The sequence below is a fragment of the Callorhinchus milii genome, unplaced genomic scaffold (genome assembly GCF_018977255.1).
Source record: "Callorhinchus milii isolate IMCB2004 unplaced genomic scaffold, IMCB_Cmil_1.0 Scaffold3, whole genome shotgun sequence".
NCBI lineage: Eukaryota > Metazoa > Chordata > Chondrichthyes > Chimaeriformes > Callorhinchidae > Callorhinchus > Callorhinchus milii.
The window spans coordinates 49621340-49693428 of NW_024704744.1; positions in this window are offsets into that span (position 1 = coordinate 49621340).

Consider the following 72089-nt stretch of genomic DNA (forward strand, 5'->3'; position numbering starts at 1 on the left):
CAAATAGATGGTCTGCTTCATCTTGAGGAAGCAATCAAAATGGACCTTTTAAAGTTGTTTTAAAATTATCTTTTCCTTTTCATAATCATTTATCTAAATCTGCAAAGAAAATCTCCTTGAGAATATAGTTGCATGATTAAAGCACGCAAGCTCCACAAACTAGGAATGACAAGACATCTCATCTGGAATTCACAGTGAAAAACATTGTAGGAGTTTGGAATTCTCCAGGTTTTAGGTATAAATCTGCCTTTCAATCAGTTGTAATTGACTTTGTGCTACTGCACTGCCCTCATGCACAGACAAGATGAAAAGCATTGCAAATGTGGAAGAAATTGAAATGAAAATCCTATTCAGCCTGGCATGATTGTGCATTGTCCTTGACTGAATAGTGATTCCTGGGATAATATCTAATTCCAGTAGGAAAATTTCTTCCTATAACCACCTGCTGTCAGCGGCTTTGTCTGAGGATCACAGGTTGTTCTGGATGACTGGACTCAGGACACGTCTGAGAAGAATGCAGTCAGTCTCCAGCTGGGATTTAGATCTCTTCATTTTCCCACTGCTTATGTATGCTGAGCACGGCACGAACCAAGGCAGGGAAAAGCGAAGCCTGCAGTTTACGAGCGCACCACATTTTCTGACTGATGTGAAAGGCAAGGCCTGACATGCAGGACCTACTTCAGGCGAGACATCTCACAGCGGGATTTCAGAGATCTTGGTTCACAGCTCCTACCCAGGAGACAGAGAACAGATTTTCCTTTTTGGTCAGGAAATTTTTTTGAAAATGCACTTCTTTATTTATTGAAAGCGTGTTGAAAAAATATGAAGAAACATCAGAAGGGAAATAAGGATTGTTTAAACAAATTAGATTTTTTAGCAAAAATTAAAACATTAAAATATCCTTCACTGTTACATGCAGCACAATTTAATGGGCATTTCATTTTTATTTATGCACTGGTTGTTGAATATTTTACCAGCAATAAAATTCTTCCTGTCTCTTCCACATCTGTACTTAATATTGCTTCACCAGATACAGGGATTATTCACCTGTATTTATTTCTCCCAAGGTTTGGAATTTTCACTTGGATAACTCCCTTGCTTTGTGCAGATGCTAACAATAATAATATTAAAGTAACAATAAACTTTGCATTTGCTATGGCACCTTATTAAGTCATTGAGATATCTCAAAGCACTGCACTGGATATACTGTAAAGTGGGTTCACTGTGCATTTTGTTGGGAAAATGCGGCAGCCAGTTTGTGCACAGCAATGTCCCACAAGTAGACTTGAATTGAGTAGCCAATTTTATTTGGGGGATTGTTGGACAGGACATCAGGAGAAATGCCCTACATTTTTCGAACAGTGCCATGGGATCTTTAACATCTACTTGAACAGGCAGTCAGGACTTCAGTTTAACATCTCACTTGAAGGACAGCACCTCTGACAATGCAAAACATCCCTAGCTCTGTATTGGAGTGTCATCTTAGACTATGTGATTCCAAGTGCTGAATTGGGGCTTGAGCCTACAATCTTCTGATTGAACGGTGAGAGTGTTGCCACGGTGCCAGGCTGATGCACAAATTTCACTTCCACTCTTTCTCTGATTCAGCTTTTGAAGTTTGCTATCTGCTGTGTTCAAAATCAAGTGGGAAATAGAATATCGATTTTTCTTACTCAGCGTTCTTTGTTTGCGGAAAACAATTACATCGGAAAAACAATAGCAGCAGAAATTCCATCGCTTAAGCGTGGCTTCCATAAAAGGGGCTGGAGGTTAGACACAGGGAAATTGCAAGTTTTGAGGGTTTGTTTCTGGAAGGTTCTAAAACTACGATCAGCATTGTAGCCAGTTAGAAGTCAAGGCTCTAGGGTCCAATTGACAAGCACAACAAAGTGCTAAGCACCCGCTGAATACAGACATGTCACTGCACAAATGAATTATTTGGAGGGAGCAAGTGGGATATAAGAGAGAGGATGAGGAGGCTGAGCCCGAGAGTATTGGTGCAATGGGATATAACAGGAAATGTGATGACAATCTATTGAATGCTTGTGCCACCTTTTACTAGTGTTGTCTAAAGGCCAAGCCTGGTACCAGGTGACATAGTGGTGTTAGTCTTTGCAACTTGTGAGTCATTCAGGTGAAATGGCTCTTTGAACGCATGAAACAAAGCACAAAGCTGACATCAGTACAACACAATGCTGCAGTCAGCACCCCTGTGAAGTGGATCCACGTCACTGCATTTGTTCCAACAAATTGGGGGCCCTCACATCACTGAAACCTATGAATGTGCACATTTTACTCTTAGAGATGATTGCTTGAAAGGAATCCGCACACAGTGGTTGCATAATGATACATTTTCAGAAGAGGAGTCTCAAGGCACAACAGCGACATGATCAGCTGACTGGAGATGTGAGGGGGGGCCTTTACACTGTGGACACACACCCCAGGGCTCCTAGTCTTTGTTACTCTCACACAGGTTTCAGATATACTGAGTCAGGCTAGTGAGCACACAAAAGATCATTGGCTAGGCACTAGGAAGAGGGAAGACAAAACAAAGCTCACTGATGGCAGGCATATTGATAGGGATGCATATATGTATATACTGTAATTACGTCTACTTTTAAAGATGTATATATTTTTTGGAGGACATAATTGTTATCCTGAGTATATGTTTACATTCTCTCTTTTGATGTTTCTGGAACAGATCAGAATTTTCCCAACTTATGTGGAGTTCCCCACCAATACTACCATACTTTACAGGAGCAATAAATAGACACTGTTTATGTCCCTCCCAAAAATAAGATATGTTCAGTATGTTCAGTAACAGAAACAGTACCTTTGCACGGGTTGTGTGTAGTTAGTGTACCCTTGAAACAAAATGTGTTAACTCCTCACAGGAAATTGGGATGTTATTTGATCATATTACACTAGTCTTTGCCAGGCTCCACTGGCCCCCAATTACCAAATGTATTGATTTCAAGATCCTCTCACTCGTTTTCAAATCTCTTCATGCCCTCGCACCTTCCTACCTGTCCGATTTTCTTACCCACCATTCTAACACCCGCTGCCTCCACTCGGCTGGCTCTGTCTCCTGTTTGTCACTCGTGCCCTCCGTTACACCATTGGTAGCTGTGTCTTCAGCCACTAGGCCTCGAAACTTTGGAACTCTCTCCCTCATCCCTCCACCTTGACTCCTCCCTCCCACTTTCAAATCCCGCTTGAAAACCTTCCTTTATGATCATGCTTACTGTCACCTCACCCCTCCCTGTCCCTCTGGCTCGGTGTCAGACTGTCAAGTGCTCCGGGACACTACATCGTGTGAAGGGCGCTATATAAATACAAGTTGTTGTTGTTGATGATCATTCTATTTTACTCTTTGAATTAAATTGTGCATGTTCATTGAAGCAAGTATCATATGGTACTGGAATTTCTACCCCTATGTGCATTGCTCACCCTGGTAATTGATTTGCCCAAACAAAACCCTAATTTTATAGGAAGATCACATTTTTGAAAAGAAGGAGGATAATGGGAGTACCTATTTCTTTCAATATTAACCAACAGTCAAAGTGTTGCTACTATACTTTGACATCTTTTGCAGCTACCTGTATGTGATAAATGTAAAGCAATATATCTTTCAGGTTAAGGAGTTCACTCTGCAACAAAATTTATTTTTTATCGATTGTTCTACTGTATCTGGATAGATTCCTGTAGTAGGGTGACTATATTTTGTAAACCAAATCCAAATATAAAAAATTGAGATCACAACGATTTCTGATGCTGGCAAAACTGGAGAAGCTTGTTAGATTCATGGCTGTATTTCTCTGATGAGTGTATCTGTTTCAGAATTTTATTGTTTTTGCTCAGTTTGTTGCTGATCTCACGATGGGACAAATTTGGCCAGAGACACAATATCTCATCTGGGGATGAATGGTCACCCTCCCTATGGCAAACTTGTTGTGTGTGTGGGGGGGTGGGTGCGATAACAAATCCATTACAGATGCCGAGAATCAGCTACTATCAGCAGTGTTTAAACTAGAGTTTGTTAAGTAGGAGCATTCACGCTAGGCCCATGCAATTTTAGACTTTGCCAACACTCTTCACCCACTCATCCCTCATGGACTTCAAAACGGCTAACTCACGAGCGACCTTTTATTTGGCTGACATTTGCAGATTTTCATCTGATTTAGTCAATATTTTGTAAGTGTTTGGTCATATCTATGGAAATACACAGTTAAAGAGCAATTTTCATAAAATATACAATTGCAGATTTTTAAAAGAAAATTGTCCAGATTTTAAAAATTGTTCTATTAACACACTCAATAGAACAATATCCATGTTGTAGCATGTTCCCTTTGCTTTTCCAACTACCAATTTATGGACACCCAGGGTTGAACATATTAATAATTTGAACATTGATCATTTGAACATTTTAGATTCAATTGGATGGTTATTTGGGGAGGACGGGTGTGCAGGACGATGGTGAGAAAGTGGGATAGTGGGATTGATTTTGATAGCTCTTTTCAAAGAGCCAGCATGGAACGATGGCCGAATGGCCTTCTTCTGTACTGTATAATTATACGATTCTTTGAATTTTGGCACTTTGAACAACTTACAAAAGATGTCATAATGAATTAAACCAAAGAATCTTCATTAAACTTGATGCCTTCTCTCCTCTCTCTTTATCTTGTTTTGTCTCTCTGATACCTAATATGTATGAATAAGACTTAGGTATATATGATGTACCTATGCTATGCTAGGTTTATATGATGTACCACCTATTCTAGCCTGATTAATTAATAAGGGCGTAGGCACCAAACATATCCAGGTTCTCAGTTTAAGTGAGATCTGTAAGAACTCAAGACTGAAAATTTTGTGAGCATCTTTATATTCCTGCACGTATATCATGTCTATAACTTAGGCATAGAATGCAGCTGTCATATATCATCTTATGGATGACATTTTAGATCTAACAGAATAAATAAGCTTTAACGTTTTACAGAAGCGTACACCACTGGGAACAGTCCAAATAAAGCAACAATCACAAAGACTTAGAAAGACATGCAGCATACAGTGTCATGGCATGATAAGTTTTATGGCCACAGCCAGTTCAAAGATAAAGTTATTACAACATTGTCAGCTTAAAAACACAACATTATTTATTGTATTGGTAGCTGTGCAAACCTTGCCGCAGACTTCCAGTGGACCAGTTTGCTGTTATCTAAATCAGATCTTCAAGTCAATATAACCATGCAGTATTTACATGGGCAAATACCAGTGTGGAACTAACAAGTATAGATAGCAATCGCAAGGTACCTGGGCAAAGGCGAAAAGAAAAGCTCCATTCACAAGCTAAAAAGACTAGAAGTGGTATATTTTTGTCAGCTTTGATGCCCAGTTGCTGCCCATGGAAGGACCTCACCACTTAAAGAACATTTCTGTTTCCCTTTTAGTTTAATTTCCATAGTTTTAGGCAGCAAACATTGATACAATAAAATCTCTCCTCTTCTCTGTTAAGCAGTCACTCACTCTGTGTTTTATGCTTTATAAAGTGGCAGAAACATTTTTTTGTCTTGCCTGCATTCCAGACCAGACTTCAACCAGACACTTTAATCCCTGCTGCTAGGATCTGTACAAACTGTTTCTCAGTCAGCTCCTTTTGGCGTCAACATGGTGCCTCTCCTTGTAATGTTAAGGGCTGAAAGTGGCAGATCATAGATGTTAGTGAAAAGACTTCACGCAATAGTGTAACAGACGTTTGTTACAGGATGGCAGGATGACTCTGCCATCCTCACAGGTACAGTAGAGCTTTGATATATCACAGTACTTGGGGTCCATAAAATCCCAACCAGCTCTATGATGGGGCACGATCATCACTCAAAACTTCTGCATAAATACGCCACTGATTACACGACTGGTCATGTCACTGTGCCTGGACACAGAAAGATAGTTTCCTGCACTAACAAATGGCTGACTTCTGGGTCATCGGGTTGTCATTTCCTGTTCACTGAGCACATTTGCATTAACTGCTAACTTCACGATTAGGCAAGAAAGGTGCGTCCCTCTGGGGACAGAATATGCACTCAACTCCAGACATAGGAATTTCCATGTGTGGATGAAACACATGGAATCTCAATCTGGTTGGATACTGTTAAATATGGTGATGTGTTTTTGCATGTGTAAGACGTGCGGCTGACTGCATAAAAAGACTACTATTCTTCACTTCAGCTGATGGAGGGGTGGGGGCAGACTGTGACTCCTAGGTTAATGTACATCATTAAAGTTGTTTTACATGAAGACTTTCATACCACTTCGGTTCAACTTTTTTCCTGTATAATTGACATTGGTTTCACCGATGCTGATGTTTTACATGAGGCAGAATCTGAGGATTACACATAGATTCCCATAGTTACTTTCCCAAACTAAATTCTGCAGCCACACTGTGAAATGTATTAAGTGCTGCATTTGTCCAAAAAATATTTGTAAGGAGCAGATTTTGTGTGGAGTAAAAATTGAGGGAAGGTGACAAACAGCCCTGGAAACATTTAAAAAATGTGATCAAGAAGTAAATAGATTTTTAAATATGTTAAAGTGTCTGTTTTCCCATTCTTTGTGATCTCTAAAACAAGAAACCGGTTAAGGAATAACCAGCAAATATTACCATTTTTTAAAGTCTCATTGCAATCTCACAGGATGAGATTAGGTTCTCAAAAGAGCTGGTCTGTTCTCAAAACCCGTGATTGCCGATTCCATCCTCAATCCCATGAGTTCTGAATGAAACCAACATGACCAAGAGAACACCAGCTGTAATCCATCTCCTTCACTTCTGCAGACAAGACCACTTGAGATGATTGTCTGGTGAAGCAGGGCATTAGCAGCAGTTGTAATTACTGGCGATAGCTGAGCTGTCCTTCAGGGTGTAACTGCTAGGTTTCCAGCCAGAACAAAGGAAAGGGGTTTGTGTGTATTTCATTGTGACACGATAGTCTGGTAAATAAATGACAGTGGTCTCCTGATGCCGGCAGGAAAGATCCGTTTATTTTTGGCATCAACTGACAATACGCCAAAGGTTTTTAACTCTGAAACAGAGGGTTCAGGATTACACTGAAGTAAAGATATCCTTGGTGTATTGTCAGATGATGTTCACCTGTCCATGCTGATGCTCAAAGCTGAGATAATGAAATCAAGGGATAAGGAATCCTGAGGGAATGCTCCTCAAGGGAAATGCAAGTATGTTACAATAATAATAAATATTCCTTGCATTTGGTAAAGCGCGTTTCACATCTTCTAGACGTCTCAAAGTGCTTCACAGAATATACTGTAAAGTGAATTGACTGCATATTATGTGGGCAAAATGCGGCAACCAATTGCGCACAGCAGTGTCCCACAAACAGTCATGGATTGAAGTGACCAATTTATTATTTTTTTTGAGGAATTATTATTAGGCGTATTACTTGCCCAAGGTTTCATCCTGCCAGGAATCAAACCCAGGTCTCTTGCTTGCAAAGCAAGTGCTCTAATCACTGAGCTACAGGACTCCACAATCCCACAATCAGAAAACCAATGTTATAAAGTCACATTCTATGTTGATTTACACCAGCAAATTGTTAACTGATGTGAGCAGAAGCTGAGAAAGATCAAAGGTTGGGAGGAGTACATTGATTTTTTGGGGGGTTCAGCCGGGTGTCAGACACATGCGGAAACCCATCATCATGCTTAAGAGTATCCAAACCAAGCTGAGATTTCCATGCATCCTTTATAAACATGGAAATCCCAGAGATAGAATGGAATGTGTACTCTCTCCCTGGAGGGACGCATCCTACTTACCTAATTCTGGAAGGTATTAGGAACAGGTTGGCAAGAGCCAAGGCTTGGGGACCCCAGAATGTGAGCTGGGGTATTGCTGGATTGATATTGCTGTCCAGCAAGTTTTCCCACTGCTTGTCCAGCTAGGACCACCTTACCTGTTAGGGCTTTGGTTTGCAGGTTTAGCAGGAGCTGAGTGGGATGACTCCCTGCCCCCAGTGACTTGTCTGCCCTTTCAGGTCCTGCTGATGAGCCAGGCTGGCTGTGCTGTCATCAGGAATGATTCAGGAACCGGACTACTGGACTGCCACAGAGGGCTGGCTCAATTCCAACACTCCAATGCCAGGCAGGTCACCTTGGAGCTAGTTGAGCCCTAATGAGACCCCACTTACCTCCCTCCCACACTCCCCTCCCCCACTGGAGAATACAGATAAGTCATTCATTAAAGAATAGTGACACTAATTAATGGGAACGCATTTGTGGGCAATTTTTAATCATTCCTAAAGCTAATTAACACAGGGCATGGGTCAAGAAACTAGCACAAGTGTTTGCTTCCTAGGTTTAGTTTTTCTTTTACACAATTAAATATTTTAACATTGGGATCTGATGGCATAAGCCAGTGTTATTTGGGCTCAGTTGGTAGCACACTTGCCTCTGCTTCAGAAGGTTGTAGATTCAAAGATCCAAGTTGGGACTTGAGCTGATAGTCCAGCCTGAGACTCCATACTCCAGTCTGGAGGCAGTACAATCCATCCTTTGAATGAGACTTTTGTGGAGTACTGTAACTCAGAGGTTAGAGCACTCGCCTCGCAAGCGAGAGACCTGAGTTCAATACCTGGCTGGGCGAAATGTTGGGCAAGTTTCCTTCCTCCACACGCCTCTGTTTACCTGTAATAAGTAGAAACCCAGTTGTTAGTCGATTGGCGGATCGCTTTTCTGGTGGTAATAATTCCTTCAACAAAAAATAATAGTAAATCGGTGACTTCAATCCAAGAGTGTTTGTGGGACACTGCTGTGCGCAACTGGCTGCCATGTTTCACCCACTAAATATAGTCAATTCACTTCACAGAACTGTATATTCTGTGAAGTGTTTTGAGACATCTCGAAGATGTGATAAGGTGCTATATCAAATGCAAGGATTATTATTATTATAAACCAGGATTTGAGGAATATACGGAACTATCAATCATAAAATCACAATATCCTCACAATAAATCAAAACCAAATTTTGCTGCAGAGAGGCTGCTCGGAGATTTCTTTTTCCAATACTTGACTGGATCTGAATAGTTCATTCATTGTTAAGGTAATTAGAAAATTAATTTTTCAAAATAAATGCCATTCACGGTCCCATTTATTTTATATTGGTTGAAATTCACATGTTCTTCACTTGTAGAAAAGCTTTCACCTAGACAGTGGGGGAGAGATAGAGATAAGATTATCCAGGTGAAAGAAACACCTTAAACGGGCATCATAATTCTAAAATATTATTTGTTAAATGTATTTTTGGTACTTTTACGATGATACCAATCAAAACACATAATCACATCACTTCCACATAGCATCACTAGATGATCTTCTTGCTCCCAAACAGTCAAGACCAAGACTTTTAAACCACATTTTCATGAAGACTTAAAACCAACTGATAGATATAAATTCTAACACACTGGCCATAATTCAAAAGATCAACATTGAGCAACTGCTTGTACATATCATGTCTATTATGGAGGTTTTCTTCCATGATAAAATTGTATTGATGGAAAGATATTTGTCTAAAGTCAACGTTTTAACTAGGTAACTCTGCTTCTCATTTCTAAACGCAGCATTCCATTTAAAATCAGTACCACAATTGATATACGAACCGTCAGGCAAAATAACTAGCAATTTATTTAAGGAGCATTAAATATTCAAACACTGGGAAACAAAATTCAAAAACTATACATCTTTCCACAGGAATTGTCACTAAATGTATATATTTTCAATTGTTTCATATCAAGCACAATTCATCCTCACCAAGAAATGCTGAACTGCAAGCTTGATAACTTTCATTACAATCTGTCAAGTACCAAAGAAAATTCAAGGGTTGGAAACCACACCAGATCTTGTAAGATCTGCCATTGTTGGGATTGCTCAATATGGTGCACTGCATGTACATTGTTTAGAGCCACATTTATATTGTCAATTACCTACTGGCTTCAAATATGTCTGGGGACAATTATAATGTCAAATCCTTTTTATTCCAGGACAAGATGTACGTTTAGGATTTTTGCCCATAAAAACACAGACACTTCACTTCGCAGTAAATCCTGTGAAGCATTTTGAGATATTCTCCCAACGTGAAAGGAGTGATAACAAATGCGAGGATTATTTTAATTTATTATTGGTGTAGTCACCACAGTTCCATGGAGAGGTAGAACATGATCCGTGCTCATTATTCTCCACACAGCAAATTCCTGAAGTAAGGAGGAGCATGGTGTCAAGGCACTATCCCAAGTGTAGTGAACAAAACTCTGAGAGGTAAAAATGTGGCCTATCATAACAGATTCAATGTGCTAAATACTGCTAATAATTATATGAAATCCATTATGAAATGCCTCATTTTTTTATCCCAGAATATAACTAATTTCAAGTTACAATTGCGTACCTCTAAGCACTCTGGGACACTACTATAGCGTGAAGGGTGCTATATAAATGCAAAGTGTTGTTGTTGTTGCAGTTGATGCTATGCACAATGTTGCAATAGCAGAGACCAAAGAACAGGTCACTTCCCAAACCTCTTAGAAACATAAGAAAACATGGAATGATACAAAGCATTTCAAAGGTAATCAAAAGCATTCCTATAGACCAAGGAAAATATATCTATTCACAGACTGCAACCCACCACTTTGTCTTTTCAATCAATATACTACATTGAAATTCCTTGTTCCTCAAAAGCATTGAAGCAAAACTTCCACAACATTCATCCATTTCACATCTGTTGGTGAGGATGGGACCTGGTGATGCCCTCCCTCCAGGATGAAACAGCCAGTGAAAATCCCTCTACAACCTCGCCCCATCATACCTCTGCAACCTCTTGCGATCCTTCTGCCCCAGCCACTCTCTACACTCAACAACAACAACAATAAGATTCCATTTATAAAGCGCCTTTCACGTCAGGAGGACGTCCCAAGGCGCTGCACAGTTGGGTCATGACCCGAGCAGGGGGGAAATGGTCAGGGTGAGGGGAGGGAAGGGAGGGAGCGAGGAGGGGGGAAATGGTCAGGGTGAGGGAAGGGAGGGAGCAAGGAGGGGGAAATGGTCAGGGTGAGGGGAGGGAAGGGAGGGAGCGAGGAGGAGGAAGAGAGTCGAGAGGGGAGCTGAAGGCCGGTCAAAGAGAAAGGTTTTGAGACCGGCCTTGAAGGAGGAAAGGGAGGAAGCAAGGCGAAGGCACTGGGGGATGGAGTTCCAGAGCCTGGGGGCTGAGAGGCTGAAGGCCCGACCACCGATGGTAGGGCGGTTGGGGCGGGGGACGTGGAGCAGACCAGAGCCAGAGGAACGGAGGGTACGGGCAGGTAGGTAGGGGGATAGTAGGTTGGAGAGGTAGGAGGGAGCAAGGCCGTGAATGGCCTTGTAGGTGAGGATGAGGATCTTGAAATCAATCCTCTGGGGGATGGGGAGCCAGTGGAGGCGAGCGAGGGTGGGAGTGATGTGGTTCCGAAGCCTGGTGCGGGACAGTACACGAGCTGCAGAGTTCTGAATGACCTGCAGCTTGTGGAGGGAGGTGGCGGGAAGGCCGGCGAGGAGAGAGTTCCCATAGTCCAGCCTTGAGGTGACAAAGGCGTGGACCAGGGTTTCAGCAGCGTGAGGGGTGAGGTAGTGCCGTAGTCTGGCGATGTTCCGGAGGTGATGGAAGGCGGTGCCAGTTGTGGTGCGGATGTGAGGGAGAAAGGACAGCTCAGGGTCGAACAAAACGCCGAGGTTCCTGACTGGCTTTGAGAGGTGGAGAGTGCAGCCTTGGATGCTGATGGTGTCAGCGCCTGAGGTGCGGAGGCGCTGACGTGAGCCAATCAGGAGGGCCTCGGTTTTTCGCACGTTGAGCTGAAGAAAGTTGTCTCTCGTCCAGGACTCGATGTCGGACAGGCAGGCTGTCAGGACATCGGTGGTCGTGGAGTTGAGAGTAGAGGAGGAAAGGTAGAGTTGGGTGTCATCCGCATACATGTGGAAGTTAACTCCATGTCTGCGGATGATGTCACCGAGGGGGAGCATATAGAGGGTGAAGAGGAGGGGACCGAGGACAGAGCCCTGAGGGACACCACATGAGACAGTACGGGGGGTGGAGGAGAAGCCATTCGTTGAGACAAAGTGAAGACGGTGAGAAAGGTACGACCTAAACCATTCAAGGACAGTGCCTTGAAGGTTGAGGTGGGAGGACAAGCGGTGGAGTAGGATAGCGTGGTCGACCGTATCGAATGCTGCCGATAGGTCGAGGAGGACGAGGAGACAGAGGGAGCCCTGGTCACAGATGGTCAGGATATCATTGGTGACCTTGACCAGGGCAGTTTCTGTGCTATGGGCAGCACGGAAACCTGACTGAAGGGGTTCAAAAAGAGAATGGGTGGAAAGGAAAGAGCGCAGTTGGGAGGCGACAACTCTTTCCAAGACCTTGGAGAGAAAGGGGAGGTTGGAGATGGGCCGGTAGCTTGATAGCTGCGACGCATCAAGGGAGGGTTTTTTCAGGTTGGGCGTGATGATGGCAGTTTTTAATGGAATGGGGACAGAGCCAGAGGAGAGGGACAGGTTGATGATGTGAACAAACACTAGCTACTGCACGTCCCCTGCTCGACCCACCCCAACATTGGTGGGTAAGTGTTCAGCCAATCTCACTCCCATTCTTTCAATATTCATTATCCTCCCCCTCTCCACCCCCCCCCCCCCACACATATACAACAACAACAACAACAAAATTGCATTTATAGAGTGCCTTTCACGTCGGGAGGACGTCGCAAGGTGCTGAACAGTCAGATGTCGGGGCCCAAGCATGGGGGAGGGGTGGTGTAGGGGTGAGGGAAGGCAGAGAGGTGGGAGGGAGACCAAAGGCACGGTCAAAGAGAAGGGTCTTGAGACCGACCTTGAAGGAGGCAAGGGAGGAACGAGGCGAAGGGAACGTGGGATGGAGTTCCAGAGTGTGGATGATCTGCAGCTTGTGAAGGGAAGAGTTGGGAAGGTCGATGAGGAGGGAGTTCCCGTAATCGAGCCTTGATGTGACGAATGCATGGGTGAGGGTTTCGGCAGCCTGAGGGGTGAGGCAGTGTCGGAGTCTGGCAATGTTGCGGAGGTGGTGGTAGGCAGTGCTGGTCATGGTGTGGATGTGGGGGAGAAAGGACAGTTCAGGGTCAAATAAGATACCCAGGTTCCTGACTGGCTTAGTGAGGTTGAGTGTGCAAGGCGTGTCGGGAATGGCGGAGGAGCCAGTTAGTGGTGGAGAACAGGAGCCTGGGATTGCCTTTTGCCTCCACGATTAACCTGGAATAGAAGGATGATTTGGCTGAGGTGAGAGCAGAGTGGTAGTTCTTGATGAGGTCCAGCCAGATGTAGCGTGGACCGTTAGGTCGGATTTGAGCTAAGTGCATTCGGCAGACCACACCTGGCCCTTAAACAAGCGGAGGTGGCTGGTGAACCAAGGTGAGGATCGGGAATAGGAGGCAATTTGGGAGGTGAGGGGGGCAAGGACGTCGAGTGTGGTGGAGAGGTTGCTGTGGAGAAGAGTGAGTGCAGCAAGTGGGTTGTTGCGAGAGGTGGGCCAGAGGGGTAGGAGATCAGAAGACTTCAGGGCAGCGGAGAGTGATTGCAGGGAGATCTTCTTCCACGGGCACATACACACACATATAAACATACACACATATATACACACATACACACACACACACCTGGCAGCTGACAATTTCTCAGCATGGAATCCTGTGAGAAGACCTAAAAGATGAGAATCATTAACATCAAAAAATTGGATATAAATAGAAAAGTTTAACATTAAACACAATAGGGCAAATTCTGTGTTGTTTCCAACTATGTGTTAGTTATCACAACACCAATAATAATAACTTGCATTTATAGAGCGCCCTTTAATTGAGTTAGCACTTAACAATGGCGGAGCTTGATAACTAGTTGTGGAGAGAGGAGGTGTCCTTAGGCATTATTAAAGAGCAAGATCTTCAGAAGCAATATGAAGATAATAATAATAATCCTTGCATTTGATATAGCATCTTATCATGTCTTCGAGACATCTCAAAGCGCTTCACAGAATATACTGTAAAGCCTGTATACTTTGTAGGTGAAATGCGGCAGACAATTGCACACAATGGTTTCCTACAAATAGTTGTGGATTGAAGAGACCTTTTTTTTGGAAGGAATTATTACCTCCCGGAAAAGTTATCCGTCAATTGACTAACAACCAGGTTCCTACTTATTGTTAGGTAAACAGAGGCAGGTGAAGTAAGGAAACTTTCCCAACATTTCACCCTGCCGGGAATCAAACCCAGGTCTCTAACCACTCAGCTACAGGATTCCAAGATAGGCAAAGAGGGGACAAGGCGGATGGATTGAGACAGAGAGTTCAGAGTTTCAGGGTGTAATGGCTGCAATCACAGCCGTCGATGGTGGAGCAGAAGAGATGATGCACATGGAGAAGGCTGGAGCCAACTGAGCGAAGCAATGGATCAAAGAGCGGGATGTGATTATGTTGGGGTATCTGCTTATACCCCACAAGGAACAGGTCAATTAAACATTAAAATGTTACCCTAATGCCTTTCAAGTTGTCCCAGCCAAAGGATATGTTGGACAGGTGAAAAAATTCAAAGTACATTATAATAAACATTAAGCAACCAGTTATGGTGGGTCCACTCATAGAGTAACTCATACACTGATAATCTACACTCCACCATAAACCTTCAATAACCCTGCTGTGACACTCCGTAAATCTACAGTAATCTGACTATAAATCCACAGGGTCTCTGTGTAAATTCACAGAGATCCAGCTGTAAACCCACAGGGGTCTATTATAGATTCACCATGACTTGCTTTAAATCCACAGGAACTCCTTGGAAATACTTAGAGGTGTCTCACTAAGTTTCCATAAACTTCATGTAAATCCGTACTACTCTGGTGTAAAATATTATTCAAATAATAAATTGGCTCTTTTGTTAAACTAAATTATAAGTGACAAATTTACAAACATATAAGGTGAAAAATTGTAATGTGATAACTAAAATTGAAACAAAATTCAAACCAGCAAATTAGTTTTTTTTTTGGGTTGACTGGTCAAACAAATGTGGTTTTGGTAAGTTATTTGAAGGTAGCAAGGCAGAATGGTTTGGAAAGAGAGTTCCAGAAGACAGAGGTAGATGGCTGAAAACTGATCCATCAGTGGTGGAGCAAAGAGAGTGGGAGCAAGAAATGAACCCAAGTTGGAAGTAAGGAGGAAAAGACTAGAATGTAGGCCTAAATAATCCTACACTACCCTAAAAAATGCAGAGTACTTAATGTAGTGATAACAACAACAAAATTACATTTAAATAGCACCTTTCACATCAGAGGAACATCCCTATTCCCTGGACAGTTAAGGGTTTGCACCAGAGCTGGGAGTTAGAATTAAGAGCAGTCCAGGTTTAGCCAAAGGCACGGTTACAGAGGAAGGTATTCAGACAATCCATGAAGGAGTCAAGGGAGGAGGTGAAGAGGGGTTCCGGCATGGAGTTACAGAGGGTGGGAGCAGAAAACATGACCACTGAGCCAATGGCCTCACTCATTCCAATCAGCTTCCTGGGGGGAGAATTGATTTATTAGCAAACTGAATGGACATGTTGATGTCATGTGTCAGAAAGATGGTAATTACTTGCCGATACTTGCCCAAGGTAAGACATTCCTATGTTGCAAGATACAAAAAAGATAGAGAATCTTGCCCTCACTTCTTGGCCCAATGTGTGGCCTTATACCAGCAGCATTGGAGGCAGTTAGAATTGGGTGTAAGATTTGGGGCAAGAAATTCTTGACACACCAATGAATATGTTTGTTAATACAAGAATGGGAGGGGGAAGGGTTCTGAACAACCCAAGGGGCTTGCTGAAGAGAATTACTTACAGCTGAGGTATTAGGTAGGAGGTTAGGAGACTTAATGAAGAGATGGCGTATGACTAAAGCATTTTTATCTTACAATTTACATACTAATGTCTTTTTATCTTATAAATTAATAACTCTTTTGATTTAGTGCCTTATCCCATTGTCAATACATCTCAAAATGCTTCACAGGATTTACTGGCTTTGTGTCTTGTGATGTTTTTATTTATGGACTCAAAATAATGTGTTCTAATGGAGATCTTCTGTATTAAGAATAGTCATATCATATTAAGTTCACATGCTACTTGTGGAGTCCTGTAGCTCAGTGATTAGAGCAATCACTTTGCAAGCGAGAGACCTGGGTTCAATTCCCAGCAGGGTGAAATGTTGGGCAAGTTTCCTTACTCCGCACGGCTGATAATAATCCCTCAAAAATAAACAATAATACATTGGTCACTTCAATCCATGACTGTTTGTGGGACACTGCTGTGCGCAATTGTCTGCCGCGTTTTGCTCACATAATATGCAGTCAATTCACTTTACAGTGTATTCTGTAAAGCGCTTTGAAACGTCTAGAAGATGTCCAAAGCGCTATAACAAATGCAAGGATTATTATTATTATTATTACTTCATATATTAATATTTTGCACTACAATAGATCTATTTATCTGGGTACTCTACACATGGTGATTTGGAGTTCCAAGTCCCGACATGGGGTTACAACCCACAATCTTCTGACTCAAAAGCAACAATAACAAAACAAAATTACATTTGTATAGCGCCTTATACATTGGAAGGACATCACAAGGCGCTGGACAGAGTTACGGACTCAAGCTGGGGGTCGGGGATGGGTAGGGTGGAGGGCAGGAGGGGAAGCAGGGAGATCGAAGGCATGGTCAAAGAGGAGAGTTTTGAGGCAGGTCTTGAAGATGGAGAGGGAGGGGGCGAGATGGAGGGACTGCAGGATGGAGTTTCAGAGGGTGGGTATAGAGTGGCGGAAGGCCCGCCTGCCAATAGTGGGTGAGCAAGGCAGGGGATGTGAACCAGGCTGGAGCCCCCTGAGCGGAGGGATTGAACAGACTGGTAGGGGGTTAGATGGTCGGAGAAGTAGTGGGGAGCATGACCATGGAGGGCTTTGAAGGTGAGGACCAGGATCTTGAACTCTATCCTCTGTGTGATGGAAAGCCAGTGTAGTTGGGCAAGGATGGAGGTGATAGGGTTGTGGAGCCTAGTGCAGGAGAGGACATGGGCTGCCGAGTTCTGGATGATCTGCAGCCTGTGGAGGGAGCAGTTGGGGAGGCTGACAAGCAGTGAGTTTGTATAGTCAAGCCTTGATGTAATGAAGGCATGAATGAGGGCTTCAGTGGCCTGTGGTGTGAGACAGTGTCGGAGCCGAGCGACTTTGCGGAGGTGGGGGAAGGCAGAGTGGGTCATGGCGCAGATGTGAGGTAGAAAGATAAGTTGAAGGTCAAACAAGACCCCAAGGTTTGGCTTAGCAAGGTGGAGTGTACAACCATGGATGGTGATGCTGTCAGTGCCTGAGGTGAGGCGCTGATGGGAGCCAATCTTAAGAGCCTCAGTCTTGTTGACGTTCAACTGAAGAAATTTAGCTCTCATCCAGGACTTGATGTCTGACATTCTGTCAGCACAGCAGTGGTCCTGGGGTCAAGGGCGGAGGCAGGAAGGTAGAGTTGAGTGTCATCCGCATACATGTGGAAGTTGACCCCATGTCTGCGGATGTTCTCACTAAGAGGGAGCATATAGATATTGAAGAGGAGAAGACCAAAGACCTGAGGAACGCCGCACGAGATGGTCCGGGGACTAGAGTAGATGAAGTGCAGGCGGTGTGAGAGGTACGATCTGAACCAATCAAGGTACAGCGCTGTGGAAGTTGAGGTGAATGAGGATAGAGACGGTGGATGAGGATAGAGTGATCGACAGTGTGGAAAGCAGCAGAGAGGTCAAGAAGGTCGAGGAGGCAGAGGGAGCCCTGGTCGCAAATGAACAGAATGTCATTTGTCACTTTGACCATGATAAAGAAGCAAGAATTATACCAACTGAGCCAGACTGACACTTTGGGATTTGAAATTTTGTGAGCCTCAGGGGAGGAATGAGTATGAGCATAAACCCAATGGGATGAATGACCTCCTCCTGTGTTGTAATTTGTATGATTCTTTATGTGTCCTACTTATCAAAAACTTCAAAGCAATTCTTCAGTGGGATGTTCTTGATATGAAAACATCTATATCAGGATAATTGTGGGAAAATTCTATGATTATTAATATCCTGTGCTGGAAAATATATTTAATTCATGCTATTTTATGTAACAAATGAAACAAGAGTAAGCTTTTTCATGCTATATCATATTGCCAGATTCAATTTTGTAATTGAATTTTGGCCCTTCAAAATTATATTTTGCTTCTGCTTTGATAAATATTTAACAAGAATATTTTATGAATTTAGAAGTATACTTATCAGAATTTCATTGACTATCTTATATCCAAAGTGGCACATATGATCTTGCGCAAAGCAGGTGAAAAATCGCCACAAGTTTAAGTCAAATCGTTAAGAATATCCCCTCAATCCGTCAATTGAATATATTTCCACACACATATAAAATTTTAAATAGATTGTCAAAGATGACTTAGAAATGATTCTGGAAGAATTTCAAGCATGAGCAAAATAGAGTGAAATTAATATCAACTTCAGATAACGCCTCAGGCACAAATGGATTTGTTGAATTCAGGACCTTGCACAAGGAAACAATAACAACAAGATTTCATTTATAGAGCGCCTTTCACGTCGGGAGGACGTCCCAAGGCGCTGGACAGTTGGGTCGGGACCCGAGCAGGGGGGAAATGGTGAGGGGAGGGAAGGGAGGGAGCGAGGAGGGCGTAGAGAGTCGAGAGGGGAGCTGAAGGCACAGTCGAAGAGAAAGGTCTTGAGACCGGCCTTGAAGGAGGAAAGGGAGGAAGCAAGGCGAAGGCATTGGGGGATGGAGTTCCAGAGCCTAGGGGCTGAGAGGCTGAAGGCCCGGCCACCGATGATAGGATGGTTGGGGCGGGGGATGCGGAGCAGACCGGAGCCAGAGGAACGGAGGATACCGGAAGGTAAGTAGGGGGATAGTAGGTCGGAGAGGTAGGAGGGAGCAAGGCCGTGAGTGGCCTTGTAGGTGAGGATGAGGATCTTGAATTCGATCCTCTGGGGGATGGGGAGCCAGTGGAGGCGAGCGAGGGTGGGAGTGATGTGGTCAACAGGTGAACAGTGTATAAACCACTGTTATATGGAATCTAAGCGCCTGTACTTCCCCACACAGTAAGTGCCTAATTTCAGCCATGTCATAGAGAGTGTTGCTGAACAGAATCTCAATCCGTGGATGGCAACTCAACAATATCATTGGCAGAAGCTTTGAGGTCTGAAATTTCACTTAATCTTAAACCTGGAAGACCATTTTGTTTTAAAATTGGGACTTTAAATCAGTAACCCTGCTATTCCTATCCTCCACCCCTCCTGATCCCAACTTCCTGCTCGGATCCAAATCCTTGATTTTCCAGTGCTTTGGGACGTCCTCCCAACGTGAAAGGTGCTATACAAATGTAATTTGTTGTTGTTTGTTTTAGTGGCACAGAACTGTGTGTAATTCTTAAATTCAGGTGTAATTTGAAAGTCAGGCTTTTTAACAATTGTGGAAATCAAGAATTCTTCCAAAATTAAACAATTTTTCATAATTGTTTGCAAGTTTAAATTTAAGACAAAATGATCTTACAGATTAAGACTCAGTGGAGTTTGGGGTCTTAGAGAAAAATGTCATTTCTGCTATACCAGATAATAAAAGGGCAAAGCGAAAGCTTGGGAGAAGAACTCCCAGGTTACTGACATAGCACACCTTATAATCAAGTGTATAAACATCAATTCTTTCCATACCCCAGTTCACCCAGAAGGGTAAGTCTATACATCTATTCCTTTCTAATTCTGGGAAGTTACACTACCCTGATCAAAGATAGAGGACACAAACAAGAGGTAATGGTCATAGAAGAGGACCATTACCACATCATCTTGGTCCCAGACACATCTTTTCTCTCTCTGGTCTGCCTGTTTTGTTGCAATTCACCCCCTTTGTTTTGCATCATTAACACCTCTTTAACCTATCAACCCCTGTCGAAGTGAGTCAACATTTCGGGTCCAGACCCTGCGTCAGAACTGGGGCATGTTGGGAGGGATAGGCTTTTAAGGGCTAACAGAGAGGGGAGAGGCAGGGCAAGGAAGACAAAGGAGAAAATGGGGTAGAGGATAGGAAATAGAAATGGATATGAAACGTTGACTAACTTTCCTTTCTCCATAGATGCTGCCTGACCTGCTGAGTGTTCCCAGCGACTTCTGTTTTTGTTTTGATAATAAGTAATAATCGTTGCATTTGAAATAGTATTTTATCACACTGTTGAGATGATTCAAAGTACTTAACAGGATTTATTGTAAATTGTAGTGAATGTGCATCTTATGTACAAAACCAGCAGTGAATTTGCACACAGGAATGGCCCATGAACAGCCAGTGAATGATTAATTTTATTTTTATTGTTGGTAAGGACATTTGGACAAACTTCCTTCCCTTTTCAAATAGTGCCATGGGATCTTTAACATCTACCTGATCAGGCAGATGTTTGAGATGTTATTGCACTACTTACATTGTGCAATACTTACATTTTGAAGGTTTCAATCGTAACATAATTTCAAATTTGTAGTCTAGCCTGACTGATCAGTGTAGTACTGGTGAAGTGCTGCATTGTCGGAGACGCAATGTTTCAGGTAAGATGTCAAACTGAGGACCCGTCTGCCTGTTGTTCAAGTTGACATTAAAGATCCCATGATACTAGTTTCAACTTCCTACTTTGCACAATTGCATTACACAATTTCTTTGATCATCTGGGTGTCTGAAACATGCAGAAACCCTTCACCATGCTTAAGGTATCCAAACTAACTGAGAATTCCATGCATCCCACCTCACATGGAAATTCCAAAGATAGATTGTTAGAATGGAATATGATCTCCTTCCATGGAGGGATGCTTCCTGCTTACCTAATTATGGAAAATATTAAGTACAGGAACCAAGGCTTGGGGACCTCAGAGTGTGTGTTGGGATACTGCTGAAGTCTAAACAGCTAAAACCCAATAGCTTGCCATCTGTAGCAATGTCTGGCAAGCTTTCCTGCTGCTTGTCCAGCTAAGACTCTAGGACTTTGGGTTGCTGGGTTAACAGGAGCTGGTCGGGAGGATTCCCTGCTCCCAGTGACTGGTCTGCCTTTCCAATTCTTGTCAATGATCCAGGCTAGCTGTGCTGTGCCAGTTCAGCTCTAAGGAGACCCTATCTCCCCCTTTGCATTACATAATGCTCTTTCAATTGAAGTTGCAGTATACTGGCATCATTTTCAATGGCAGAGGTAAAGAAGCTAGGTCCCACATGCCAACCATAGTCTTTGGGGAATTTATAGTGAACAGAAAGTTCAAATCTTGGTTTTTCCGACTTCTATTGAGACTGTATTGGCAGGGGTTCACCTTCGGCTATGAATAATAACTTAATAGAGTTCAAATTTAAGCCCAATGATGAAATTGTTCCATGGGAATGATATTTCTCTGATGATCTGTAAATTAACTATCTCTGAAACATATACTCTGATATTGGTAACCTTACTGACTGTGAACTTATAGTACTGGCTCCTATTATGTATCTAGTTCCCATATGAAAGACAATGTATTTGTTGGGATCCTATTTCACATATGCACTACTTTGTGGGGGGAAAATATCTACTGGCTTGTTTTGCTTTGAAGGCTTTTCATTTAAACTGATATCATCTTTATTTTGTGGTAAAATAAAAGGTGATTGGAAAGAATGCAAACACAATTTTTTTCAGAATAAGTAAATTTCTATCAAGTATAGTGACTGTGTATTTAAAAACAGCCATGAAGCAAATCATATATGCAGTATTGTTGGCCATGACTCTGGGAGAAACTCTTTTCTTTGTTTAAATTCTTTGTTTAAATCACTTTCTGGAATTAGGTAAACAGGAAGCGTCCCTCCAGGGAGAGAGTGCGCATTCCATTCCAACAATCTACTTCTGGGATTTCCATGTGTAGGTGAAATGCATGGAAATCTCAACTCTTTTTGGATACTCTTAAGCATGGTGATGGGCTTCTGCAATTGTCAGACACCCGGCTAACCCCTCCCACCAAAAAAGATATTTAAAAAGTACTGTCATACACATCTTTAAGAGGCACGTGCGCCTTCAATTTAACGTCTCACTTGAAAGATTGCAGCTCTGATGTCACGATGTTACCACCACCACTGGAATATGTTGATTTGAACGCTTTAATTTAAATCAGCTTAGTATGGCCTCAAGTCTTTCATGGCATTAGAATTCACAATCCTCTGACCCGGAGACTAAAATGCTATCAACTGAGCAAAGCATTATTTGTTTGACAGAGATATAACAGAGCATCTGTTACAGTGTGTGAGTCTGGTGTCAGCCAATGGATATTCATTAGCCTCAAGGTGTTAATTTGACACCATTAATCTATTATCCGAAGTCAAGTTTAATAGTTCAAATTACAGATGTAGTAGTTGGCTTTCTGACAGTGTCTTCTCAGATGACAAGATTGCTTGCTTACGGTAATAGTTTTATTGTGAAGAAAGCAATATGATCCGACAAGCTTTTGAGTAATATTGAATAGTGAAAATAGGAATATACACACTACAAATCCATCCCCCTTGGAAAAAAACAATACGTTCCAAGGAACATCAAAACGCTCTTGAGCAAACAAAGCAGATTTCTGCTGTGCACAACCTTGACTCCAAATGTAATCAAACAATTTGATACACACAAGTGTATCAAAAGTAGCATACAGAAAAAGAATAGCCAAATACAAAAGGAGAAGATAAAACTATGATGATTATGAAAATGATATATGTTTAACTAAAGTGTGTTTCAATTTTCAGGAATATGGATAAATTATGGCCCAAACCAAACTCATTCTCTCTCAAAGTTGTTCCACTGAATACTGTGCGTTCTGATTTCATGATGTTTCTCTGAGATAATATCAAACATGACATTCTTCTGTGCAAAGACTTTGAAATAAAGTCTTTTATTTAAATTGGCTGCTGAGTTCACTACAAAATACAATTACTCCACTTCACAGAATATCCTGTGAAGTGCTTTGAGTTGTCTTTCCGACTTAAAAGGTGCCGCATCCAAATATAAGGGTGATTATTATTATTATAATTTAAAACTGTTTTACTCGGATGAAAATGAATTTGCTGGAGGAATAGTCGTCTCATTTGCAAAACTTGAATTTTAGCAGAAGAATAAAAAGTGAATAGACATTTCACAGATTAGTTGCAAATTTGTCCGCGTATGTGAACAAGGATCCACTTTATTTTTCTTGAAGTTCATTTCTGTACTAAATCACTGCAAAAAGGCAAAGGGAATCCGAGAGTTTGTTACTTGACTAATTACTTATTTATTTTTCCTGAAATAAATGCTGTATTTATGATGTTTGGTTTAAGTGCTCTGAGACATCACCCCACATGAAGGGCACAATATAAATGCAAGTCATTGTTGGTGGTGGTAGTTGAAAATTAATTTTAATAATTTGTTCTGAAATCATACTAGACAATAATCACTGTGCCCAGTTATCCCTTACTGTTAGAAACCACTATTTGTAGTCAGATCTTCAGTGCGGTTATAGGCTTTTCCGATTTATTCCTGTCTCACCAGTTCAGACCCAATGCACTGAGATTGCTTTAACAAATGAATACGGGAAAATCTACTTTACACTCAGAAGGTTCAGTATTCTAAACTGACCATTTTATAACTTTACTCCAGTGCAATTAATATTTCGCTATTCAAACCTGACAAGGTTTGTTATACATTATACAATAAACCAAATAGATTTTTTTAAATATCCATAAATTAGCATAAAATTAACTATATCTGTAGTTGTTAAGATAAAATTATTTGAAAACTAATTAATGATATATACATGAATTATTAATCTACCTTAGTCTACAGCTAATTTCTTTTAAGAAATATTTGTAGATTTTACAGTCTTTCCAGCCTATACTGCTTTATGTCATGTTTTATATAAAATGTTGCTATGAAAAAGTGTTATGATAATAATAAGAATCTTTACATTTGGTATAGCACCTTTCATATGGGAAGGATGTCCCAAAGTGCTGTGATGGGAGTAGGAGTGAACTCTGCTACTAACATCAGTAGGCAGAGATAAAGGAGTTTCTGTTACAGTCCACTATTTTAAAAAACAGCCAGTATTTAGTGATCTGAATAGGAAGGATTAGACATCCATTACAAAGATGCAAAAGAATGGAAGTGATATCAAGGACAGAGAAATAAAATCAAGGGTATCTCCCCAGTGACAATAAGTAAAAACAGATTTTCACATGTGAAAGATCCCTCATAAGCACTGTAGGCACAATTGAGATTTAATGGTCTTTAGCATTCAGGAACCTGATGTTCACTTACCTGTCACTGGCAAGTAGTTCTATTTATACTATGGGTATGTTACTCACAGGGTCTTGATTCACCCTAAAGCAATGCTCGTCGTCAGTCTTTTTTAAAAATCAAAATGTGCAAATGACTTTGATTTGCTTTTACAGATTATAAGTGTTAGCCTGGCTCAGTTGGTAGCATTCTCACCTCTGAGTTTAAGCCCCACCTCGGGAGAGACATTTCAATAACATTATAACAACAACAACAAGATTACATTTGTATAGCGCCTTTCACGTCGGGAGGATGTCCCAAGGCGCTGGACAGTGTACAGCATTTCAGACCCAAGCTGGGGTCAGGGGGGGAGAAGGGAGGGGAGGGGAAGGGGGGTGGCTGATGGCATGGTCAAAGAGGAGGTGCTATATCAAATGTAAGGTTTATTATTATATTTGTTGGCCTGTTCCTTTTAATGTTATCTATATAAGAGAGAGAGCTATTGACATAATCAGCATTTGCTGAGCCCAGCAGGATAAGACCATTAATGTATGTAGATGAAACGTCAAGATAACTGAGGTTCCCCGGGTTGATGACTAGATCAAGTCATGTTAATTCATCATCTTCTACAACTGAGTTTGGGAACTCCTTCATGCCAGTTCCTCGGTGACCTTGTCCTCCCTCTCCACTTAAACAGAAACTATTCTATTGATTGAAGGAACTGCACTGCCAACGAAGCAAAAAGGACAGAATAATAATTGGTTGAGACCTTTATTTTGAAAATAATTTCCTGAAGAATGGGAACATGGTTCATTTCCAAGCACTCTTTGAGGAGCACGTCATTAATCAAAATGTAGGGTAAGAAAGCAGGTTTGAATGAATTAAACCCCCAAGACCCTGTAATGAGAGAAAACGGTTAGATAAATGAAATAAACGAATCCTATCTATGGATAATTCTTTCAGAGACAAACACTTATTAAGGCCTCTCTAACGTTATATTATTTAAAACACAAAATAAACCCATCTACATAGCTTATTTGTACAGCAGTATATGGGGGAGTAGGTCTTGATGGTGATTGCTGACAGGTTATTTAACCACAGGTGACACAGAAACCAATCCCAGTCCTGCTGTTACTCATTGTCCACACTTTTAACAGATTGCTAACATTGGATAGCAATCAAGATGCAAACATAGAATTACTTTTTCCCCTTTAGTTCAAGGGATCAAAAGCCATTCATTGTTCCTATTTCTGCCATGTTTGAGATAGATAACTCACCCACATGAAAATCAAACCTGCAACCTTTTGGTCTGTATGGCTTAGTGCTACACATGTACAGTGCTTTATCCATATTACTATCATGGAGTCTGATGAGGAAGTTATTTAGAATAAGGTCCCAAAACACGAAAGGTAACATGTTGGGCGAATTTAAAGCTGACATCTCTCAGCATTTGTACAGAAAGGCACATCAACTCTTGTTTCTACTTGAAATCTCATATTTTGCCACAGTCACTGATGTTACATTTAATGGGGAGAAACTTCTACCCTTAATAATAATCCTTGCACTTGATATAGCGATTAATCATGTCGGTGGAAAGTCAAAAGGTGCTTCACTGAATATACTGTAAAATGTAGCAATTGTATATTTGTTGGCGAACAAGCCAGTCAATTACCTTACAGCAATGTCCCACAAGCATGCATGTTAATCCATGCACCAACAATCCCCAAAGAAGAAAAAAAGGTCTTTCACCTGCTAGCTGTTTGTGGGACATTGCTGAGCGCAAATTGACTGGAACGTTAGCCTACAATAAGCAGTTACTATGTGTTACAGTAAATCCTGTGAAGTACTTTGTGACATTTTGCAAACGCAATGAGAACTATATCAAAAGCAAGAATTATTATTACTATAATTATACTTACCATTCCATAAGAACTCCTGGTTTTAGTGTTACTTTAAAGTCTTTCAATTAAAAAACTAAAGCTTGATTCCCAGCGCCGTTCCTATACTATAGCAATAAAAATTAACTTCAGGATGTGGATAGCAGGGATTTCTTCACAATCTCACCCCTCTAATCCAATATATACGGCATGGCTTTGGACCCAACAATTGTGACAGAGCTCAAAGTAGAGGTCACATCATTAGCCAGTCCTGTTATCAGCTGGCCTGCTATATCGCATTTATAAACAATGTAATAATTATCACAACAATAAATAACACATTGCATGTTGCAATCCTAGTGCTTGATTCTTCATTGTGAAATATTCTACTCAATTAATTAGGTGTAATCTGCACACAGAATTCACACAAACGTCAGTGAATAAACTGAACGTAAGTATGGTGCAAATGAAATGATAGGTGAAATTAGCAAGAATTTGCTCTGATGTATGACAAAGTTATAGTATAGGTGGTTTCGCGGGGAATTGTGGTTTGTTGTTGTTGGCTTGTGCAAGGGGCCTCGTCTGCTCAATGCTCGTAAATATATAAACTCAAAGCAATGAATTATTGTACTCCACACCAAAACATGTTTTGTTTTAGATTAGGGATTAATGCACAGCTCCCCCAGTAGTTAGTAAGTACATTGCCCAGTCTTCAGATGAGCCAGATGCTAGAAAGGTTCCAGGTTGAATTCCCGGTCCATGCTTCTAGCTTATTTTAGCTGCAAATTGGTCTCAGAGTCCTTGGGCTAGGAAAAGGGAAATATTATCCAATTCCTTATGTCTATCAAGCAACCGCTGTTGGAAAGTGCCTGTGTGTAGAAGATGGTTGAGAATTAAATTGTAATTGAGTGTGATGGACCCACCCCACCTCCCATTCAATAATCTGCAAGCACTCATGGTTTGGGTATATGGAGAATGACCACTTGGGCAAAATAATATGGTTTACTAATACCATAAGGAACAGGAAGGGTCCCAATACAGACACTCATCTTAATACCTCCTTCCACCCCACCCCCACCCCCCCACTCCCATTTCAAATCCACGTTCATGTCTTACCTTTGATACTCGAGGTCGTCAGTTTGTGAAGGAATCACTCACGTAATACCTTGTCAAATGCCTTTTAGGAGTCAGGGTACACTGCATCATATTGTTTCTCACAGCCTATTTGAGATCTCAACTCTAAAAAAACCTATGAAATTATAAATGTAAGTTGGTATTGTTGTTGTCTCGACGACATTATAAGGCGCTATGACAAATGCAAGGATTATTATTATTATAAAGGTAATATTCCATATTCTTTCTAATGCTTGACTGTAACATTTTTCTAATTATTGGGGCGAAGCTGATGGGTCAAGTGGCTAAGTATAGTTTTGTCACTTTTCTTAAATAGGAACCACATTTGCTTACTTATAGCCTGCTGGAGCCTCACCAGTGGTAATTGATTCCTTCGTAATGTGCAAAATATTTCTATACAAAGCATGTCAAAGTGGTTGAGTTGGACGAGTACCAATGCACGAAGAGGAAGGACAAGTTCTTCAATTAACCATGCAGCATTTTTTCACTCCCAATCATATTACTGAGGAGTAATTGTTGGGTAAGGCCAGAGGTACTTCTCCCAGGGGAAAACCCCAATCTACTCCAACAAACCTACTCATGGCTTGCAGTAGATTAGCATCAGCAGAGATTTGGGCTCCGGCTGTTTTGTTGTCTGAAGATCATGTATGATCACTAGGAGTCAACGAAAGAGCCTGAATAATATGCAAATATAAACACACAGATCCCCGTACAAGCAATTTCCTAAATGCTCATCAAGTAACTGCTAAGATCAAGATAATTTATCTTGCTTGAGAAAATGTATTTGGCTTAAGAAAGAATACAATTTTTTTTCAAAAGTCAGTAATATATGATAAACTTTCTTGTACCAATGAAGCATTACAGATTTAACAGGGTTTTACTGTTTGTACATTGGAGACAGTCGTAATTCAGCAGCAGTATAGCTTCTGTCATCAAACAGGCGGCAGTTTGTAACCTAAAGAATAAAAGCTCTATGTCCTTCCAACCAAATTATCCTGATTCCAGGGGCAATGACTGCATATTAATATCAGTCAGACAATAAGCTGTTGTGTCTCCTGTTGGTCTCTCAAAAGTTACTTTGCAGCAAATCAAACTGGTTTTGTAAGTACCTGCAGTGATCCCTGTTGAAAAATTAAAAGAGCATTGGAAGATGAAAAGTTGACCTTTTGAACCACATTCTTCTGTAAAGTCTGTGACTGTGTTTGTGTGGGTGTGTGGGAGGCGGGGGGTGGTGGTGGGTGGGGGGGAGGAGAAATACTTGCAATATATTACCTCAAAGTGCACCCAGTCTCTATCAGCACCGTCGATTCAATAAACAGAAGCAATCCATATCCAGATTATAGTAATCTTTACATTTGATATAGTGCCTTTCACATTGGGAGGATGTTCCAGAGTGTTTTACATAATCTATTGTAAAGTGCAGTGACTGTATGTTTGTGGCAGCTAGCAAGGTAGAATTTTGATGATGACATTGCCAGTAGACTTGATATATAAGGTATTCTTACAGTCTTGGTATGGATCATTCCAACCCACCATTCAGGTTTCTGTGCGTTACCACATTTTTCCATTTACAACTTAATTAAGTCTGGTATCTTCCCTCTTGTTCAATACATATGAAATGTAAAACATTCTGGCCCACGTTGTGGAGATTAAAGTCCTTTAGAAAGTGCCCTGGAGGTAATAAGCTGCAGGTAACCATTGAAGCATACAGACAGCAATTTGCTCAAATCAGTGTCTTAAATTAGCACTAGTGATAAATTAAAACAACCAAATAGAATCGATTTCCCATCATTCATATGTCCCATCCCCCAAATTCCCTTTATATATTATCCTGTACAATGATGATATAACTCAATATGCAGGAATTATCCCATAATTTCCAAACTGTGTAAGGTGGACATAGAATGCATCACTCCACATCTGTACTTTCAGAGTGAAGAGGCACCAATTCTTTATTAATAGTCTTTATGCCAGGCTTTATTGTTCTCAGTTTGTGCATCATATTCCTTTATGGGGAGTAAATCCTTCAATATGTATGTAATTGTGCCATCTCATCCTTTTTGGTGGTGCATATTTGGATCTGCATCTAGTCCTGATGGGAAAATGATTCCCCTCAAGTCATTTTGAAGCTGTACAGTGTTCTGGTCAAGCTAGGAACATTTGATTGGAAGGACATGGAGCTTTTAATCCTTTAAATCACAAAGCTTTCATTCCAATACCAGTGCTACTACTAATAACCATTTGGATACGGTATAGTGCCTTTCATGACGGGAGGACATCCCAAAGTACTTTACATGATTCTCTATAAAGTGGAGTGACTGTGTAACAGAATAATGGTTAGATTGACCAAAGCAACACATGTTTTGTGTTGTGAAGGGCAAGTTTGGGACAAACAGGAAGCCTATCTTCCCATAGAGAGTGATCAACATCTGGAATGAGTTACATGGATGCATGATGCAGGACAAGATCCTGGGCTATTTTAAGAAAACTTGCTGCTGAAATAGGGAACCGGGTAGGAGAACAACTTGTTGGGAATACGATCACTTTTAATCTCATCTTTTCCATATACAAACCATACAATTACATTGTGAAGCTGTTTATTAAACAGGTGCAGTATTCTAACCTCAATCTTCCCTACCTGTTAAACTGTTCCAGCTATTGATTATCCTATGAGGAAGGAAATGCTTCCTGATGTTGGTCATAAAATTCCCCTTCACAATCTTAACTTCTCAATTTGGAGTAAAATGACAGATTTCAGGTCATCAGTCGATGATTCACAACCAGGACTCATGCTGCTCCTTTCGAGGTGATTTCTGAGAGCTTCAAAAACAACAACAACAACAGCTTGCACTTAAATAGTGCCCTCCACACAGGGTAGCATCTCAGAGCGCTTAACAGTAGCAGAGCCTGACTCTGAGTCCAGGAGAGGGAGGTGACAGCAAGCAAGGTCGAAAAGGAAGGTTTTCAGGCGGGACTTCAAAAAGAGAAGAGAAGGGGCAAGGCGGAGGGATTGAGGGAGAGTGCTCCAGAGTTTCAGGGCATGGATGCTGAAAGCGCGACCTCCAATGGTAGAGCAGAGGGTGCGAGGGACAAGAGGAGGCCAGTGCCAGTCGAGCAGAGGAGCGGAGGGTGGTGGATTGGGAGTGAGGAGGTAAGAGAGGTAAGGAGGTGCCAAGGTGATTTAATGGATTAATGGATTTGAACACGAGTCTGAGGATCTTGAAGTCGATCCATTTAGTGATGGGGAGCCAGTGGAGCCTGGCCAGAACTGGTGAGATGTGGGTACAGAGTTTGGTCCGGGTCAGTATGCGGGTGGCAGAGTTCTGAATGAATTGGATCTTTTGAGTAGTGGAGCTGAGGAGATCAGCCAGAAGTGCGTTTGGAGTAATCCAGGCGGGAGGTGACAAATGCATGCACAAGGGGTAAGGTATGGACAGAGGCGGGCAATGCAGCAGAGGTGGAGGAAGGCGGTCCTGGTCAGGGACCAGATGTGGGGGAGAAAGGAAAGCTGAAGGTCGAATCAGCCACCTGGATTGCACTCTGTTTCAGTGAGTCTGAGGGAGAGCCCAGGAAGGTTGAGGAGTTTAGATTCACAGGAGTGAAGACGTTGATGGGAGTCAAAGAGTATGGTTTCAATCTTGTCCATATTCAGCTGCAGGAAGTTTGCACTCATCCAGGATTTGATGCTGCAGCTCTATCCACCGCACCATCAGGGCTGTCCCAAGTCATAAATTCTGAACTAAAGCTTACAAGCAAAGACCAGTCACTTCACGATAGCATTTGTTTTTTGAGATTTGTCACATGCTAATTTTGTGACATTCAGAAATGCAATTAAGACAACAAATATATTTGCAAGTGTTGGAAATCAAATCCCAGTGTAAGAAAGGTTAAGGATCTCAAAAAGATAACCTAGACCCCCTGTAGCTAGACACACTCAAGAACTTGTGTGGAGTATATACACTGGCACACTAGATAAAACAAATAGCTTGATTTCATGCTGTACAATCTATGTAAATCTATGTCTATGTAAATTTATTTCCGCATCCAGTCTCATTATGACAGCTGATTGTAGGTGGAGAGGAATGTCTGTGATCCTGACACCAATACATTTTCAGCAGGTAACCTGAATTCTCCTATTTCTTTTTTCAACCTTGAAAGGAGCTTATCTGACTTGAAACAAGTAAAGCTTGGGTTTGGACAGACCTGATACAACCCACCAAATTGGGATTAGCTCAGATTTCTGCTTGTGTTATCTGTCCATCTGACCACAAAAGGAACCATATCTCTTGGTGATACCCAAGCTTGACTCAATGTCTGGGGAATCAATATAAAGTCTTTAAGGATTGAATTTCAACACATTTGGCATGACAAACTTATTTTATCATTTGCTGGAATAGCTCGCAATAGAGTTGTAGTGCTCAGTACACGATGGAGGGAGGAGGAATAGCCCAATAGGAAGCAGTGAGATATTGATTCTAATACACAAGTGAAGAAATCTCATAACTCAGTGAGTGAAAAAGTTGCCAATGAGTCTTCAAAAGGATTTCCTCACAACCATTCTATCCTATTGCGTCTTTTTTTTTTTTCTACGTGGAAGCATCAGTTAGATGCGTAGGACGGTATTCTGCTTTGTTCATTCAATGTAAAGGATTAGTTGATGTGGGCTTTGGGCTATTCTGTTCTGTTTGGTAACTTTAACAAATTTTTCACTGTGTAGTTATGAACGCAATAATGTCATTTTATATGTATAATTTATAGAGGTAATTCATTTACAATTTAATTTTACTTTTTGTTTGTTGCTGCTTCCTTTAGTTATCTGGCAAGCAAATATATAGCAACAAAATCCAGCAATGCCTTTAGCAATGTTGGCCACAAATGGGATTTCCTATTAAGGATGCACATCATCAAAGTCTCTGTACTAATTCTGAACTAAATTGTTAGGTCTCAGCTGTTACCAATTCTAGTTGCAGATTTGATAAAGGTGATTATTCTGCTTTAAGAGTTGAATTGGGAAAACAACAGTGAGCAATGTCTATATTTTTACACCTTCTTGTAGTTTTGATCAGTATTCTGTTTGTGGCATGTTTTGCTTTGGTGAAGGAAATCAGTCTATAAATTGTGAGATTGCAGGCTAAAGGTCAGAATAATAAGAGGAAGATGCGCTGTATTCGTCACTCTTATATCAAAGAGCAGAGGTAGAAATGAATGAATTTTAAAATAACGTAACCTGGCATTTATGTTGGAGTTTTTGGTTATCATTCCCACTGCTTACCCGACACTGAAGGTTAACTTTAATATTCTTCACTGGAGAAGAACAGGAATCAAGCTAAATCATTTTGTATTAATGTAATAGATGAATTGTAGTGTCAGGCTCCAGAATTCATTTACCTCTGTGACATCTGTGGGAAACACCTGCTATCACATCAGTGTATTACCGCTTACAACCTGCCCATGTGACAGAAGTTTGCAATTTCTCTCCTAGTGCAATAAGATCCATGTGACTCGATATCGAGTTATTTGAAAGGCAACTCAGAGGTGATAGGGTTTCCAAGGTCTAGATGGTGGAAGTCACAGGGCTGGAAGGTGTTGTTAAAGCAAGGTTGGTGGCTTGCTCCAGTCTATTCTGCAGATATTCTGCAGATTCACTGTAGCCGCAGTATGTTGGTAAAAGACAAAAGTAATTTGACTGGCTGGGGTCCTCATTGAGCAAACTGCCCATAGATTAAAGAGGGTTTAGGTCAACCATTACAGAATAGCTAATAGTTTGGGAGCAAATGAAGCTGGTGATGGAATGAATATATTTTGTTTCAAAGGGTCTAAGATGCGAGCGATGTGAAAGACATTATATAAATACAATTTGTTGTTGTTGTTGATAATATTTGCAAACTGGTTAATTGTGTTAATCACAAATTCCAATATGTGAATCTATCAGATTGGCAAAGTTGAAGTGGTGAAACATGAATTCCAAACTGGAAAAGTGTCAAAAAAAAAGGTCCGCTGGTAAAATATCAATAGGAAACCGACTAAGAGTCACTCACTGGCTTTTTACAGATTTTTCCAACCTGGAATTCACAATCTGCTAGCCTTAGATTTCATAAAAATAATAATAATAAACATCCTTACATTTAGTGCAGAACTTTTCATGTCAGGATGATGTCTCAAAGTAGAGTGACTATGTATATTTTAAAATTGCATAAGAACTTAAGAAATGCTAGTTTGCCTTCCACCTTCCTGGTGGTCACATGCACATATGTCCCAAACTAGCTATGTACTGTATCCCATAAGGTTATTTCCTAAAATAAAACTCTCTAATCTGTGTTTGAAGGAATCAACATTTCCTGCTTCAACCATCTCCCTCGGGAGCCTGTTCCACAGGTTCACTATTCGCTCACTGAAATAGCGTTTTGTTGGCAAACAATAAACAACTTGGTGTAACTGAAGGCAAACTTGGTGCTTTTTTATTTTGCCAAACTTTCCAACTGGTAACTCAGGGGAGTGTGAACAGGGAGCACAGGGAGCAAAGCTTATTCAAATCAATGGAGTGAAGAACGTTCTTTGCCAAAGCTGATGGGCTGGAAGGACATCCCAACCAATTGGAACTACAGGATTCACTGCAGCTTTTTACAAACATCCCAAGTAATCAAATAAACACTTTGAACACTCAGTCTGTTATGGCTGGATTGTCTGTTTGTTCGGCATGTTTGACATTTTGTACTACTTTTTAAATGGCACTTTGTCTCTCAAGCTTATTGATTCTGTCTAAAAAGAAAGCTGTTCTGTGGCTTGCAAAGAGTACTATGGGGGTCTGCTTTTTGCTCCAAGTATCATTTCTTTCAGCCAAAGCAGCAAGTGGTCTCTCATCACTCAGCCTGTGCACTGCAATCACATTTGTTTTGTCGTTCAACTCCCTTTTGGCTTAGCAGTGACAGGCTGCATCGCTGACCTGCTGCCTTCACACTGTTTATCAGCCAGTGGGATGGCCGGTGTCAGGCAATATGTACCAAACACAAAGAACACATGGCTTACACTAACAAGAGTCAGATTGTGCAGCCACCAGCAGCTGAACTATCTCTTGCGGTGTCACAGCATCAGGGAGTCATGTTTGCTTACTGATGCATTACTAGACATGTGAAATCTGTACCCAGAATATGTAGTACTGAGAGGAGTTTTGACAAGTTTATTGTTTTGCTTGTTAAGAAATACTGTAGTTGGTTTTATGACTGTATTTTTCATTTGAAACCAAAATTCATCTGAGAAATCTGTAGATTAGGGAAGACCATAGGGCCAAGTGGCTCAGAGGTCCAAGTGGCTCAGAGGCTCCATAGTTTTGAAGATGAATTAGATGAACAGAATTTTATCTGGGGATTGTTGTCCAGGACAGCAGGAGAAACTCCCTTATCTTTTGGAATAATAATGCCAGAGGAAAAATAATAAATTAATAACATTCAATAGAATTTAAAATTCACGGGATCTTTATATTTATCATCTACCTGAAAAATCAGACAAGCCTTGATTTAAAGTCTCATGTCAAAGGGCAGTACATTTAATAATGCAGCACTCCCCTATCTCTACACTGGGCTGTCAGCTTAGACTGTGAGTACAAAGTCCGGACATGGGGCTTGAACTCACAAACTTTTGACTCAGAAGCAAGAGTGCTATCAACTGAGCCAGGCCGGAGGTAAAGAAAATATATTACCTTTCAAACTGATACTCTGGAGTAGGGAGCTTGATCTTTGTTTGCCTTGCAGTGCTGACGGGACTAATCCCTCTGTCTTCTCCCTAATGATCCTTCTTTGCCAAGGTCATACATCACCCATGTTAAAGGTCAGACTGCCACTCTGCTCTCGGACCTGCACCACAGCTACTTTGAACCGACTGCCAGGAGGTAAAGGCCACACGTGTCTTCGCAAATGCAAATTAACTATCTGATCTGCATTTACGTTGTTTAATCCCACTGTAACCATAGGAATGAAAAGTTGGCGAAGGTTAGCGAACAGTGCTAAACTTCTCTCTCAGCATGTCATTTGGAATGGGTTGTTAAATCCCCACACTCTGAGGCCTGTGTTCCACCCACTTTATAAAGCTGCAGCCTCTGCTTCCACAATACATTCAGTGCTGAAAAACAGCCAAAAAAGCGCTTTTTATGGACATGAGATATTCGAGGGAATCTAGGGCAACACATCAGATTTTAAGATTTTTTGTGAAAACTCCTATGATCATCTCATGCTTTGTGTCAATCGAGGTTGTTGGAATATTTGTTTTTCCTATCTCTTTGCACAGAGACACCCAGGGAATAATCTCTACTCTTGTTAGCTAGACAAAGAATGATTGATTCATGGAGGTTGCCTGAATGAACACCAAGAATATTGTGGAAAAAAAAGAGGGAAAAAGATTCCAGGAGACGAAAAGAATAGGAAAGATGAATCTCAATATAAAATTGCAAAGAAAAGGCAGGGTCTCAATTTCTCCATAAAAGGAGTTAATCAGAGTAGAATGCTGGAATGCTGTACTTGGATCAGATTTCTGAGTGACTGTAGTAACTGCAGGGTCTATGTGTGAGTGATTTTGAGCTGAGTATGTCTGTGACTGTGACAGACTGAATGGTGCAACAAGTAGGAAAAATGCATTTCAGATGGTTAAAAAATAATCTTGTAAATCAGGGAGAAACACATACTGCATGAAACAGAAAGAGTCTTTGGTGTGCCTCACCCAGTGTAATGAACTTTCAAAATGAAATCATTTTTCAAAACTCATATATCTGCTGCTACATTTTGACCAGAGTTGGCAGGAGAGCGTTAAAACCAGCAGTGTCAAGCTGTGCACAATTCAGTGACTCAGTCATTGGCCTTTCCCCTGCCTGCCAGATAAATAACAGCTCCATATGGTTAGCACAGCAAATGGTATGTCTAGCATGCCTGGGGTGAACATTTTTCTGTTTCACTAAAATAACACTCATCTGTAGGACTTTTGCAAGGCGTTACATTTGTGATCATTTCTTGACAAACAATTGTTTCAGAAACTACGAATTGTTTTAAAAACAATATCAAACAGTGATATTTGAATAACAGCATGATCAGAGAAACACTGGAAGATGTACTGGTAGGAAATCACCTTCTGAGGGGTTGTGTCAAGTTATGTACATGTCTTTGCAAGTGCCTCTTTGACAATGGGTTGAAAAGTCACTTGTAGAGCAAACTGTAGTGTAAATGGTGCCTCAGAATTGGAGCTAGCGCCTCAGGGCGTAAAGTGTGTCTCCTGCAGGGAACCGGCCAACAATCGCTCAAATGAAATTGGGCATTCATGGCTGCTTGTGAAAAATTGCTGTGTGCAAATGGGTTGCCATGTTTGCTTACAAAATACAGATAAAATGTTTTACAGTAAAATCCTGTGAAGCACTTTGACACAGCCTCTTGACATGAAGGGCATTACATTAAAAGCTAAGATTTGTTTTAATAACTTTATGCGCATTACTCACAAGTTCTCAGCTATGTCCTGAAGTTGCCTCAGATTTGTGCAAGTCAGCAAGATATAAATGGGGTTCTCTGGGGGAGCCGTAACAATTTGTATTGAGGAGTCACTAATAATAGCACTTCCCTATGCATAGTATTGCAACCCCATTATTCCCAAACAGTAGTGAACTTGGAGCACTGAGAATTGGGATAAATTGCTGTTGGCTATTCCAATGGATGGTGACAAAACCACAAACATGGAGTAACAACAAGCATTTTTTATAATTCCATGAAGAACACGCTCAGCCCTTGTCATTACATTTCCATTACATATTTATCCTGCCAACCTCTGACGCTTTCTGGATAAATGAAGAAGAACCTCATAAAATTGATAAAATATTGTTAATATCAAGAATGCCTTTGTCAATATTCCATAACTGTTTGCTTGTGCTGTTAAGTAAGAATTAATACTGAGAAATAATTTAGACATATCCTGAAGGCAGGTATTATATTCAATTCGAATTTGAATTTAAGATCCTCATCCTCACCTACAAGGCCATTCACGGCCTTGCTCCCTCCTACCTCTCCGACCTACTATCCCCCTACTTACCTGCCCATACCCTCCGTTCCTCTGGCTCCGGTCTGCTCCACATCCCCCGCCCCAACCGCCCTACCATCGGTGGCCGGGTTTCAGTCTCTCAGCCCCTAGGCTCTGGAACTCTATCCCCCAGTGCCTTCGCCGCCTCCTCCCTTTCCTCCTTCAAGGCCGGTCTCAAGACCTTTCTCTTTGACCGTGCCTTCAGCTCCCCTCTCGACTCTCTACGCCCTCCTCACTCACTCCCTCCCTTCCCTCCCCTCACCCTGACCATTTCCCCCCTGCTCGGGTCCTGACCCAACTGTCCAGCGCCTTGGGACGTCCTCCCGACGTGAAAGGCGCTCTATAAATGGAACCTTGTTGTTGTTGTTGTTATATGAAACTTGTAACTGATTGGAAGGATCTGTGCAAATCAATTAGACTAGAAATTATTGGAGTGCGATGCAGTGAGTGACTCTTAGCGCAGAGTATAGAAACATGGAATCATAGAAATTACAGAACAGGAGGAGGTCATTTGGCCCTTCGAGCCTAAACAGCTACTTAGGATCTCAGCGCCTTGGGACGTCCTCCCAATGTGAAAGGCGTTATATGAATATAATTTGTGGTTGTTATTGCTACCTGTTACAACTTTTCTTCCCATTCCTGCACAATCACCTGTGATGTATTTCAATGCTCTCCTTGATCCTCTTCTCTTTATTATTTATGTGCTCCCCTCAGTGACACCTTCTGAAACTATTGGCAAGCCAATTGCAGGTAAGACCCTAAAACTGGCAAAGACTTTTATCTCTGTGGTCTGACCTAAACTTGAACCCAAGAACTGCAAGTATTGCACACTGTGCCTTCAATCCACTGCCAAAGTTTTTTTTGAATAAATATTTTATACACACCTGGCAAAACTAAGTGTCCATTGCATCCTCCAAAATCATTTCAGTGTACAACAATGCTGCAGAATTCAAGCAGCGAAAATTGTAGATACGGGAATTTCAAGCATGCACAAAAGAATTGTTATCCCATACCCCCCCCAAAGATCTATCTACCAGCTAATGGGATGTTGTGGCTGGAGAGGGGTGCTGCTGAAGTAAAGTCAGTTGAGTGGGTGGGAGTTGGATCCAGTGCCGGGATACACAACACTTTGCAGTCTTCAGTTAAGCATGGTTTGGATGTACAATAACAACAACTTGCATTTATATAATGCTCTGGCATCACAGAGCGTTTAAGGAGAACATGGCTCAGCTCCCCCAAAGAATATTTATACCCAGCGCCTAAGATTAATACATATACAGTTAGTTCAAAAAGATTTGAAAAATCCATTGTTCCTTTCATGCCTCTATTTGTAAAAACTGAAGTTGTCTTTGATCTCAAGTTGTTCCATTTTTCTTACCAATATCACTTATCTCATGTTGCTTGTATTTTGTAAGTACATACACTTTATAATCAATCTGCTTTGCCCTTGGGCTTTACATTGTAGAAGAGCTAACATATCAGTGGGCTGTCTGAGGAAAAGATTTATCATTTAAATAATTAATCATGTTGAATGTTAAAGATTGGATTGTTATTCAGTTCATGACAGCCCAAATCGAACAATGCCTCCTAACTGGATGCTTGTAAGATGTCTTCATAACTTGAATGGAGTAACTTGTCATCTTGCCTCAGTTAATAGCGTTGTCGTCTTCAGGTCAGAAAACAATGGGTTCAAAGCCCCATATTGCAACTTTTGAGCTCACAGGTTAGGCTAACAGTCCAGTGCAGTACTGAAAGATCTGCACTGCCTTCGGTTGAGATATTGAACCAAAGTTCTGTCTGCCACATTCTGGGACCACAAGCTCTGGCTCTTGCCAATCTGTGCCTAATACTCTACATAATTAATTAATAGGGGGCATTCCTCTGAAAATTTTCAGGTGACACACAGAACTCTCAGTACGGTTTGGATAATTTTTTTGTTGCCTATTTTGTTGCAATTCCCCCCACTTTGTTTTGCATTATTAACACCTCTTTTTCCCCTGTTTTGTTGCAATCCTCACTTTGTTTTGCATCAGTAACACTTCTTTAACTCATCATCCCCTGTCCTCTACCCCATTTTCAACCTTTGTTTTCCTTGCCCTGCCTCCCCCTCTCTGTTAGTCTTTAAAAGCCTCTCCCTGCCAACATGCCCCAGCTCTGACGAAGGGTTGTGGACCCGAAACGTTGACTCATTTTTCTTTCTCCTTAGATGCTGCCCGACCTACTGACTAGCGACTTCTGTTTTTGTTTCAGATTTCCAGCATCTGTAGTATTTTGCGTATGGTTTGGATACTCTTATTCATAGTTAAAGGCTTCCACACCTGGCTGTCTAAACAAAATCCTGGAAATGAAACACAGGATCTAGAGAAATAATGTCAAGTTTAATTTTGGATAAATAAAGTTACAGTACCCCAAGCAATAATAATGATAATAATCCTTGCATTTGATATAGCACCCTATGAAGTCGTTGCAATACCTCAAAATGCTTCACAGAATATACTGTAAAGTGGATTCCCTGTGTATTTTGTGGACGAAACGCGGCAGCCAATTTCGCACAGCAATGGTCCACAACCAGTCGTGGATTTAGAGACCAATATTTTTCGGAATGGATTATTACCCTCGGAAAGCAATTAACCAATCTACTACCAACCAGGTTTCTAATTATGGTAGGCAAACAGAGATGTGTCGAGGAAGAAAACTTGCCTGAGCTTTTGCCCCACCGGGGAATTGAGCCCCGGTTCTCTCGGTTGCGAGGAGAGCGGGCTAACTACTACGCTATCGGATTCCACAGGAAATATGAAAGATGAAAGCAGGAGGTGGAACTGATGCATGAAAGTTTTCAGAAGAGAATGATTTTAAGGATCACCACCCAATTATTTTTTTTAAAAACCTCAATCATTCTCTTCCATTTCATCTCGGGCTTTTCATTTTTCATATTTGGGTACTGTAACATTATTTACTCAAAATTAAACTGCAGAAAAAAATAAGAATAAGAAGAACACTTGCATTTGATGTTGTGCCCTTCACCTCAGGAGCAAAGCGTTTCTCAGGATTCACTTAAAGTGTAGTGTTTGTGTATTTTTTAAAGGTGGACACAGTGGCGAATTTGCACACAGAAATCCGACAACCAAAGATTATAGAAGTGATTCTAGTTCACTGCTCATACAGGGGGGAAGCACCCAAAAGAGGCTGGGACACAACTCCAAAGGCTGGGAGCATTTCAAGCTCAGTCGTCTAATTATTCTAATTAAATTTGGTTACAATTTACGATTATACCACATTTAGTGAAGGGCCTTCAGTATTTTTATATTTCTTGTCAGGAGTGATGAACATGAAGACCTTTGCAAAGCTCTCACATCTATATATTAATAATGACTCAAAAGATTTAGAAAATGTCATTGGTAAATGAAGAGTTTCAAAGCCGCAGACACCAGGGATTCATTCTTGCTTAGGTCGGCAAAAAACAGAGTCACTCTCACTGATCTGTAGCTTTGGTGCATTAAACTCATTTCATTTTATTGATCAGTGCTTCAGACAGTTTTGATTTTATTCTGATTTCCGGCAGGATTCAATTTAAACCAACGACTTGCCTCAGTGCAGGAAGCATGTCCACAGTTAAAAGGCCTGTCTCATCAGGAATTTCTGGCTTCCAAAACAAATGCAAGTATCTCAGATTGTTTAGACCAATACTTTGTATGTTAATTGTTGTTGTTTAGCTCAAAATTAATAGATATTTTTAAAGAATGCATTATCTTATTATCGTGGATTCAGAGATGTTCTCTCCACATGATAAGTGTTATATAAATACAAAAGAAGACAAGAGGAATTTAGTTTAAACCAGCATCTTTCCTCAGGAGCAGCAGACATGTCAACAATCCCAACTGTTGATTCTTATCCATACTTGGGCATTGTGGTGCCCACCAACTGTTGCTTGGACACTGAGCTGAAGCACCACGCAGAGAAGGGGCAAAAGGCACTCTGGCCATGCCTGTCTTTTTCAAGGACAGAAAGGTCCCAATACAGGTCAAGCTTGTGGCATATAAAACCTTTGTGCAACCAAGCCTCCTTTGAGGAGCTCCTGGGATGCAGTGAAGGGGCTTCCTTTGGCACATTTGCGTAATCCAGGATCAAGTAGGAGGTAGATTTGTGGCAAACAGTGAAAGTGGCTGCAGGGAGGTTGCACTCCTGGAAGTGGAGGCGACTTCACAGTCTATTTACCAAAGCCCATGGTCCTCCCACCACACTGAAGGCAAGTGTTCAACAGATAGCTGATGAGGAAACTCTGAGGTTTGGGTGACAGCTGCTGGAAGGATTCCCAAGTTTGTGAACATGTGATTGTTCATGTAGAGTCCTGTAGCTCAGTGGTTAGAGCACTCGCTTTGCAAGCGAGAGACCTGAGTTCAATTCCAGGCAGGGCAAAACCTTGGGCAAGTTTCCTTACTCCACACGCCTAATAATAATCCCTCCAAAAACCAAAAATAATAATAAATTGGTAATTTTCAATCTACGACTGTTCATGGGACATTGCTGTGTGCAATTGGCTGCTGCGTTCGCCCACAAATATAGTCAATTCACCTTACAGTGTGTTCTGTGAAGCCCTTTGGGACATCCTCCCGATGTGAAAAGCACTATATCAAATGCAAGGATTATTATTATTATTATTATTATTATTATTGTACTTCCAACGTGTGGAATCCACCTTGATTGGTTTGCAGAGATGTAAGCAGCTGGTGCTCATGCTCAGCATCTCCAACTGGATAAAACATCGCTCAATGGGAAGGGACATGTGTTCGAGCTGTGAACAGGAAGATGGTGGCAATGCTCTCATGCATTTCATGCTGTATTGCTCACTATTAAGCTCGCTGGGAACTCCTAGTACCTACCAACCAGCTAATGAGAGCTCAAACCAGTGCTTGTCAGATGTCAAATGACCAACTAGTGACTAACCTCCTGGGGAGGGGTGGAAGATAAGCGAGGCGGCATTGGATTTAAACCTTGAGAACATTAAAATGGCTGGCAAGCTGTCCTGTAAAGGTCCTCCCACCACACTGAGCATCTTCAAGGTATGTTTGACAACGGAATGTCAGAATGGAGTCCACCCTCTGTGGCAGTCCCGTTAGTTCAGCCCTGAGTCAGTCGCACTTGTAGTGTTCCAGGGCATTGCTGATAATAGCAGAGCCAGCCCTAGCTCATCGGCAGGACTTGGAAACACAGACCAGTCACTAGGGGCAGGGCATCTTGCCCCTAAGCTCCTATTAACCCTGCAAGAAAAAGCCATGTAATAATATAATAATAATTCTTGCATTTGTTATAGACCTTATCACATTGTCGCGATGTCTCAAAGGGCTTCATAGGATATACTGTAAAGTGGATTCATTGTGTATTTTAGCAGCAAATACAGCAGCCAATTTGCACATAGCAATGTCCCACAAACATAGCCACAAACAGCCATGGAGTGAGTGACCAATTTTATTTTGGGGATTTGTTAGCCAGGAAACTGGGAGAAATCCTCTTCTCTTTTCGAATTTTGCCGTGGGATCTTTGTCCATCTGAACAGGCAGACGGGACCTCGGTTTAATGTCTCAACCAAAGGACTGCAACTCCAACAGTGCAACACCCTCCCAGGACTGCATTGGAGTGTCAGCTTAGATTGTGATTCCAAGTCCCAATTTGGAGCTTAAACCAATAATCTCCTGACTCACTGCGCCAGGCTAACATGTTAATAGTCAGGGTATCCCAGCTGTACAAACAGCGGTAAAGCTTGCCAGACAGTGCTTTCAATGACAGGTTATGTAGTTTTAGCTGGTTTGACTCCACAATACATACTCCAGGGTCCCTAAACCTTGGCTCTTGCCAATCTGTTCTTAATATTTTCTGGATTTAGGTAAGCATGATCCGTCCCTCTGGGGAAAGATTGCACATTCCATTTCAATAAACATCTCTGGAGTATCCGTGTATATTCCAGAGATGGTGGGACTCACAGAACTCTTAGTTTGGTTTGCATACTCTTCAGCATGATGATGGGTTTTCGCATGTTCTGGCTGACAAAAAATAAATAAATGCAAGTTGTGTTGAGTCTCTTATCTGTGTGGAATGCTGTTGTCTAATTTTCCAGTGAATAGGGTTGGCACCAAGCAAGTTTCTCATTGGCACAGGTATTTTTATTCTTGAACCAGTCTTTTGTTTTAAATTCTTGTTTCCCTCTCCCCTTTCCCAGTCACTGGCTCCCAGTCACTGACTGAGGGCTGACTCCGCCACTGTTCTACATTTGCCTGATTTTCCTCAGCTGATCACAGCTTGATTGAGATCTAGAAATCACACAATAATACAACAGCTGGTGGGACACAAATTAAAATGTGCTATGCACAGCCTCATTGCTCTGAATGATTAAAGGGATGAATCTGGATTCTGACCACTTTTAGTTCTCTGGTGTATTGCAGTGTATTGCACAGCAGTCTTTGTATTTGCTTTACATCTGTAATTTGCAAAATAATATGTGGTGTGAGAGAAAGAAAATGACAAATGAAGATTGTTAATTAAATTCTGAGTAACTTTCAGCCAACAACAACAGCAAGATTACATTTGTATAGCGCCTTTCAGGTCGGGAGGATGTCCCAAGGCGCTGGACAGAGTACAGCATTTCAGACCCAAGCTGGGGTCAGGTGGGGAGAAGGAAGGGGAGCGGAAGGGGCGTGGCCGATGGCATAGTCGAAGAGGAGGGTCTTGAGGCGGGACTAGGAGGAGGCTAAGGAGGGGGCGAGGTGGAGTGATTGGGGGATGGAATTCCAGAGGTTGGGGGCAGAGTGCCTGAAGGCTCTCCCGCCAATGGTGGGGTGGGTGGGTCAGGGGACATGGAGCAGGCCAGAGCCGTCTGAGCGGAGGGAGCAGCCGGGTTGGTAGAGGGTTAGGAGGTTGCAGAGGTAGGGTGGGGTGAGGCCATGGAGGGCTTTCTAGATGAGGAACAGGATCTTGACCTGGGTCCTCTGAAGGATAGGGAGCCAATGAAGTCGGGTGAGAATGGGGAAGATGGAGTCACGGAGTTTGGTGCAGGAGAGATCACGGGCTGCAGAGTTCTGGATTATCTGCAGCCTGTGGAGGGAGGAGTTGGGAAGGCCGACAAGCAGGGCGTTTGCATAGTCGAGCCTGGAGGTGATGAAGGCATGAACAAGAGTTTCAGCGGCCTGAGGGGTGAGGTAGTGACGGAGTCGGGCGATGTTACGGAGGTGAGGAAAGGCAGAGCGGGTCATGGCTTGAATGTGGGGAAGAAAAGACAGTTGAGGGTCGAACAAGACACCTAGCTTCCTGACTGGTTTGGTGAGTTGTAGTGTTCAACCATGGAGGTTGATGCTGCCGGAGCCTGAGGTGCTGAGGCGCTGGCGCGAGCCAATCAGGAGGGCCAAATCATTTACATGCATGTATTATCCTGAACTGTATGCTATTTACAGCTACTGTTCCCAGGAGATGACAATTGACCTGTCAAGTTTTCACATACTGTGCCATTGCTGAGCTTCTTCTTACTTCTTGCTTAATAACTATCTCATTGAAGAAAATTATAGTCGAATAAAGAGAAAAAAAACACAATAGCATCAAGCTGATCCTGCCCCTTTGAATGGGCCCCTAGTTAGACTCTGATTATCACCAGTAGCCAAGTTGGTTGTACACAATTCTAGAGTGATACCTGTCACTGTCGATCCCATTTATAAAACTTAAAAAATGCATGCATCTGTCCATACTGAAACATATGAATGTCATTCCCATTTACAGTGGGGTCAAAAATACAATGTTCACAAACTAGAAGTCCATTCAGAATACAATATAAATTTACCATTCAATTTACACTTATATAATGCCTTTCACGTCAGGAAGACGTTTCAAATTTTAGGCTTGACATTTTGCTTACTGGCCTGTTTTCAGTTGGTACCAGTCCAAGATTTGCAATTATCCCTTTTGCAAATCTCATATGAAACTTCTAATCCATTATTCCCAAATCCGAAGTCACAATTTCCTTAGCCACTTTTTCCAATTTACGTCTATTGCACTGTCAACTCCAGAATGTATGTGCATTGCAAACAAGTCTAACTCACAACAATCCAATCTTTGAGAAAAAGTCTACATGCATTTGGTTCTTGTTTGGCAGAGTATGTGGCTGCACAGAGTAGATGGAGTTGCACTCTTCCAGTGCAGTGATAATAAGGTCTGGTTAATTGCTGTCAGTGAAAAACCACAGAACCTTGTGCTATGTATATATACCTTGTGTGTATATATATATAATATCTGCCTAACCACGGGGGGTGAAACTCATCTGGTCGCAAAGGTCTTTTAAGTTAACACTGTTCACTTGGTGGGCCACACCGTAAAAATAGTTAAACAATACTATACCTGAAAATGTCTATAGTTATTTGTGGTATAATTCCTCAAATATACCAATTTACTACATTGGCTGATTTGAACATGCACCTTTTAATAAATTCCCCATGTGAAAATAGTTTCACAGCACAGGCAGGCTCTTTGCTAACAATAAAATTGGCATCCATACAACAACTTCATGCAGGTAGCTTCCCGGATCCATAGCACTTTCACTATGTTTTGTCATGTTCAGAAAAAATGTTTTGTTGAGACTCCATGGCTTCTTTAATCTTTGTGATTTTCTCAGGTACGAGTCTGTCCACTCTTTTCTCTCCCGCCATTCCCTCTTTGAACCCCTTCAATCTGGCTTCCGTGCTGCCCACAGCATGGAAACAGCCCTGGTCAAAGTCACCAATGACATTAGGAACATCTGTGATCAGGGCTCCTTCTGCCTCCTTGTCCTTCTCGACCTCTTTACCGCCTTCGACACTGTCGGCCACTCCATCCTCATACACCGCCTCTCAGCTTTACTCAATCTTCACAGACCTGCCCTTGCCTGGTTCGGTTCCTATCTCTCTCACCGTCTCTACTTTGTTGCCTCTAAGGGTTTCTCCTCCAGCCCCCGCACTGTCACATCTGGCGTCCCCCAGGGCTCTGTCCTTGGCCCTCTCCTCTTTAATATCTACATGCTCCCCCTTGGTGACATCATCCGCAGACATGGGGTCAACTTTCACATGTATGCGGATGACACCCAACTCTATCTTTCTGCCTCCACCCTCAACTCCAGGACCACTGCTGTCCTGACAGACTGCCTATCGGACATCAAGTCTTGGATGAGGGCAAATTTCCTACAGCTGAATATGAACAAGACTGAGGCCCTTCTGATTGGCTCGCGCCAGCGCCTCTGCACCTCAGGCTCTGGCAGCGACAACCTCCATGGTTGCACACTTCAACTCACCAAGCCAGTCAGGAACCTAGGTGACATTCCATCCATGACCCGCTCTGCCTGCCCTCACCTCTGTAACATCGCCCGACTCCGCCACTACCTCACCCCTCAGGCCGCTGAAACTCTTGTTGGCCTTCCCAACTCCTCCCTCCACAGGCTGCAGATAATCCAGAACTCTGCAGCCCATGTACTCTCCCGCACCAAACTCCGTGACACCATCTCCCACATTCTCGCCCAACTCCATTGACTCTCTATCCTTCAGAGGATCCAGTTCAAGATCCTGGTCCTCATCTACAAAGCCCTCCATGGCCTCGCCCCACCCTACCTCTGCGACCTCCTAACCCACTACCAACCCGCCCTTTCCTTCCGTTCAGCCGGCTCTGGCCTGCTCCACATCCCCCGACCCACCTGCCCCACCATTGGCGACAGAGCCTCAGCCATTCTGCCGCCGACCTCTGGAATTCCAACTCCCAGTCACTCCACCTCGCCCACTCCTTAGTCTCCTTCAAGTCCTGCCTCAAGACCCTCCTCTTCGACCATTCCATCGGCCACCGTCCTTCTCCTCCCTTCCCTCCCCCTGACCCCAGTACACTGTCCAGCGCCTTCGGACGTCCTCCCGAAGTGAAAGACGCTATACAAATGTAATCTTGTTGTTGTCCAGTAAACTCTGAATACTCTGCTTTGTGCAATATGTCAAAGTACCGTTGTATGTTACAATCTTTCATAACTGAAACCTTGCAATCCAAATTGCACATGTTGCCTTACCAAAACATTCAATGAAAAAATAATATTCTGTCCAACCATCTTGGAATTTCCTATGTTATTCCTGCACCTTTCGCTTCTGTGACATCTCATTTTGGCAACTTATTCTAACTTTAATATAAAGTAAAAGCAATACAGACTTCGAAATACAAAGTCAGAAATTCAGACTTTACTTTGCTCTACAATTCAGTGTTAGTTGTGTAATGTTACACTTGTACGTGAGCAAAAGCATTATAATAATAAATGCACAATTTTGCATTTTATAATAATAATAATCTTTGCGTTTGATATAACTCCTTATCACATCTTTGAGACATCTCAAAGTTCTTCACAGAATATAATGTTAAGTGAATTGACTATATTTTGTGGGCGAAACACAGCAGCCAATTGTGCACAGTAGTGTCCCACAAACAGTCCTGGATTGAGTGACCATATTATTATTTTTTTTTTAAAAGATTATTAACCTCGGAAAAGCAATTCCCCAATCGACTTACAACTGGGTTCCCACTTCTTGCTAGGTAAACAGAGGCATGTGGAGTAAGGAAACTTGCCCGGTGTTTCGTCCTGCCCGGGAATCAAACCCGGGTCCTCTAGTAGCCTCTATTAGGCTACAGAACTCCACAATATATTAAAAAGAAGTGGGTAGGTTTGAAGAAAAATTATAGTACAGTATGTCAATGCGATTTTAGAAACTAATGGAAGGGATGCCAAATATCACACCAAGGGCCACCTGGGGATTGTATGTTTAACTCCCATGGTCTAATTCCTTTTTGGTGGTGTTTAACTAATTGATCCCTACCCAAGGAAACTGCTATATTGCTGAATAAAGTTTCAATTCATAGATCCACAGAGTTAAAATTTAAATATTCCCTTTGTATCTGGGAAACTGTTTTGTACTTTTTTGAAACCAAATCTAAACTGAAGTCAATTGAGATTTTCTTTTCTCTCTACAAAAAGTATTAAACATAACCAATCAATTCTCAGAAACAAGAGTCTGGAGGGAGCAAATATTTGGAGTGTCAAGAGTACAGGCCTCGGTTTTGTCTTAGAAAGTGCTTACGTTTGCTACTGAGTTACTTATGAGGAATACACTGATAAACGTATGTTATCAGTAGCAATGTGCAATATCTGTTGAAATATCAGATGAAATTAGTCAAAAGTTACTGCTCTAACAGAAAGAATTAATAATCCTTGCATATTGCATTTGATGTTCGTATTGCACCTGGCGCTTTGCTTTAAGATCTTTAGTCAAACATTCTAGCATTTTCACAGCTTGGAAATGACTGAGTAGGAAACAAGAAGCCACGACATGATCGTAAATCAATTGCAATCATTGCAGCAACTTTCAGTTTACGGACAATCCCTTCCAAAAAATAACTAATAATAATATGCAGTCAATTCAGTTTACAGTATATTCTGCGAAGTGTTTTGAGATGTCTCGAAGACTTGATAAGGCGCTTCATCAAATGCAAGGTTATTATATTATTATATCGCATTTTGAACCCTTTATCATTGTCGGGACATTGAACAAGCAGCAGAATATCTTGCCCAGAATCCACTTTCTCCCAAATATGTTTCAATTTCAGCCTTTTTCAAAGTAGCCATTCAGCATACTGCAATAAAGTAAATCTTTTTTTGTATTTATTGGATTAAGCATTGATGGTGGAACTCATCAATATTGCTTTCTGACACATAAGAGTCCATCTGTAAAATGAAAGCATTAATTTTATGATAAAAATCCTGTGAGCTAATTAAAATAAAACCATAAAATACTTGCCTTATATCTGTTGGTGTCAATAACTTTCCTCACTAATGTTTTTGAAATATTGATATATGCATTTTCTTAGATTAAATGGATCTTAAATGGATCTATTTTTTTAAAAGACCCGGCAACAACAACAACAACAACAATGGCCTGGGCTGTGGCACTGCCATCCCGGCCATGACCTAGAAGGCTGAGCTTGTGGACTGATGATGTCCCGCTGATCGCTAGCTCCCGGTCTCTGCATGTGCGTTTTGGCTGCCGCCCTGACCCGAGCCCACCCTGCCCCTCCACTCCAAATGTCTCTCCTTCCCCCCCCACTCTATGTCTCTCCTCTTATCCCCCTCTATCCGCTACTCCACCTCTGTCCTTCTCTGCCACCGCCCTCCCGCCTTCTCTCTCTCCTCGACCCCATCACCGCTTCCCTCTGCTCCAGGCTGGGCATCCTCCGCCGGGCCCATCATGGCTTCCGGCACTGGCTGTCCCAGAGCAGCAACCCCACATGTCCCATCACTCACTCCGTCCAGTCAAACTGCCTCCTTAAGGCAAACCTAACTCCCCCTCCCTCATACGTACCCTCCCCAACTCTCCATTCACACCACTCTCCACAACCATCTCACCTGTACAACCCAAAATCCTCTCTGCACCACTCTCTCCTCCCTCCCCCCCTCCAGCAAACCCACCCGTATTTCCCTCCAAAATGTCCGCTCCCTCTCGGCTCCTTCCACACCGACATTTCTACTCTTCTCTCTTCCCTGTCCCTCTGCTCTGAGCGCCTACTCATAATAGGCGATTTCAACCTCCACCTAAACTTCCCTTGCATCACTTCTGCTGATTTCACTGCCCTCCTTTCCATGCACTTGACCTCGTCATCACCCATGGCCTTGACATTTCCGACCTCAGCATAGTGGACAAGGCCATCTCGGACCACATTTTCATCTCCTTCTCCTCCCACATACCTCTCTCCTCCACCAAGCCCTCAAACATCCTCTACCGCCCTTGGAAAAGGCTACCCCCTGAGACCCTCACAAAGGCCCTCTCATCATCAAACATCCTATTCCTCTGGCCTTCCACCCGCGGAGATCCTGAAGCAACTGTCCAGCTGCTCCATGATCGCCTCTCCTCCACCTTCAACTCCCTCGTCCCCCTAAAATCCAGTACCATCTCCAAACCCACCCGATTCCCGTGGTACAACAACAATCTCCGCTGCCAAAAAATCCAAACCCGTCTGCTCGAGCGCAGATGGCAGAAAACTGGCCTGACAATTCACCGCCAACTGTGGCTCGAGCATCTCCACAGCTACCGCCGTTCTTTGACACGTGCAAAAACGTCCTTCTACTCCAGCACCATCTTGGAGGCTGAACACAACCCTAAAATCCTTTTTTCACACCACCCACTACCTCCTCCGTGCCCCCCCTCAGGCCTCCTCAATCTTCATATCAACTGCCAAGTGCGAGGAGGTCATAGACTTCTTTTATTCTAAAATACTTAACATCCGCCAGGCAGCCTCATTCACCTGCACCTTGTCACCCACCACCACGCCCTCTCTGACCCCCTCACCTTCCTCATCATCTGATTCTACCACCACCCCCATTCTACATTCCTTCCTCCCCATCTCTTCCTCCTCCCTCTCACCCACCATCACCTCCATGAAACCCACCACCTGCTGCCTCGACACCCTTTCCACCAACTTACTGGTTACCCAGCTGCCACTCCTCTGCCCACTACTGGCTGACATCATCAAACAGTCCCTCTCCTCCAGATGAGTCCCTGCCTCCCTCAAAACTGCTGTCATCACCCCCCTCCTGAAAAAACCCTCCCTAGATCCCTCAAACCCCAGCTATTACCTATCTCTAACCTGCCCTTCCTCTCAAAAGTTCTAGAACACGTTGTTGCCAACCAACTTCACGCACACCTCTCCTCCCACTCCCTCTTCGAACCCCTCCAGTCCAGTTTCCGCCCACAGCACAGAGACTGCACTTGTGAAAGTCACAAACGACATCCTCTCTATCTGTGACCAGGGCTCCCTCTACTTCCTTGTCCTCCTGGACCTCTCCGCCGCGTTCGACACAGTTGATCACGCCATCCTCCACCAACGTATTTCCTCCGTCATCCACCTCAGTGGGACCGCACTCACCTGGCTCGAGTCCTACCTCACAAACCGCCAGCAGTACATCTGCATAAACGGCTTCTCCTCCCGCTCTCACCAGGTCACCTGTGGGGTACCCCAAGGATCCATCCTTGGCCCCCTCCTCTTTCTGATCTGCATGCTCCCTCTTGGGGATGTCATCCGCAGACATGGGGTACACTTCCACATGTATGCAGATGATACCCAACTCTATTTTTCCACCTCTCTTTGCGACCCCCAGTCCCCTGATGTTCTGTCAGCCTGCCTGTCAGACCTCAGGGGCTGGATGATCCTTCAGCTGAACGTTGACAAGACAGAAGCCATACTCTTTGGCTCTCGTCAACATCTAAAATCTCACGGCTCTCACCTCCTCCACCTACCCGACCTCCCCTAAAACTCTCCGAACCCATACGCAACCTAGGCGTCAGGTTCGACCCCCAATTATCCTTCCTCCCCCACATCCAGTCCCTCACCAGCACTGCTTTCTTCCACCTCCGACGCATTGCCTTCCACCAAAACCTCTCCCCAAAAGCCACTGAAACCCTGGTCCATGCCTTTGTCACCTCTCCGTTGGACTACTCTAATGCCCTCCTCGCCGGTCTCCCATTCACTACCATCCATAAAATCCAAATCATTCAAAACTTTTCCGCCCGCATTCTCACCCGCACAAAACTCCCCTCCCCGATCACCCCAGTCCTTGCCAGACTGCACTGGCTGCCTATCCCAGAGATGATCGATTTCAAGATCCTCACCCTTGTATTCAAGTCCCTGCACTCCTCTGCACCCCCTACCTCTCTGACCTCCTCTCACCTCAAAACAGTACCTGTTGCCTTCGTTCCTCCGGGTCTGGCCTCCTCCTCGTCCCTGAGTCCTCTGCTCCACCCTCGGTGGCTGTGCCTTCAGCCACTATGCCCCGAGGCTCTGGAACTGCCTTCCTCACTCCCTTCATCTCGCTCCCTCCGTTCCCATTTTCAGGTCTCTACTGAAGACCTTTCTTTTCGACCACCTTCCTCCCCCTCCCCTGGCTCGGTCCCGGGATCCGTTACTGTGAAGCGCTCTGAGACGCCGTCTGGCGTGGAGGGCGCTATATAAATCCAAGTTGTTGTTGTTGTTGAAGCGCTCTGAGACGTCTAAAAGATGTGAAAAGCGCTATATCAAATGCAAGGATTATTTATTATTATTATCTTCCTCCTAATACTTGTTTGAACTGGAGATATTAGTTTACCAACATTGCTTATTTGCAGTCCTGTTCAACTTATGTTGGAGAAAGCTTAGATGGCGTTAATACATTTATTTTTGAAGTTAGCTTGTTGTTTTTCCACCGATAAGAGACCTTTTGTCAGCGACAGGAAAAATAAACACTACTGTGTCTTCCCTATCATTGCCACACTTTACCAATTGCGGTGGATTCAGCTTTGTTGTGAAGGATGGGCACTGCTGTTTCTGCTTGTTGTCACAGCCAACACAGTTTTGACCATGGTGATATCACCAACATATAATTTTTTTAAAAATTGTGGACAGCCGGGTGTCTGACACATGCAGAAATCCATCACCATGCTTAAGAGTATTCAAACCAAGCTGAGATTTCCATGCTTCCCACCTACACATGGAAATCTCAGAGATAGATTGTTGGAATGGTATGCGCACTCTCTCCCTGGAGGGATGCATCCTGTTAGTAAAATACAACACCATCATGCATCTCTCAGAACTGGAGGGGGGGGAAAAGCGAAATACCTTGATAGTTTTCATTTACCAAACACTCCTGTGCTGGCACCTGCCAAACACTAATCCCACCACCCTGCCCACCCATAGACTTTGATACACTAATTGTTTTTTTTGGTAGGAACAAAATAGAATTGCAGTGACATTGTTTCACAAGGCAGATAAGACCTACATTAATAACTCAAATCAAAAAGGGATGATGATCTGCTACAATGGCCATTGCCAGTGCTCTTGGTTTCTTCCACCAACCACTGCATACCTCCACTATGTGCTTTCTCTTTCTGAGGATCTGGTTGTTATTTTAAACCTTGCTTTGAAAACTTAAACCATCACACTGCTAATGATTGAGCCTTCTGTTAATAGGCATTCCTTCCTTCAAATGAGGCTCCCAAGGAAACAGATGCAACAGGTTTCCCTTAAAGCTACAGTTTGGAGGATAGGCATGAAGAATTGATAAAGGTTAAGAAAGAGATCTAATAGAGGTCTTCAAAATCTGATACGTTTTGAGTAGATAGATAGTGAAATATTCTTCCTGTTTCTTGATATATGTGGAATAGGGGGAGATAAACTTAGGAATGTCTCTGGAAAACTTAAAGGAGAGGTTAGAAGAAACATTTTCATACAGAGAGTTATTAGAACATGTTGTGCTCTGACACAAATTTGCTATTGAGGCTGAGACCATAACACAATTTAAAATGTAATTGGTTAAGCATTTGAAGAGGAACAATGTAAAAGGGAATATAGCTGGAGCAGAAAGGGATTGGATTATGCAAGAGATAACACAAGTTTAGGTTCAATGGACTGAATAGCATCCTCCTGACTGCATTGGATTATATTAAGCTATAATGGAAATTGCACATGTTTTGTTATTTGCACTGTAGGCTTCCTTGGGTGGAAAGCCCTCACTTGGATAGTTCCCATTAATGCTGGTTTAGATTTTGCACTTCCAATACTCCAGCCTTTTTCCTATGAATGCTTTAGGCATATTAGTGATACTTCATTGACTCACACTGCTGTGCTGGTATCCAACATAAACCACCACCACTCATCTGAATTTTTTTTCAAAACATTATGAAAATATACAAATATAATATGTGATATGGCACACTGTACTTAGCATGAAAGGTAAATTTGGCAACCTCTGAAAAAAAGGAGAATCAATAAACAGAGAAATGAATTACTACAAATAGTGTATCTGTCATATTTTACAGATAGTACAGCTGCACAAGCAACTGATTTGTCATCCAAATAATTAGGTTGGAGTTTTGGATTGTATAAATTGAGCCTAGAGGGAGACGGCTAGATTATGTACGGAAAAGATATATAACTAAAAGTACGCCCCATACACCTGGATATGATATAATTGGATGAATTTACAATCTGTTCATTTGATAGTTTTCCTGTTGAATATAATAGTAATAATAATAATCCTTGCATTTGATATGACTCCTTGTCATATTGTTGAGACATCTCAAAGAGCTTCACATGATATATTAATAATAATAATAATAATCATTACATTTGATTTAGCGCTTTTCACGTCGGGAGGACGTGCCAAAGCGCTTCACAGAACACACTGTAAAGTGAATTGACTGTATATTTGTGGGAGAATGCAGCAGCCAATTGCGCACGGAAAGTCCCACAAACAGTCGTAGATTGAAAATGACCAATTTATTATTGTTTTTGGTTTTGGGAGGGATTATTATTAGGCATGTGGAGTAAGGAAACTTGCCCAAGGTTTTGCCCTGTCTGGAATTGAACTCGGGTCTCTCGCTTGCAAAGCGAGTGCTCTAACCACTGAGCTACGGGACTCCACATGAACAATCACATGTTCACAAACTTGGGAATCCTTCCAGCAACTGTCACCCAAACCTCAGTTTCCTCATCAGCTATCTGTTGAACACTTGCCTTCAGTGTGGTGGGAGGACCTTTACAGGACAGTTTGACAACGATCTTAATGTTCCCAAGATCCAAATCCAATGCCGCGTACCAGACGTACTCAGCACTATTGTAGAGTGGATTGATTCTATTTTGTGGTGAAACGCAGCACAGCAGTGTTCCACAAATAGTCGTGGCTTGAGCGACCAAACTTTTTTTTGAGGGATTATTATCCCTGAAAAGTGATCCGCCAATCGACTAATGACCAGGTTTTCTACTTACTGCTAGGTAAACAGGGGCAAGTGGAGTGAGGAAACTTGCCCAAGGTTTCCCCTGATGGGAAATTGAATCTGGGTCCTCTCACTTGTGAGGCGAGAGTGCTAACTATTATGATATGGGACTCCTTAGCATAGTAGTTAGTTATAATCTAAATTTGGAACTGTTACCCTCACCCCTGGCATTATTCTCAATGGTGACGATAATGAAACCAGACATTGCACTTTCATCTTGCAGATTGCAGTATATGACTACCAATTTAACTTAAGAACAATGTTAAGAAACAGCCTTTGGTGAATTCGATATGATACCTGACTTCATTAACAAAGAAATGCAAATGGGTGTAAAGTGGAGTAAAATATAATATACCACTATAGCATTAACATTTGTCACACAACTGTCAATTATAACAAGCATCTACTACACACAAACAGTCGTGGATTGAAGTGACCATTTTATTATTGTTTTTTTTCTTGAGGAATTATTATCAGGCATGTGGAGTAAGGAAAATTGCCCAAGGTTTTGCCTTGCCGGGAAACAAACCAGGTCTCTCGTTTGCAAGGCGAGTGCTCTAAACCACTGAAGCTGCAGGACTCCGAGGTAAATAATGAGGTAAAACACATTATTCAAAATACCCTCTTATTAACAGCCTACAACACCACAGCCTATTTCTCCTATGAGAAAGAATATTTACTTAGGAATACGTACATATTTATAACTCTCCATAAATAATTTTTTGAAAAAAGATTATTCCCCGGAATATGATTTTAAAATACTTCATGGGATAAAACAATAAATATGCAGTAAATTTGTAACATTTCCCAACAGATTCGATGTGCTCATTATATTGCCAACTTTACCTCACAGATTCATCAGCTCCATCACAAAAAAAATGTCAAACGTGGATGGGATTGTGAGAGGTTTTGACCACAAGGTTTTTCATTCAATTCACACACTCCAGGGTACAGATTGAAAATGCAGCATTTCTTTTAACTTTTTTTTATTTATTCAAGTTGAGTATAATAGAAGCCGAAGCCTGCAGCACACAACTAAAATCCTCCGCAGGACGAAGCAAGGAATGAACAGGCATAAGAGTGAAGAACACCCTCCAAGAAAAACTTTGCTAAACATGGCTCCAATGCACTGTATAGTACAAAATAGAGCAACAAACTTGTACATGCCTTTCACTTTGAATTAACATCTCAGAGTGCTTCACAGGGATAGGGGTTGAACACCAAGCAAGTGAAGAAGGGGGAGGGAAGAAAAGGAGAGGGAGATGGCAGAGTAGCATTCAAAGAAATAGGATCTGAGGGGGTGTATTAAAGACAGAAAAAAAGAGGGCGGTGTAAGTTGAAGTGATAGAGGAGCAATTTACAGAGGTAGAGGCATAGGAAACTGAAGGATCATAACAGGTGAACTAAAATATGTGAAGCTGCACCATGCATGGAGAACTGGACACTTCTGGTTTTTATATAGTTTTAAATAATATAATTGTCTGCAGTTATTATTGTTCAAAATATCGCCTAATAATTTCCAGTGGCCTAATAAAAGCTGTTCATGAGCACATTTAAGAAGAGAGCAAGAAAAAGAGAAAGTAAACAGGATAGAAGATTGTTAGAGAACACTACAACATCTCAAAACTTATGATAAATGCCAGAATTATGCTTCCAATACTGTAGAGGTGAGAGGTCACCTTGTGTCGGAAAGCCTTGAAGAGTCTTGAATGAACCTTCAGCTGCCTCAGAATCGAAAGCAGATTCCTTTCAAACAGCAGCTCAGTTCAACAAATTATTTTCACATCAGTTTTTATTGACATTTCAGCAAAAGCTGAACCGTAGAAGGGAAGATGATGGGCCAAAAGTATTCAAAAACAGTGAAACACATGTCAATCAAAGCCTAACAAAGTGTCTCCAAACTTGTCATCTCCCAGATGCTGATAAGGCCAGTGTTTAGGAAATTTTCTTCATGATTGGCTGTCTGCATTGGGACTTTTGTCTGACTGATAGTCTGTTAAATAGCTGTGACGTAGTATGCAGCTTCCTGAATGATGGATACTTACATCAATTTCATTACTTGCTACATATTTCCTTGACGGATTTGAGTAAAAAATATTACTCAAAAAAAATCAATCAGCCACATCAGTTTGATAGAAGTGAGTGTTTACCGAGGCAGCTGTAATGTGGTTTGTGAACTGGAGCATGGCAGCACCCCCATGGGTCACTGGGGGGCAGACAGGGCTGATGTCTTTGGTCCAGGAGCTTTCCTTTCTAAGGCTCTGAGAACACAAGCTGAAAGGGGAAGTTTTTCAGAGGTGGCAAGTGCTGAAAGTAAACAACGTGCGGGAAACAGGCAGAGGTCAGGAAAGTTATTTTTCTTTGCAGTTTCACCCAGGACAAGTGCTCTCACATTCTTCCTCACTTGAAAGTTGTGACATCAAACAAAAGAGTGCAAAGTCAGACTCACAATCCTTCTCATGGTCTTAGTGTTATAGCCACTGTCCCAAGATTAGAGTCAAATTTTGTTAAATTTAGTCCTTATTTATTAGACAGTTTCCCAATATTTATTTTAAAATCTTTAGAAATCTATTTTCCAAATTGTTTTCCTGATCGACTGTCTGTCAGACATCAAGTCCTATATGTGCATTAGCTTCCTTCAGTTTAATGTTGACAAAATTGACACAACCGTGTTTGTCTCTAGCCAGTGCCTACTTTTCTCTGGGTCTGACTATGAAACTCCCTGCTGTTCACTCCAGCTAACCCAAACCGTGCATTACATTGGTGTTCAGTTTAACACCCAGCTCTTCTTCAAGCCTCAGTCACACTAGCATATGGTCTACTAGCTATGGTCGCTCTAATGTGTCTTGCAAAGAGGTTCACTTGTGTTTTTACAGTTACTGCCCACAGGCTACACCACTTTGGGGACATCTCAGCCAAGCCATATCCTATCTTCAGCCAGAGTGCACACACGTGCAATTGCCACAATGAATCACTGAATTGCAAAAGAAGTGGTAAATCTAATTTTCCCTTTCCTAGCCCTGGGGCACTGAGAAGAACTTCTCACTCTACTCAGAAGAGGAGAAGATGGATGGAGGCACCAGTTGGTAGTGGAGAAGTGGAGCCTGGGGTTGTCCTTAGCTTCCAAGATTATCTTGGACTAGAAGGACGATTTAGCGGAAGCGAGGGTGAAGCGGTAAGTTTTTATGTGGTCCAGCCAGATCTGCCGGTTGATCGTTAAAATCAGATTTGAGCCAGGTACATTCAGCGGCACACACCTGACCCTTGAGTGAGCTAGTGTACCAGGATAAGTTGCGTGAGTAGGAGTCGGTTCCTGAGGTGAGGGGGGCAAGGCTATCGAGAATTGTGGAGAGGGAGTTGTGGAGGAGAATGACCGAGGAGGATAAATTGGTGCGGCAGGTGGGCCAGGGGGGAGGAGTTCAGATGATTCCAGGGCAACTGAGAGGGAGTGTGGGGAGATTGTTTTCCAGGGGTGGTAGGAGATGGAAGTGAGTTGGGTGATGGTGGGGAGAAGGTATGAGGAGTTAAGGGAGATGAAATATAATGTAGCGAAAAATAAAGTACTAATTGGGATGAAGTAAATGGGATAGATAAATTGAAAACAATACTTTTAGATAAGCCAAAGCAGCAGGAGTAGAGGAAGCAGGTTCAGGGATGTGAGGGTAATCTTTAATTAGGCACCAGGAATTTTTCCTTCCTATTGATGGTAATAATTAGCTGGTACTGATTGCCAGAAAAGCAGTTGAGGCTAGGTCATGGGTCAGAATGATACTATAGTGGAATGTGGTAGGGTGGGAATTCTGGAAGGATGAGTTTGAAAGGGCTGAAGGACACTTTTACCAGCTGTCACCATAAGCTCTGTGGAGATTGTACTGAAGTAGCACAAGAATCTCTTACATGGAGGAGAGTATCTCATCACTAAGCTAAAGAGGCATTAGCTAGTCAACATGGTCTCTGAGAAAAGACAAGGTGCAAAGCAAAATGAAAGACTTGAAATAAGTGCTAAAGAAGCACATTATTAGTTGTGCAAATTAATACATATATGAACAAATGGTAATTGTAATCTGCCAAGAAATCCTGATGCCACGTGACTATCACCAAAGATTTATGGTGGATAGCCATAAATGAGCAAATGTAGGGTTTTGAAATGAGGTTGATGGCACTTTGATGGTAGATGTATCAGACTTTAAGATTAATGTTCACTGGTCAAATCTCCCAACCGAAAGCCATCTATTAATTTGAAAGCAAAACTGCCATTGAATCAACCAGCTGAGAAGCCATTAAGTATCGCAGCCCTTGTAGAGGCAACTATAAAATGAAGTGGGAATGGGAGCAATGAAGGTTTGAGGAATGCAGATGCTGCAGCAGGTAAAGCCTCTCTCATTGGCACTTACTCAGTTTGACATTATATGACTTGACAATATATTGATATCGTACCATCGCCTTAGGCAGCACGTCATAAAAATAATCACACCTGGTGAGTTCATTTTTGTTTTGAAATCTGGTCAAAAATCTACCGAGACAGCTTCTCTGAGCTCAACATGGATGATCCTGACAACCTATTTTTTATTTCCCCCAAAATCTTTATCCAGTTATTTCCAGTGGAGACATGATCAGGGATGTGATGATGAGGGAAACTGTTGTCTTTGACTGATACCACTGATTGATTTTCACCTGTGGCTTTATGCTCAGTTATATTTAAACATCATTTTTACACACAAAAATACAATTTTAAAGTTAAATATGCAACAAATAGGTATGTGCTATATTTTCAAAAAATAAACACTGATCAATATTAGAATGTCATCACATCACTAGTTGCATGAGTATGATCTATATTTATGAAGCTGCAAATTTACTCAGCAGCAAAGCTCCTTTCAGCAGAACGGCAAACAAAATACCCTATACTTCCTCAGCCAACTGATGATACCCTGCTAGCTACCCTCCATCCTGCTACCTAATCCTATATAACCTAGATGGTAAAATAATCATCAATTATCATGATATCTCAACATCATGAGTCATGAGCTGGTGGGAGTGGCACTCCAATATAGAGTGCAACACGGCATGATTAACATTTAGTTTCTGAACAGTAAGTCATTTTGTCTCATGAATACAAGGATAATGAGTATTAAGTAAGTTTACTAACCAAATAATGCAATGCATTAAAGTTAACACATGTGATCTTGAATGGCACTGAGTCACATTATCAGCTGATATCAGTGACCCTAATGTTAAGTTTTCCTTTAAAAAATTTGTATCCATTGCAAAAATATTACTTTCCACATTCCCTTTAATATTACTTCCCCCTGAAGTATTCACCTAATTCATACAGTTGAGGAGTAGCTCACTGTGCGACAGTCTGTCTTTTGTTTTGTTTTCGGTAAAAATAGAACAATAAATGAGGCAATTTTTTGAGGGGCCAGTCGAATGTCTGGCATATGTTTCCTGGCTGAACAAAACAAAAAAAATTAGATATTTATTATTTTAATTTTTCCCCCAAAAATATTTTAATATTTATACAAATGTTTTGGGAAAATTAATATATTCCGTTTTCTGTTTTCAAAACCCTTCTAAAAACATACTTCCTATGGTCACCTTCCTCTTTTACACATCTACCACCTTTCTAGGGTTTTCTCTCTGTCTCCTATGTTCTTCAAGATATGAGATATATGTTATGAGTAAACCTTGATTATACCACATTTAGAGTCCTGTTTTCAGTTCTGGTCCTCACATTATAAGGATATAGCAGCGACGGAAAGAGTACAGCATAGTTTTACTAAGATGATACTAGGTTCTGGCAGGTTACTGCTATCAGGATAGACTGGATAGCTTTAGACTTTTTTACGCTTAAGAAGAGACATTTAAGAGTAGCTAATGCAAGATTTAAAATTATAAAAGGGTTTGATAAAGTTAACATAAATAGACTGTTTCCATTGGTTGGGAGTCTGTAATACAAATATAAGACAGCGACAAAGGGATCAAAAAGAGAATTTAGGAGGAATTACTTCATGCAGAGAGTAGCAAAATTATGCCTGAAGCAGTGGTTGAATCAGGTAATATAAATGCATCCAAGAGGAAGCTAGACCTTCACATGAGAGAGAGGGGAACAGAAGGGTACGGAAAGGAGTAAGAAAAGGGTGGAGACTCGCGTGGAGAATAAAAACCAGCACAGCACGGACTGGTTGGGCCGAATGGCTTATTTCCATGTGGTGTATTCTGTGTAACCTGTTCGTATTTTTAAAAAAGAATTATTGACACTCTCATAACTCTCCCTGTCAATGACCCACTCCCACTCCCCTCCGCTCAGCCGTACAACTGGTTTTCTTTTTGGCGGTTTGGAAACATTTTCTTCCATTTCATTCTGAGATGTCTTTCAACTGAGGCATCTGAAGTTGTTTATTCAGATGAATATGAATCAAATAAAAAACAACCTCTTATTACTCTAATGTTTTGTTGTGATCCAGCAATGTCACACAGCTGGCAGTTTAGGATTAAACTGGAATGTGTTGTGCTAGAAATTACTTTTATTTCAGTGGAAGGACTTGGAATTTCTTGTGTGATAGATAAAGCTGACATGTTTCTGTTTGTTTGCAGGACATTACTGTGTGAAAATTTGGCTGCTGCATTTGCTTACAAATACACAGCCCCTAGACTTTACAGCAAATCCCATGAAGTGCTTTGAGACATTTCAATGACATGATAAGAAATGCAAGATTATTATTATTGTTATTTATTTTGTGCTCTCACAATATCATTTTGGATTTTTCCTTGATTTTGAGGAAAGCAATCTCGAAATAAGTGTTTCTTTTCGACAGTAACGAATAGCTCTTGGAATCACAGTATCAGTAATAAGTAGACATCAGTAACAGTAGAAAGGGTCCAATCAGGTCTGTTGGGTTGAAAAGGCTAAGATGAGAAATGGAAAGAATGAGCAAGGGATAACTTTTGGTTATCATGCAATGCGCTCTAGACTAACTCAATAAACTATTACATAGGTTGGAGTTATCCTTGTTCCTCCACACCACACCCGACTGCCCAGAAAACAGGTTCTGTTTTTTATTCATGTGGTTCTATCACATATGTCTACTCAGTAAAGAGATAGTGTCAGATTCAATCTGTTTTCAGATTGTCTGTTTCACACATGCACACAGACACAGAGGAAGACCCTTGACATTTTAGTGAGAATGCACCTCCACTCTCACAATAGGCAGCTAATTACAAGTGGACTGAAATGAAGAGTGGGAGTGGGTGGAACACAGGCACTATGTTTCATCAAGTCGTTGTTAATTGTATATGCCATTACTCAGGCTGATCGAGGTCTTGAAAATGAGGAGAGCCTCAGATGAAGTTGACACAAGCAGGACATCTGCTTATCTCCATGACAGCAGAAGTATCTTAAAATAAAAGTAACTCAAATGGGACTAGAGATTGGAAAAATGTGCTTCTACAGAGTAATAGATATAGGAAGCTAACTCCCAACAGATAAATTGGATTCAACTAACTCTGTTAAAAGCAAACTGTTAAGCCTCTGATTCAGAGCAGCATTGGAAGATTTAGGGAGTTAATTCTCTATGGGATATATTGATTGGAGTAAAGGAATTGAGGATGTGGAATGTTTGATATAGGGAAAGAACAATGGAAGAATAGTAGAAGAGGGAAAGAGCTATTGGAATAGTGAAATATGGGGATGAAAAAATATTATGGAGATTATGTTTAATTTACTTTTGAGATTAAAGTAATCTCCAATACACCACTTCTCTCAGGAAGATAGCATTGGTAGATTGAAGTCAATAATAGGGAAAACCTTGTTCAGAATAAGTGTGAAAGGTCATAAGGAATGTGAGTATGTCTTAGCACCACAATTGCTCATCAGTTGTTCCTCGTGGTGGATTTTTTAAAAAAGATTAGTTTCAATAGATTTTGTTTCCTCTTTTTCTATTTGAAAACCATTTTGAAATCACAATACAATAGTCTTTTAGCATTAGTTTTAGGATATGTTCTTTTTTTCTTTCAAATTACTTTGGGCCTATAAAACATTCCTAAAAAAGATTGCTTACTACTGAAACAAATCTCTCCCTGATGTGCACCATATTGACAAGAAAATGCATTAAATGAACATCTGATTAAGTTAGAGCGCTGTTAAGTGTCAATGAACTTGTTCTACGTGAGAGTAGGGACTCATGAACACACTTGCAAATGAATAATCTTATCCCAGGCTTTATTAAGGATCCCATCAGGCAATTAATACTTTGATACAAAATTTCCAAGGAATATCTCTGTAATAAGCTCAGCACTAATAATATCTAGAACATTACAAATGGCATGCTTAAGCATCAGGCTGAACTAAATGTATGACATGCAAATGGCCTTTTAATGGGTCAGAATCTTTTATTAATTATATGTCATTCTGATTTCATTTTACAGTTGTGCATTTTGGCACCATTGCTTGGCATTAGTTCATTACAGTACATCACTGAAGAAATAAGACTGGATTTTATTTCCATTTGGCGGATGATGATGATTAATTTGAACTTGCGTTTGAATTGGTTTTGTACTTATATTTAGTCCCAAAAAATTCTCACGTTGTTTTTGTGACTCACTGAAATTTTGAGATTTTCCTATGAATTTAAAGGCTTTCTCAAAAAGTGTTTGACAAATGTATTTTCCTTTCTCTCTTTCTCCGTCTTTATTTATTGTTGAATTAGTGAGTTGAAAATCTGTGAGCAAGGCGCAGATGATGATTTCTGTGTAAGAATAGAACACCAATTTGTACTTATATAGCATCTTTCACTTAGGGTAACACCTCAGAGTGCTTCACAAAGATAGGTTCGACACAGTGTATTCCCGAGTTTGGAAATAACTGGCACTAAGTTGCTGGAATCATACGGAAAATCTTTAAGGGATGGGTGCAGCGAGATGTGGAAGTGTAATAAAAGGGTGGTATTCTAAGATTAGGGCTGAGATGGATTGTTACAGAAAAGTAGTAGGAAACTTAAGAGATTGGAAACTGTTCCATTTGTTCTTTTATTCTTATTCTAAGAATAAAGATTTTATTCTTTGTTTTTATAAAAAATCTAAAATGTACTGAAAATCTACTGAATAAATAAACTTCAGACAACAAATTTTCTTTTGTTGCTTGAAGGACAAAAAGTCAGTTAGTCCCTGAGGTGACAAGACCTGATTGAAGGCGTTGTGCAATGAGATGAGTCAAACTGGCCTGGAATCGAATATTGCTGCGTGCTCGTCACAAAGATGCACTTATTATGGAAATAACTTGGAACATTTGCAGATTGTCCCGGCAAACATTCCCCAAGATTAAATTGGTCATTCACTTTATGGCTATTTGTGCGACATTTCCATGTACTGTTATGTTTGTCTACAAAATGTACAGTCAACACACTTTACGGAAAACTGTGAGAAGTGATTTGAGATGTCCTTCCAACATGAAAGGTGCTCTATCAAATGCAAGGATTATTATTATTCTACACTAAAAGGGTAACATTTGTGGTATTCCTTAAGGCATTACCTCAAAACACACAATATTATGTGAGAGAGAGAGAGATGCAGTGTGTCCTCTATAATAATCCTTACATTTGATATAGTGTTTTCACTTCAGGAAGATGTCTCAAAGCACTTCAGCCAATTTACTCACAGCAATGTCCCACAAAAAGCCATGAAGTGAATAACCAATTTTATCTGGAAGATTGTTGGCAGAGATATCGTAAGAAACTCCCTCTTCTTTTTGAATAGTGCAATGGAATAGTTACCACCCACCTGAACAGGCTGATGTGGCCTCGATTTAATGTCTCATACGAAGTACAGTACCTCATGCACCCTCAGCATTATACTGAAGTGTCAGTATAGGTTATGGGTTCTACGTCCTGACTTGGCGCTTGAACCTACAACCTTCTATGTGTGTGTATGTGAGAAGGAGAAAGGGGGCGAACTGGAGTTTGTATATGAAAGTATATAAATGAAAGAAATAGAGTATTTTAGGTTATCTTATTAGGATTTCTGGAACATTGCAAGGTAAAGGAGTCCCTCTGGAGAGCATCAGCTCAGAATTATGAAAATAAAAGTGAAATAAAAAAGCACAAATTGCAATCTGGTCTGCAAATGGCCTGTAAACCTAGCAAATTTGCTGCTGCCACTGACGTTGAGCAGACATCTTGCAAAAGGATCCTAGCACATCCATTCCAGCAAATTGAGTGAATACAAGCTTCACCCAAGAAGCCCTGTGAATGGAAAGATTGATCATATCTGAAATGGTGGTTACGCTCATTTTTTAACATTCCACGAGGTGGAATTTGTGAATTTATAACCATTTTATGTAATCATTTTATTACAAAAACACTGGTCCAATCTTTAAGGCACTGACTGCCTCAACACCATACAGGAAATTTATATAATTGAAATTCTGATAGACATCAGGATTTTCATTAGCTTTAAAACTAAATATGTAACTTTTTTTCTCTCCTGTTGATTGTCATGACCGTTAAATCTGCCCAGCTGGCAAAGTCTTGTTGAGTTAACATTTTCCCCTAAGAGTCCAATGCTGACCAAGATTAATAAAATGTATGTAACTTATAAGAATGAACAATGCAGTGCAGTAAATGGACTTATAAGAACCAGTTAAAAAGTCACTGGTGCTATTATTGCCATTATATTTCAGTATAGCTAAATTTTTAGGCCCTGAGACAAAAGGTGTTCAAGCCACAATTGGAACCCAAATTATTTATGCTGACACTCCACTGCAGTGCTGTCCTTTGGTTAAACCAAGGTTCTGTCTGCCTATTCAGGTGGATATTAAAGATCCCATGGCAGTATTTGAAGAAAGTTTCTCCCAGTGTCCTGCAAACAATCCCCGATAAAATTGGTCATGGCTGTTTGTGGGATGTTGCTATGCACAAATTGGCTGCCGCGTTCACCCACAAAATACAGTCATGCCGCTTTACATTTTATCTGTGAAGACTTTGAGAAGTCTTAACAATATGATAAGGTGCTATACCAAACACAATGTTTATGATTATTATTTTCCCCAAAGAAACAAACTCATAGGTGTGAACAATGCAATTGTTCTTCACAGATTCAATGTGTTAAGAAACATCAATTTTTTCATCCAATAGGTTATTCAGTTTCCTGCTGTGTGATTTTTTTAAAAAGTGGACAAGCTTGGAGGTAAAAAGATGATTAATAACAAAATTGTTATTTACTCGCAAGATTTTAAGTGGATTGACTGATTTGCATTTTAACCAAATGTTCCTTATCATTTAAATAGGTATTTCTCCAAGTTTAAATGCAATCAGCTTACCTGTCCCTCTCCCATAATGGTTTTCCTTTTGAAGATTTCTGGGATTAGTTGATACAGTAGTTAGTTACTCTTCATGTTCATAAGCAATGGGTAAGTAATTAGAGTATTGGGCTGAATGTTGTCATGCCTGTTTTGTTAATTATTACTGGTGATAATTACTATCAATTAGCCCCACGTTCACACAACTCTACACAACAGTAGGGTCCAGGGTACTCCACAGGCAGGTGAAGTGAAATGTGCATAAAATGCAGAATGATTAAGGAACATTTGCTGCTCATATTTTATGTGTTAATCATTACTGGTAATAATTAACAAAATGTTGATAAACATGTTGAGACAATTGATAACAATAGACTGCTTCAGAGGATCTTAGATCCCGCCTCCCCCACTCCCACATCATCCACATCTATGTAGATGGAATGAGTATGATCTTTTTCAATTTTCAGGTAGATACCCTTGTCTAGACTGTGGATACAAGCTCAAGCAGAGAATTCTTATATTTGGCCAACCCTCTTTTACTGGGACAAAAAACTGCAGTGACACTTGCTAACACAAACTTCTCAGCACTCTCAACCAACACCGAGGCAGGCCCTCTGTGACCTGGTTACAGAGTTAGCCTGTGGTCAAACCCAGTTAAAGGCCCCACACGTGCTAAGCCTCAGAGGTTGAACAAAAGATTTCCCAGCTTAATGGCCTTAGAATCTGATGACGTTCTAAGCCTATTTTACTCATCTGTAGTGCTGAATGGAACATTGCAATTCCTTTTTAAAGTAATGAAATAGCCTTACAGCTGGAATTCCAGTGATCCTTGTGTTGTCATTTATGGGACAATATCTCTGACAGGAAGAAAATGCTACTCTCTGTATGCTCCTGGTGATGGTGTTCACATCTGCAGATGTGCAGTGGTACCTGATGGGTCTGGTTACTATAATGAATTGCTAAATTTGCAAGGAACCTATTTTCAAACATTTGTTACTTTGCCACCCACTTCCTACCAATATCACACAGGCTTTATGTAGTAAGTGTGCTTCTCTTCAACCGTGCCTTCAACTCCCCTCTCGTCTCTCTGCCCCCTCCTTGCTCCCTCCCTTCTCTCCCCTCACCATTTCCCCCCTGCTCGGGTCCCGACCCAACTGTCCAGCATCTTGGGACGTCCTCCCAACGTGAAAGGCGCTCTGTAAATGCAATCTTGTTGTTGTTTTATGAGCCATACTGTTTTCCATATTTTCCCAGATATAGATTTAAAGCAACATGAAACTTTTTGTATCAGTAGATGAGAAATTATTGTTTAAAATGTACATATTCCATAAAACATTCTTTAAGATTTATAAGGAACTCTTTAAGGAACATCAGTGTCCTAGCTCTGCGCCCTAGCACCATCATTTTGTGATTTGTCCATTGATGTTCTCATTGATTGCATGTCAGACATTGAGTCCTGAATTAGCTTAACATTTCTTTATTTAATATATAAAAGACAGAAGCCTATTAGGCTCCCACCAACATTTCCTTGCTTCTGCTTCTGACGTCCTCAACCTTCCTGGTCTCTCTCTCCAACTCATGGAAATAGTGTGCAAACTTTTAGTTTAGTTTTTTTCCCTCTCTCACATCTGGTTCCTGACCAAAACAATATTTTCTACAGCTTCAATCAATGCTTTCAAAACCTTCATTCATTACAGACTTAATTTCACCAATGCTCTCCTCACTGGCCTCCCCAGTTCCACTAACTGGAAGCTCCAGATCAAAATTTCAGGTGTCCAAATCCTTACCCAATTGAAACTTCACAAGTTAATGGCCACCATCCTTGCTTAGCTTCACTGACTTGCTGAGATCCAGCAGATGAACTTCAAGATCCCCACTCTCATCTACAAATACCTTCACACCTCCCTATTTCTGTGTTCTTCTCCATTCTCAGTTATCCTGGAGAAACTATTTCCACTGGCGGGTAGGTTGGTAACCCAAGGATACCGATTTAAAATAGTTGTTAAAAGAAACAGAGGGGAGGTGAGGGGACTTTTTTTAAACAGCAAGTTGTTTGGATCTGGAATGCATTGTCTGAAAGGGTAGTGGAAGCTGATTTGATAACAGCTTTTAAGAGAGAAATAGAGGTATTTGGGGAGGACAAGTTTGCAGGGCTATGGGGAGATCGCGGGGGAGTGGGATTGAATTGGATAGCTCTTTTCAAAGAATCGGCACAGACACAATGGGCTGAATGGCCTCCTTCTGTGCTGTATAATTCTATGATTCTATAATTCTATTATCCTTACTTCCTCTGCTCGGTAAACTCAGGCTATCCCCTACCCACTCCACCTCACCATTAGTAGCTCAGCCTTCAGCAACTATGCATCAAACCTTTGGAACTCCCCCCACCCCCAATCCCCCAACTTATCTGTCTCACTCAATCTCTATTTTCAAAAGCTGCCAAATAAATATTTCTTGAACCATACCTAGTCAGCACTTCCCTCCCCCACATCCTACTTGGTAACTGGCACCATCTCTGGTAAAATGCTCCAAGGTATTACTGAAGGGTGCTATAGAAATGTATGTTGTTCATGTTTTTCAGGTGAGAGTGATTTATTTTGTGTTTTATTTAGGTGCTACATTCAGCTCTTCTTTTTTGATCAGCCTCGATCACATTAACTTTAATTACTTTGACATTTTCTTATTTTAAGACCCACCATAAGATTAGTGTAAAGTCAAGAATAACCAAAGGTTTTATACCAAAGGTGTGCTGGGAGGTGTTGCATTGTCTGAGGTGCCGTCCTTTGGATGAGACGTTAAACCGAGGTTGAATGTAACAAGACCAAGGTCCTCCTGATTGGCTCCCATCAGCACCTCCACAACTCAGGCGCTGGCAGCATCACCGTCCACGGATGCTCACTCCACCTCATTGAGCTAGTCTGGAACCTTGACGTCTTGTTTGACCCTCAACTGCCTTTTCTACCCCAAATCCATGTCATGACCCGCTCTACCTTCCCCCACAGTCAAACCACTTTACAATATATCCTGTGAAGCATTTTGAGATGTCTCAAGGACGTTATAAAACGCTATATCAAATGCACGGATGATTATTATGACTTTGTACCAAACTGAGCTTCCTCTTTACTCTCTGCGGTATCACACATGCTGCGTAGTTAGTTTTTGATATGAATGTTTAAGTGTGAAAAGAATATGCTATAACTGAGCATATTACCGAGTTCCAGCCTGATCTTGCCCTTCTGAGTGAGCTCATCCAAAGTTAACCCTTTGGTGTTTACGGTGTTTCTTCCTCTCTGACCAAACCTTTATTAACCTTTTATTAATAAACCTTTTATTTACATCAGGCATTTGACCAGCTGTGGGACTAAGCGTACTGTGATGAAGCCTCACAACATATATCATTTTGGAAAGGCCACGGAAGAAACTTTATCTGGGTCTGAATTTACTCAATTTATGTGCTGTTTCAAAGTCTCCAGAAACTGGTAAATTTATGAATTCAGCTTTAACTTTGAATCTTTTTTTCTGTGTTTCTTAAAAGAACTTACAGAAAAATGGCTTAAAATTTCAGGCCTTATTTAAAAATTTGCAAAATTTTAAACACTTTAAAATGCTAATATTTTTTGGTGGAGGGAGAGAATATGAAACGTTTGCTTATAAATATGTGGAAAGGGATAGCTAGGGATTTCCACTCTTGAAAAGAGAGACATCTGAGGAGCTTTTTTAGAGGCAATATTTGATGCCAAATGGAGTACAATAAATAAACACCGACAGCATTTCCAGCTATGTCAAGGTAGCAGCAAAGAATATACTGGTTCAGAATTTTAAAGGTCACTTTTAGGACAGATAACAGGAAGTATTTCTTAACCAGGAGCAGTGGTTGAGGCGTATTAGCTTTCAAAAAGGATATAAAAGGAGCAAACTACAGGGGTTATGGGGAAAAGGCAGGTAATTGGGATTGAAAGAATTGCTCTTTAAAAGAGTCAACACAGACATGGTGGGCTGAATGGCCGCCTTCTGTGCTGTAAATGTCTTACACAGAGGGAAATTACCAGCTGGAACAATTTACCAGGAAGTGAGTAGAAGCCAGAAAAGTGGGAACAGTTAAAAAATAGCTTGATTATGGGAAGATGTTAGGGTGGGTATTCTGGAAGGATGAAATCAAATGGTCCAAAATACTTTCTTCACTTAAACCTCTCTTGTGATCTCATGCAATCGAGATGTCAGTTAATGGTGACAAAACAGTTGATCATTCTTGCTAACTCCACACAGGTAGTAACCATTGAAAAATTGAGCACTGGTATTACAATCACATTACCAGCACTGAGCATTGATGTATTGTGCGCTGTATATGTTCTCACCTTGTCACACATAGCACTGTCTCACAAAATCAGTTCCCTGAGGGTGGACGAGTTCTCTCTGACTGTTTTGCTCAACACAGGCATCTGTGCGAATGATACTAACACTACAGGATGAGTATCTTCTCACAGGGAAGTCACAGTTCCAGCCTAATTCTGAAGCTGGATCAGTTTTCCACTGAATTTTAATTGAGTCCACAGAAATAATATAATAATCCTTGTATTTGGTATAGTACCTTATCACACCATCAAGACATCTCAAGGCACTTCACAGGATATACTGTAAAGTGGATTGATTGTATTTTTGGGGTGAATGAGCAGGGAACAACAACTTGCACTCACTTAGCAGCCTTCATACGGGATAGTGTCTCGGAGTGCACAGCTATATCCCACAAACAGCCATAGAGTGAATGACCAATTTTTTGGGGGGAATGTTGGCCAGGACACCAGGAGAAGCTCCCTTCTTGAAAAGAGAAAGGAGTTTCACCCAGTTCAGAGAGATAGCTTTATTGTAAGTATATTTTTATTCCACAAACTTTATCTGAGACTGAATGCCAGGCTTTCAATATGAACAATCCCCAAATAAAATCACTTCATGGCTGTTTGTGGGTCATTGCTGTGCACAAATTAGCTGCTGTGTTTGCCCACAAAAATACACAGTCACTGCACTTTATAGGATATCCTGTGAGGCGCTTTGGGACAACCTCCTGACATGAAAGCTGTTATAACAAGTGTAAGGATTAATTATTTCAGCTAACTTGCCCCTGGCCTGCTCAGCTTAGCACTGAAAGTACATTGGCAGGCAGTGGGGCTCGAATATTGTTCACTGCAGACTGAATATCATCAACAGCCAATTAACTGACAAAGGTACCTTTCTCCTGACCAATCCAGAAACAGCACTCAAGGCGCACCTGAAATCAGTAGTATGGAATAGCTGAGAATGAGTCTCAGGTGATGATTGTGGTATAAAAATATACTTACAATAAAGCTAGTGCTCTGAAAGAGAAACCAAACAGATGGAGATTAACATTCCGACTGGTGGTTCCTTTAATCGTACCTACAATTATAAGGCCATTACATATTCTGTGGTCTTTAAATGCTACCATTATAATGTAGTTAGTCAAAATATTCAAATAATTAAGGTGAAACAAATTTGTTGTCGTGGAGATCATACTTTCATC